The sequence below is a fragment of the Necator americanus genome, chromosome II, assembly GCF_031761385.1.
Source record: "Necator americanus strain Aroian chromosome II, whole genome shotgun sequence".
In the NCBI taxonomy this organism is placed as follows: Eukaryota; Metazoa; Nematoda; class Chromadorea; order Rhabditida; family Ancylostomatidae; genus Necator; species Necator americanus.
In genome coordinates this window covers 17,710,386-17,779,618 of record NC_087372.1, presented here as the reverse complement: position 1 = coordinate 17,779,618, position 69,233 = coordinate 17,710,386, and the positions used below count along the sequence as shown (strand labels likewise).

The 69,233-nt window shown below is 41.5% G+C and overlaps 15 protein-coding genes across 21 annotated transcripts in view; 6 read left to right on the top strand and 9 right to left on the bottom strand.

Annotated features, from left to right (window-relative positions):
• Positions 1-60, top strand: part of RB195_018244 (uncharacterized protein) — a gene marked incomplete at both ends in the record, with an annotated part of 468 nt that extends 408 nt beyond the window's left edge. Inside the window, one exon of the mRNA XM_064185588.1 lies at positions 1-60. This exon is cut by the window's left edge and continues 408 nt beyond it. Within this exon, the coding sequence (XP_064041469.1) occupies positions 1-60 (60 nt within the window).
• Positions 61-2,628: 2,568 nt separating this feature from the next.
• RB195_018243 (uncharacterized protein) lies at positions 2,629-6,177 on the top strand (the record flags this gene model as incomplete). 3 transcript variants are annotated; one of them, XM_064185587.1, is made up of 5 exons in its annotated part: positions 2,629-2,651; positions 2,714-2,858; positions 5,685-5,768; positions 5,826-5,962; positions 6,027-6,177. In XM_064185587.1, 5 exons carry the CDS (start codon positions 2,629-2,631, stop codon positions 6,175-6,177), a joined length of 540 nt encoding a protein of 179 aa, XP_064041466.1. The 3 variants fall into 3 exon arrangements, with proteins under 3 accessions (XP_064041466.1, XP_064041468.1, XP_064041467.1); XM_064185585.1 differs by lacking the exons at positions 2,629-2,651; positions 2,714-2,858 and adding an exon at positions 3,329-3,343; XM_064185586.1 differs by lacking the exons at positions 5,685-5,768; positions 5,826-5,962; positions 6,027-6,177 and adding an exon at positions 3,206-3,280.
• Positions 6,178-8,447: 2,270 nt separating this feature from the next.
• On the bottom strand, positions 8,448-9,002 carry RB195_018242 (uncharacterized protein; the record flags this gene model as incomplete). Its single annotated transcript, XM_064185584.1, has 1 exon — positions 8,448-9,002. One exon carries the CDS (start codon positions 9,000-9,002, stop codon positions 8,448-8,450), a length of 555 nt encoding a protein of 184 aa, XP_064041465.1.
• A 322-nt stretch (positions 9,003-9,324) lies between these two features.
• On the bottom strand, positions 9,325-9,537 carry RB195_018241 (uncharacterized protein; the record flags this gene model as incomplete). Its single annotated transcript, XM_064185583.1, has 1 exon — positions 9,325-9,537. One exon carries the CDS (start codon positions 9,535-9,537, stop codon positions 9,325-9,327), a length of 213 nt encoding a protein of 70 aa, XP_064041464.1.
• A 1,532-nt stretch (positions 9,538-11,069) lies between these two features.
• Positions 11,070-15,716, top strand: RB195_018240 (uncharacterized protein; the record flags this gene model as incomplete). The annotated part of the gene is made up of 7 exons (XM_064185582.1): positions 11,070-11,129; positions 11,492-11,575; positions 11,630-11,788; positions 11,848-11,950; positions 12,004-12,095; positions 14,368-14,426; positions 15,632-15,716. 7 exons carry the CDS (start codon positions 11,070-11,072, stop codon positions 15,714-15,716), a joined length of 642 nt encoding a protein of 213 aa, XP_064041463.1.
• Positions 15,717-18,925: 3,209 nt separating this feature from the next.
• On the top strand, positions 18,926-19,218 carry RB195_018239 (uncharacterized protein; the record flags this gene model as incomplete). Its single annotated transcript, XM_064185581.1, has 2 exons — positions 18,926-18,967; positions 19,027-19,218. The coding sequence occupies 2 exons, from the start codon at positions 18,926-18,928 to the stop codon at positions 19,216-19,218; spliced, it is 234 nt and encodes a 77-aa protein (XP_064041462.1).
• A 2,283-nt stretch (positions 19,219-21,501) lies between these two features.
• Positions 21,502-31,576, bottom strand: RB195_018238 (uncharacterized protein; the record flags this gene model as incomplete). Its single annotated transcript, XM_064185580.1, has 18 exons — positions 21,502-21,625; positions 21,704-21,792; positions 21,862-21,973; positions 22,030-22,175; positions 22,240-22,410; positions 22,468-22,633; positions 22,690-22,806; positions 23,478-23,593; positions 25,095-25,188; positions 26,164-26,308; positions 27,281-27,385; positions 27,605-27,679; positions 27,763-27,814; positions 28,949-29,086; positions 29,264-29,377; positions 29,439-29,548; positions 29,605-29,737; positions 31,499-31,576. 18 exons carry the CDS (start codon positions 31,574-31,576, stop codon positions 21,502-21,504), a joined length of 2,085 nt encoding a protein of 694 aa, XP_064041461.1.
• Positions 31,577-31,816: 240 nt separating this feature from the next.
• Positions 31,817-32,144, bottom strand: RB195_018237 (uncharacterized protein; the record flags this gene model as incomplete). The annotated part of the gene is made up of 2 exons (XM_013445316.1): positions 31,817-31,981; positions 32,043-32,144. The coding sequence occupies 2 exons, from the start codon at positions 32,142-32,144 to the stop codon at positions 31,817-31,819; spliced, it is 267 nt and encodes an 88-aa protein (XP_013300770.1).
• Positions 32,145-33,029: 885 nt separating this feature from the next.
• Positions 33,030-35,634, bottom strand: RB195_018236 (uncharacterized protein; the record flags this gene model as incomplete). Of its 2 annotated transcripts, none has more annotated exons than XM_064185578.1 (4): positions 33,030-33,179; positions 33,291-33,404; positions 33,470-33,550; positions 35,548-35,634. In XM_064185578.1, the coding sequence occupies 4 exons, from the start codon at positions 35,632-35,634 to the stop codon at positions 33,030-33,032; spliced, it is 432 nt and encodes a 143-aa protein (XP_064041459.1). The 2 variants fall into 2 exon arrangements, with proteins under 2 accessions (XP_064041459.1, XP_064041460.1); XM_064185579.1 differs by having other exon boundaries at positions 35,476-35,628.
• A 1,078-nt stretch (positions 35,635-36,712) lies between these two features.
• Positions 36,713-37,333, bottom strand: RB195_018235 (uncharacterized protein; the record flags this gene model as incomplete). 2 transcript variants are annotated; one of them, XM_064185576.1, is made up of 1 exon in its annotated part: positions 36,713-37,333. In XM_064185576.1, one exon carries the CDS (start codon positions 37,331-37,333, stop codon positions 36,713-36,715), a length of 621 nt encoding a protein of 206 aa, XP_064041457.1. The 2 variants fall into 2 exon arrangements, with proteins under 2 accessions (XP_064041457.1, XP_064041458.1); XM_064185577.1 differs by having other exon boundaries at positions 36,713-37,216.
• A 195-nt stretch (positions 37,334-37,528) lies between these two features.
• Positions 37,529-38,525, bottom strand: RB195_018234 (uncharacterized protein; the record flags this gene model as incomplete). 2 transcript variants are annotated; one of them, XM_064185575.1, is made up of 3 exons in its annotated part: positions 37,529-37,846; positions 37,950-38,193; positions 38,251-38,525. In XM_064185575.1, 3 exons carry the CDS (start codon positions 38,523-38,525, stop codon positions 37,529-37,531), a joined length of 837 nt encoding a protein of 278 aa, XP_064041455.1. The 2 variants fall into 2 exon arrangements, with proteins under 2 accessions (XP_064041455.1, XP_064041456.1); XM_064185574.1 differs by having other exon boundaries at positions 37,794-38,525.
• A 386-nt stretch (positions 38,526-38,911) lies between these two features.
• Positions 38,912-46,296, bottom strand: RB195_018233 (uncharacterized protein; the record flags this gene model as incomplete). Of its 2 annotated transcripts, XM_064185573.1 has the most annotated exons (11): positions 38,912-39,319; positions 40,069-40,163; positions 40,216-40,313; positions 40,364-40,476; positions 40,580-40,657; positions 40,711-40,824; positions 40,876-40,968; positions 42,326-42,484; positions 43,041-43,162; positions 46,128-46,181; positions 46,245-46,296. In XM_064185573.1, the coding sequence occupies 11 exons, from the start codon at positions 46,294-46,296 to the stop codon at positions 38,912-38,914; spliced, it is 1,386 nt and encodes a 461-aa protein (XP_064041454.1). The 2 variants fall into 2 exon arrangements, with proteins under 2 accessions (XP_064041454.1, XP_064041453.1); XM_064185572.1 differs by having other exon boundaries at positions 46,128-46,296.
• A 326-nt stretch (positions 46,297-46,622) lies between these two features.
• RB195_018232 (uncharacterized protein) lies at positions 46,623-50,815 on the bottom strand (the record flags this gene model as incomplete). The annotated part of the gene is made up of 4 exons (XM_013445319.1): positions 46,623-46,712; positions 50,361-50,519; positions 50,572-50,681; positions 50,746-50,815. 4 exons carry the CDS (start codon positions 50,813-50,815, stop codon positions 46,623-46,625), a joined length of 429 nt encoding a protein of 142 aa, XP_013300773.1.
• A 5,739-nt stretch (positions 50,816-56,554) lies between these two features.
• Positions 56,555-61,460, top strand: RB195_018231 (uncharacterized protein; the record flags this gene model as incomplete). The annotated part of the gene is made up of 10 exons (XM_013445320.2): positions 56,555-56,681; positions 57,893-58,035; positions 58,457-58,617; positions 59,268-59,343; positions 59,405-59,515; positions 59,597-59,740; positions 60,166-60,335; positions 60,963-61,069; positions 61,132-61,244; positions 61,308-61,460. 10 exons carry the CDS (start codon positions 56,555-56,557, stop codon positions 61,458-61,460), a joined length of 1,305 nt encoding a protein of 434 aa, XP_013300774.2.
• A 2,416-nt stretch (positions 61,461-63,876) lies between these two features.
• RB195_018230 (uncharacterized protein) overlaps positions 63,877-69,233 on the top strand; it is a gene marked incomplete at both ends in the record, with an annotated part of 7,641 nt that continues 2,284 nt past the window's right edge. The window contains 5 exons of the mRNA XM_013445322.2: positions 63,877-63,921; positions 65,454-65,628; positions 68,517-68,623; positions 68,684-68,746; positions 68,797-68,896. Of these exons, the coding sequence (XP_013300776.2) occupies positions 63,877-63,921; positions 65,454-65,628; positions 68,517-68,623; positions 68,684-68,746; positions 68,797-68,896 (490 nt within the window). The remainder of the gene's footprint in view (positions 63,922-65,453; positions 65,629-68,516; positions 68,624-68,683; positions 68,747-68,796; positions 68,897-69,233) is intronic.

Sequence of the window (69,233 nt, the reverse complement as noted above, 5' to 3'; positions counted from 1 at the left end):
CTCCATCGGCGTACAGCAGCCAGAGAAAACGTCCGTGATGAGGAGGTCCAAAGAGGCTAGCTGCATTGGTTTTCAATACCGCTGCTATATTTTCGATCAACTTCCTTTCGGATAACACCTGTAGATCGGCCAGGCCGACTTTCAGTTCGCACGTTAGGATAAAGATAAGGTGTTTGGCGTTAGTCAATCCGCTTAGGATGCGCCACCACAATCACTTCAATTCGGAATCGTTTAAGGTTTACGAATGTGTAGCTGGTCTATACAATACCTGCGAGAGCTAACCCATGTGTCAAGTCAGTGTTTTTATCCTTCCAGACAAGACTGGTACCAATTTTATTGGAAATATGCCAACAGGTGGATTGTTACCTCGAATAAATGAATAACTTTGAAGAGACGCGAGAGATAGGCTGGCTGTTGTGTAGAAATTTGCGCTACAAAATGGCTGAAATTAGGACCTTGTTTTAAACCTAGTTGAAAAGTTGAGAATTTGGATTTTATTTTAAACACCTTGTAATTTATAATTTTTATAAATTGTTTAGTTAAATTCTATATCTAAAATCTTTAAACCCTACTTTTTTTTTGCTGTTAATAAATTTTTGCTTTTTTAAAACTAAATTTTAAAATATAAAATCTTTACGCAGCCAGTATTATTGCATAAATTACTTGGTAATATTAAACTGTAGCTACCTTGTACTAATTTAACCCTATTACGCCTGTAATGTTTTTTTGCTACTGGACAATTTTTTCACTAAGTAGCCCGTACTGTGATAAAATGTGTTTTAATTCTTCTACGCTAATGCAAAATAGACCTTTTCATTATCCTACCGTACATAAAAAAGAGGCATTTTTAGCCATCAATTATCGCATAGTATTTAAAGCGTGTTGCCAATTAATAGTGCTTATCAGTTTGTAATCGTGCATAAATAGTCTGCACTAACTACCACTTAGCCACGTACTTGCTTTTCATTGCGCTATGCTTTACTTTACTTGTGTTTAATTGTTAGCTTTGAAATTCGTTTGTTGTCTAGCATTCACGCTCAAGCACTTGAAGTATAGATTGCCTTTATGGTACTATACGAAGCACCTTGGTTGTTTATTTCTTTCTATAAATTGTAAAAATTTTAGTGTAGACTGTAATTTGTAATTTTTTTTGTAAACTGTAATTTTTAGTGCTTACTTATGGTTTGAAAAAGTGATTTTTTAAGAACAAAACTTTCGGTAGTTAATTACATTTAAATAATTGGTTTCCTATTATACATAAATTATCACTTTATTTATTATGATCATTTATTCAAGATTTCAATTGTTTTGTTTTGCCACCGAAGCGACTCCGACGTCATAAGACCAGTTGAGCACAAAGCTGGCCCATCTTCAGATTGGCTCAAAAGCGCATAGTTTCATTACCAGAACTATGAGAATGAATTTTAAAATCATTTTTTGGTTTGTGTACCTTTTATCTAAGTTTTTATGCTACATAGTCTCCTCAACTGCAACCGCGAGTCTTCTTCATCGTTTATTCGAATACTAAAAAATTTACTTATTCTATATCATTTATTTTTATATTAAAATTTTTATATTAAAACAGTACTGAATATGCATCATTGACATTTTTCTTCTTTGAGAAACTCTTCCATTTTAGTGCAGATATCGGACCTGAAAAAAGCCTTAGAATACGTTTCGTTGTGAATACCTTCTGATATGCGATAAAACATGCCATCACTGCTATCACCTTCAGTTTATGACGACCCCGTGAGGTTGAAGGCTTGGTGGTTAGGGCGATTGAGCGGGGCGATCGAACCTCCGATCGATTGTAGCCACAGCAGAAACTTTTACCGACTGCGGCACAACGCTACTGGCAAAGTTTCCCGCACGCCGCATTTGAAAGTGGTGCCGGCTGGCCGGGAAACTCGTGATGGCAAAGGATTTTGATATATACATGACACATAACTGTGCGGATTATATAGCTCGTACGTTTCAAAGCGCACAATCGAATGGCTGATTGCATTCGACACAACCGGACCACCATAAATAGTTAGATTCCTATACGCGACCTCCAGATTCAGAAAAACGGCTATGGACCAGATATGGAGCTTCTACTTCAGCACATCCACAGTGACTCGCATGATTAAACATCTGCAACAACAAATAATGACAGGAGATACGGCAAGAAATGTTGAAGAAGTAAGAAGAAGATAACAAAGGTCAGAATTGCAATTTCGCATATGATCACATCGGAAGATAAAGCGAATCGAAAAACACGACATGCAAGAGTTCACAACCATAAATTATATGCATATGAGAGACAAACAGACAAACACTTAAACTAAAAAACAAACATAGGAAAGAGAACTCACCTAACAAATGCCATGCAGAGAGCATGCAGCATGCATTGTACTAATTCCAGCCAGCAACAAACTTCAAATTGTGATCAAGTTAAGATAAGATCCGATGAACAAAGCCTCCGTGAACTTTATATAGAATGATGTTTACACTCTGACCTTGTTCTTTTATTTTCTAGTAGAGCTTCCCATCAACAAAGTTGAGAACCACATGTTTATCTGGAAACACCATCACTTTGAAGTGAGTTTCATTTTAGTTTATATATTTTGCAGAAGCGGCTTTTTCCCAATGCCTCCTAAAAAGGCAGTCACGTATGCGAAATTTTGTCTCTATTCCTTAGTTCATTTCAATTTCATAACTTCTTTGCTTTCAGGGATTCAGGGAAGAAAGTCAAACTTAACAAAAATGAAAAGCCAGAGAATAACCAAATGATCGACCCTGCTGGAAGTTTCGGTGGAGGAAAAGTACCAGAAAACGCAGATGCACAAATACGAGACACCAAGCCACGGCCAAAAATGGTCTGGTTTTTTAAACCACATATGACCATTACCAGCGCTCTCTGCTAGGAATTGTTGAGCAAACTAAATCGTCCATTTTTAAGACAGTCTTTGTCACATTCATAGAAACTTCAAAAATGCATGAGATAGTGCTGGTATTCAAGCGTGGGTCAAGCGTGTGATGGGGGAGGAGGTTGCAAGGGAAGGGTGTAGTAAGTGGATGTGCGGTGGGCAGTTGTGAATGGACGAGAACATGATAACCAGGACAAAATATTACGTAGTATTAGATAATTACATACATTATAAAACATTGCAAAGAACAATGTTGAATGATTACATAAATTACAAAATATTATTTTTAGTTTCAGGCGTATTACGGTAAGGAACATTTTGTTTTGAAAATGTATAACGTGGGGGACCATGCAGGATCGACACCACACTGAAACAAATTTTTGCGCAAAGAGATTGAAACTTAAAACTTCTTCTCAAGGATGAAGAAGTCAATCGTAAGTAGTTTCCATCAGTTTAAAAGTAGATTAGATGAAATTTAATTACCAAAAAAAAACTCAGAATCGTTGCACTAGTTAAGTCTGGAAGATGGCGAGTAACTTCGTTATAAGAGGACCAAAAGAAAATATTTTGGGCAGTTTTTCAGAGAAGGAGGTTTGCCCTAAAAACTGTCATGTCGTTGTTTTTCCACCTCTTGGTCTCTTTGTAAATTTCATATGACAAAATCTAAAATTTTCCGATTCTTTTTGGATTTGTCCCATCTAACTTTTAAGAGAGCCACGGTCGCTCGAGCAAACACGAATAATATTAGAACTAATATTATATACAACAGTAGTGAAGGTTGACGTGCACAGAATTTGAGCTTTTTGGTCATTAAATTTCATTGAATCCACTTTTAAGCTTCCGAAGACCACGTGTAATTGAATTCTTAATCTTTCAGAGGTTTTAAAATTCTAATTCTTTTGCAAAAACTCGACTGAGCGGGGTGTCGAACCTATGTCGTACCATTGTCATGTTGTGAGAAGAAGTTGTTGATTTTTTTTTCGATATTCCTCTGCACCTTTAATGTCCTTATGTTCTTTAATCAGTATTCAAACATATTTCATAGATTTCAAAATAAAAATAGAATAGAGTAAAAATTGAAATATTTCAGTTCCAATGTTTCAACAACATTCCAACAATTTCTTTTACTACTTAGTGTTTCTTCACTTCGGTCAGCTGTCGATTTTCTCATTTGCCACTTGTCCTTCGGCTGATTTTCGATTTTTCTTTTGGAGGGGGTCGAGAAAGTCGTGCTCATCACCACCCTTAGCTTTGGCCCGACCAGACTCATCACGCTCTATTCTCCACTGTTGGTGTGTGAAAACAAACCAGCACCACGCCACTTGGTTCAAATGTAAGATGAACTGACTCTTATGAAATGTAATGTATGTAGTACATGGTTCGTGCATGCAAGATTGGATCCACTAGATGATTTTGTGCGGTCGGATTGGAAACTGGGCGCTGAGTTATAGAAGATTGGCAGGGTCAAGAGCTCGATCAGTGATAATTTCTTTTCGCTCCTTCAGAAGAGACTCACTTTTGTTTAAACGTTCATGGCTGGATCAGGGGGAAAACCCGAGTATAACCGTATCCTTTGGAGGTACAGCCTCTACCCACAAAAAGGTGGTAATCTGCTGTTGATGGTCTAGGAATGGGATAAAATATATGGAGTTCCTGGTGTCAAAGCAAGTTATTAACGCCAGGACCAACGGTCTTCGACTGTAACAACAAACCGGAGTCGTTTTCCAGCATAACAACGCCCGGCCAAACACGGCAAAGCCGGCTCATTCCGAAACGTGCACAACTATGACTGGTCGGTGATCCTTCAGCCTGCTTATTGCCCAGACCCCTTCGACTATTGGTACTTCAGGTACCTCCAGCGGTCCTGGGTTGAAACACGTTCGACACTGAGGGCAAAGTCAGAAAAGTACTCGGCGGCCTCTTAGAGTCCCAGGCCCAGTCGTACTGGGGAGAAAGAATCAACAAACTGCGATGCGGTGAATGGGGACATCTCATCTCAGACGTCCAAATCTGTTAAGTTCTGAAAGTATTGTGCTGAAAAATGACGCATTTGTTTGTTTTTCTATGTGTAATGAAGTTTCAGAGAGACGGGTCCCACGGGCAGGATTGGTGCCCCGGCGCCTGAAAGCGATAAGATGAGGTGAGACGGATCTACGAGATCGCATAGGTGCGTCTGCACTAGAGTGGGATTCCATAGCACGGAACTGGTTCGACGACGTCAAAAATTGCAATCTGCGGGATTATTGTGCACCAGTACCGCGCAATACGATCAAGTGGTTTTGTTAAGAAGTGTATGCTCCCTGAATTACGCCGTATCCCTCTTTCAGAAGGAAAATACATGCATGTAAACAGCGGCTTAAATGGAAGTTAGCGTTCTACGTGATCCGAGAAAGCATCCTTATCGTCCTTAGAATGATGATGGCTTTTAGGTCATTTCACAATTGCATATCATTCCTTCTTGATTGCTAAGTAGAAAGGCGAGATGTTTGTCTAATACTTCTGAATATGTTTTCAAATTGCTGTGGTTCTGAAAGAGTAAAGATGTAAAATTAAGTAAATGAATACTCTGAATGTTTACTAAATGTAGAATATTCAGAGACATTTATTTATCAAAATGAATACAAGAAGACGTAGAAAAAATCTTATGATCTTATAAAAAGAGCGGAAGAAACTTTGTTTGAAAAAACAATTTTAACTCTTTGGAAATTTGTAGCAAGCGCTATGAGTTAACAAGCACATATCACATGAAACGCACTAAAAAAAACATGCTTGCAGATGCCCCCAGGGGAACAGCAATACATGCCGCACCAGCAGCAAGTTCCTCAAGTTGCACAATGTGCGAGAGGTGGAGCAGTAGTGGTGAGCTGCACTATAAATAATGCGAACCATGAATGATGAGAATAAGAACTTTTCTAGGTGGCAAAGTGGGTGCAACGAGCCTTGGACATGGGTGTTGATGCGCTACGTGGCGAATACCGCTCTCTTGCTAAATACACATCGCCAGATATGACATGGGAGGCGTTCAAAGCAAACCAAGAGGCTGGAAGGAACAGGCAACTCTTACCTGTTTCTAGTTTCCGCGTCTTTGCTTAAATATATATGATGCAGAAAATTCAGGTATCAAGATGTACCTTGCCAAGACCAACATCGAATAGTCCTGAAGTGGCCTGGAGCTCCAACAGACTATGTCCATGCAAACTACGTAGGGACCCCGGTGTCTGAAAAAAGATTCATTTGCACACAAGTGAGACCTCGCATTGATGTCTGACTAATGCCTCATCTCGCTTATTTGCATGTACGCAATGAGACCCGAAGGTGCTCGCAGATCTATGGGGAAGAATTGCACTTGCACGCCTTCTAAAGTTGATCCCTATAAACGATACGTATGTTTATGTGAAACGCATTTCGACAGTCAAGTTGGGAAAGGCCAGAAGGCAATTTCACAGTATGCTCCCAATTATTTCTCATGTCAGTACTACAACTCTGTTGCTTTTTTTTTAGAGACAAGAACGGCTCTCCACTCTAAAACATCAATTCTAATCCACAGTTAGGACATTCCACCACTTGTAACCTTATATCGTCCTTGTGTCACATGAACACACATATGTATACACTCGGAAATTTCAATCTCCTTTGATTGAACTTATGAGTTTATTTCGTACAGAGCGAAATCAAAAAAACGTCACCTACATAAACTAATGTTCTTTTTCTACTGGGCATAATACCGTAATACCGTAGTTTCGTATGCTATATACGAAGAAATATAAACAGTATATATGTTAGATTGATAAGAAAGTCTTGCCAGTTTTGTCAATTTTTTAAATTTTTTTATTCAATATACACTAGCAATCGATAAGCATTGTTAGGCATTTAATTGTTCCACCTAATGGGGCACGTCAGCCATCCTGTCCTCTCAGAACTGGGGATGCTGGGAGTGGAAGAAGTCCGGTACCGCCGAACAATGTCTTCGAACTTGGTGAAATTTTTGTTAGATATGACTGAGGTGGGGTACTCTTTTTGGCACTGAGTTTAAGTGACAGCGGTGACCTTGTGTTCTTGCGGAAGCAGATCGTAGTAGAGCATTCCATTCGAATACCAGAAGCAATAGAGGAGGCCTTCTTAGGATGCTTGTCCGATTTGGCTTGTGGGTCCGTTCCTCAAGGGAGCCGTACGGCAAGATCTGAATTGGAATCGTAGAGTGCCCAACTCTCATCTTCAGTAACCAGGTCTTCGAAAAAAATCCTTTCGATGCGGGCGGAAAAGGAGAGACTGGCAGGAGGACACGGAAGTACCGCATGCCATCCGTTAATATATGACGGAACCGTTGAGTCAGCACCTTTCTGTAGTGAAGAGCAGGAGAATGAGGACTGCTTAAAGATAGATTAAAGATTAACCTTAAAGATAGTTTCTCTTCCCACAAAACAAGCGAACCAGCGGTGGACATTCTTTATTGTAGCGGTGTCCTGCAACGAGCTGTTGATGTTGATGTCGTCGCTCCAATGCCGCGATACCGTTCATAGAAGATGATGGCTCATAGCTGCTCTTGTGAAATTGACATATTGCTTAAAGTAGGAGAAAGGCACCCGGTTACATATCTTCTGCATAGAAGCATCGAGAATATTCTACAACCCCTTGATACACCACAGGCATCGGTTACGTATCGACTAAGAAAGTTGTGGACAGTTACAAAGACCCTGACAAGAACTTCTTACCAACCCAATATTTACCTTGATCACCTTGACTCCCATTGATCTTCGAACTGGTCGAGCGGCGCCAGTAATTCTTCCATTTGTCCCGATCGCGTGCCAGAGTCGCCAATTGGTTCCTCCTTTCGCGTGGGACGTGAAGAGCATCATAATTTTCTTTGAAGGACTTCGTGAAGAAATCTGACCATCGAGTCGGCGGTCTTCCTATAGTGCGCCTAATATCGCGGGGAACCCAGTCGCTCGCGGCTCTGGTCCAACTGTTGTCATCAAAGCGCATCACGTGTCTGGCCCACCTTATTTTAATTTCCTTGGCAAACGCGTCTCTAATCTTTGATCGCTGACGTAGGAGAGAACTTCGAATCCCGTCCCTCACTTGCGTGAAACGGGATACTCCTAGCATCACTCTCTCAATTGCGCGTTCACTGACGTTCATCGCTTTTCTTCCTGCTTGCGAAATGCCCAAAGGAAAGCATAGGTCAAAGCAGGAAGTACGGTGGTGTTGAAGAGGTGAGCACGGAGCCGGGTGTTCCTGGTCTTCTTCACTACATCCTCGATGCTCGTATACGCTCCCCAAGCCACATGTCTCCTCCTGCACAACTCGGAGGTCAGGTCGTCCATCATGTTCAATTACCGACCCAGATAAACGCAACTGGTGCACTCGGATATGTTCGCTCCGTTAAGCGTGGGTGGGGCATCCATCCCATCCGTTACCCATGAACATCGTCGTTTGCAGATTCAGCTGAAGACCGATGCACCCACATGTTTCGTCGAATTCTAGGTTAGGGCTAGGTGTTATCAGAACGATGTCATCAGCAAAGCGCAAATGGTGTAGCTACCGACCATCAACCTTCACTCCCATGTCGTCCCATTCCAACTTTTGCATTGCGTTCTCGAGGGTGGCTGTAAATATATTGGATGAGATTGTATCACCCTGTCGGACCCCCTTCTTCATGTCAATGATGGCTTTCTTGTAGAATGGCGAAATTCCGGTCGAGAAATTGCTGTACAACTCTCGAAGTCTCTTTATGTACTGAGTAGGGGCACCCTGGTTGTCCAAGGCTTCCATGATCTCTTCCGTCTCAATCGAGTCGAAGGCCTTCCTCAAGTCGATGAAGGTGAGACAGAGTGGCATATTGTACTCTCGTGATACCTCGATGAGTTTCGAAACAGTGTGAATGTGGTCAATCGCGCTGAATCCTTTTCCAAATCCTGCTTGCTCGCATGGCTGTCCTTCATTAAAGACTTTTTCAATCCTATTAAGGATCATTCTTGTAAAGAGCTTGTAGATGACGGACAAGAAGCAGATTGGGCTATATTTGCCGATGTCATGTGGATCTCCCTTCTTATACAGTCTTGCTGGAGCTCCACTGTTTGGGGAAAATTGCATACCGACATGTTACGTGCAAAGAGCCAGGGTGTTGATGAGTGCTGGCGGAAGATTCTTCAGGTGTTCTAGTCTTATTCTGTCGGGACCGGGTGTCGTACGATTTCGTCCAAAATACTTCCCAGAGGTTCTCCCGTCCGAAATACAACATGATAGCATGTCGAATTTCAGACGGGAGAACCTCTGGAATGACATGTCCGTCTTCCCTCAGACGGTGAAGAGGCAAGTGGACATGGCTGTCGAAGAGATCAGAGTAGAAGTCGTAGATGATTTTCTCCATCCCTTCTCGATGCAATGGCTGTTCCCTTTGGGTTCCGGAGAGCAGTCATCCTCGTCTTGCGACTGGCGAAGTCTCGACGGACATAGCGGATGTTTTTTCCGCCTCTGCAGCTTTAACCAGCACTGCTGCTCTTCTCCCTTTAATGTCTTCCTTTATCGCCTCTCTGCAAAGCCTTGCGAGCTCGGACGTGAGTTCTTGGTTCCCTGCGGCTCGTGCTGCTCCACGCTGGCGTAGCATCTCAAGAGTTTCAAGAGACATGCGTCTCTTGCTCCTGCAGTCGTGAGCTGTTCAACGAGCCGGTCGTATTCCTCGTCGATGTTGTCCATTGCAGAATCGTTCCAAAAGCCGGCTAACGTAGCGAAGAGATCCCAGATAATGATAGTTCTGGGGTTTCGCGTTAAAGCAGGGCCACCACGTGCAGGTAGCAATCAGACTCGTATACGCGGTCCCTTGGATATGTTATAAGATGAAAAACCAAAATAAGCAGAAACTAAGCCAGTGGCTAAGCTCCTGCTTATTTTCAAAATTTCCTTCGGTTCTCTTCGCACAGCTTTTTTTGCTGCCTGACCGGCACCTGGTGCCCACATTTCAGTGATAGAGAACGCCTGTCGATGTCGGTGCCTATATTTTTTTGACTTCTAGTTCCCTTATTTTAGTCTATATTTTTTCATTCGAAGATACGGAAATAGTTTAAATACGATATTCAAGCTTTATAATGATGTTTTACTCTTCATTCAAAGGTCTTTGCTCTAATTTTGAAACGTTTTTCAAAAAAAAAAAGGAACAAAAAAACGGAAGAACGCTTTCAAGTAAGTGTTCGCAATTAAACTAATTTTAATCAAATAAGCAGCAGAAGCCTTGCAAATCGCAGATGCGTTGCATTGTTTCTCGTGCTAAACTGCAGTTGGAGAGACCGATGTAAACAAGGGTGTTTCCATGCTTTGTTGTGATGAATACTGTTAAATGAGCGTGATCTTAGCCTTACTTCCTACGTGGTAACGCGCCGCATCAACGGGCGAAAGGTCGAAGAACCGTGATGTCTGTATTACAGTCTATTCAAGTAAAACCAATGAGTAGTTTGGTTAGGAGGTCCGGAAAATTCATGCCATGCTGTATTTAGTTAAACTGGGTGGTTGCATCCTTGCATCCGGCAGCTTCATGCATCTGACTTAAGGTTCCAGACTAATAAGCCATTATATCGACTGTTGATGCGCTTGATACAGGAACAGTTGAGGAAGAAACAAGCATAGCAACCCAATCTATTTTTATTGTATTGCATTTTTATTTATGCAGACTCAGGGTGCAGAGGAGGTACCTACGGTGATCATAGCCTTTGAATTGATTCCAATGATTTAGAAGCTCTTTTTTTTGAGAAAAATATGTTGCTTACATATTCCTGTTCAATTCCTTTACATTAAACTGCAGTATACATTGTCACACTTTAGTTTAACTGTGTATGCCCAATTTTGAAAATGTTGCGGTAAGCAGGAGCGCTAGAAGAGGACAAAGCTTCCGCTGTTTTTTTTTTGTTTGACGTCGAAAATCGGGATCGCTCAACCACCGACTGTGGTAACCTGGCCAAGCATTTCCCTGACGAGAAGCCACTGCTTTGACAAGGCATACGAGTATAGCCAAATAAAAACCATTTCCCTTTTAGGTCACCACACAGATTGTCCTTCGATGAATACACCTTCGATGGAATGATTCAGCATAGGTTTTTCTAAGATAGTACTTTTTTTTATTTATAGCAACTTTAGGGACCTCTAGACAACACTGTCACTGAGTTTTGGATGATGGTATTGCAGGAGGAGTCAGAAACCATTGTTATGCTCTGCAATTGCATTGAAACGGTAAAATCAGTCAACAGTCAACTTTGTTTCCGAAAATTTCAGCGAAAAACCGACATTATTTTGCACCAACTAAAGGAAATCGAAAGTAACATCTACAGCAGTTTTGGATCTGAAGTAGTCCTATGAATAGTCTGCTGTTTTTAACTCTTGAAGGTGCAGTAGCGGTTCTGTTCACTATACTGCATAATGTTAGGTTTTTCCATTGAAAACCACTGTATTTGTATTGATCTTTTGAAGTCGAGAAAAGTGAATACCAAAAGGTTTCTGAAATCGGACATTAACTAGACGTTGACACCAGATAACACTAAAAGGGTGCAGAGTGGCTGAACAAAAACTATTTAGTGAAGGCGAGAGACTTTCAGGGTAAAAATAAATGTTCACCGTATTGGCCAGATCGCGTCGGAGATACAAAAACCTTTTCAGGAATAGAAATCACCAATCTTCAGGTGAGCGCTGCTACGCTCCTCCTACGAGAAACAGGATTTTTTTTTGGTTGCTAGATGAGGTCAATGTCTTCCGATGAACCATCTGTCGTTCTCAGTATACTTAGTATAAGATTTACAAAACTTGATGGTACACCTGAAATACGGGAAGTTAGACACTACCAATGGTTGGATTGGCCAGACCGAGGAGTACCGCCGGTTCGGCTTACCAGTATGGTATGATACTACGGCGATTTGTGATACCAGTAGCGAGGATAACCAAATGCATCTCTAAGGAACTCCTGTCGCGGATTCGGGGAACAAAAAAGCCTATCATCGTACACTGTTCAGCAGGAATCGGTCGTACCGGAACAATTGTTGCCATTGAATATATACTAGGTAATTAGGTGGAGGTTCAAATAACACCAAAGTGCTATTTCATTCTCATTTAGAACGCATGCAAGCAGGAGTTGAATGTGCAACGATGTGTGATTTATTAAAAGAACTTAGAAATCAGCGTGCGTATACTATACAGAATGATTTGGTTAGTCTCCTTCTTTCTGAACACTTCCAAAATGCTCATTTTCATTTCTGAATTTCGTAGCTCATATATCAAAGTAAAACGTTGTTGTTTCCAAATATTATTTAAAAGCAGGATTAATTTATATTTGCTCTTATGTTTTGTAGTAGTGTGCCTGCGAGGTTTTTAGATGGAACCTTTATTTGCCTGACGTTTCGGCTTTTTCGCCGTCTTCAGAGGCCTAAATAGAGGATGACTGGAGCAATGCTACGTTTATTCCGCCAAGTGCCACTCACACTACCGTAGGTCAGTGTTTCGATAATCGTTAGGGTAGTGAGAACAGAAACCTGTCTACATTGAAAATGGTCTTACGTGTTGCTCCACCGGATGTGGCGCGGCTGATTGCACGCACTTGTCACTCAGTGTACCAGCGAATGAGTATTACTACGTGTAGATCACCAGCAACGATATAGATGATTTGATCTACACACAGAATATCAGGCGGTTATAGGTCACAGAGCGGTACAAGTGGCAAGAACTCATTCGTTATCGACAAGCATTCATTTCTATTATTCATTGAAGGGTTTCTTTTAAGAATAAAAAACGCCTCCAACGTCTTCCTTGCCGATATTTCTGTCTCGTGAGCCAGTATAACGCATTTCACATCGTAATCGTTTCCATCGTGGGCGTGATGTCTGTGCCTTTCTAGTGGTGTTATCAAACTTTTTCGTCGCTTTCCTGCCATGTGTTCATTAATCCTCACTCCAACATTCCTACCGGTCTCCCCAACGCAAGTTGCATTGCATATCAAGCACTCAATCTCATATATTACCCCCATTTTTGCGCAGTCGCCTGTTTTTCCGTAAGGACAAATAACACATCTTTCACAGATGCAGTATCTATCATATAGTCTGTTTCTAACAAGTTGGCTTTTGATGCTTACATTTGGGATATTCACCAAGATCACGTCATCTTGTAATTGTGCTTGGATAATGCTGCGCTGAACAGCGGCACTGACACTGTCAGAGATAAAAGGAAGACAAAGAGAAATTTTGTTTTTGCGCGGAACATTGCTATTTACAGTGCTGGTTCTTTCTGTTTTCACTACCCTAACGATTATCGAAACACTGACCTACGGTAGTGTGGGTGGCACTTGGCGGAATAAACGTAGCATTGCTCCAGTCATCCTCTATTTAGGCCTCTGAAGACGGTGAAAAAGCCGAAACCTCAGGTAAAAAAGAGTTCCACCTAAATGCCTTGCAGGCACACTATCACAAAATATTTATTTATTTATTTATTTATTTATTTATTACGCTCAATGGCGTGCCCAGAGCCCCAACGTCAGGCAAATAAAGGTTACATCTAAAAACCTCGCAGACACACTATAACAAAACACAGACAGAATATGCCGAGGTTTCAAGACAAAAGAACATTCGAATTATTTGCTCTTATATTCTTTTGAAATCCCTGACCAAAAATCACCCATGAAGTCACGTTTGGTTCGCTTGGCGTGTCTGTCTTTTTTTTTTCTGCGAAATCACGTTGCCGTGATAGAAGTTTTGTACTAAGTTCTGGAAGGGGCTTTATCTCACAGCCATCACTTCGCGTTCCATCTAAAAATGGTTGTAGCTTAGTCGAATTGAAGACCAGCAATGGCAGTCCAGACGGAGCTGCTTGGGTTAAGCAGTGAAATTTGGGAAGAAATAAGTGCTTCTTTGGTCATCTACAAATTTTTTTTTTGATTTGACTTTGATGTCAAAGATTTTGATGACTTAAACATTAATCGCTGTCATTTTCTACTTGTTTGTTTCCGGTTTAACTCACTCACTCACGTCACCTTTAACAATATTTGTGAGCTACACGTTTTTTATATGATGAAAATTAAAAAAACAAGAAGTTTTCGTAGATCCCAAGATGTTCCTAAGCCTTTCACGGTTTAAAAGCATCACTCCACCAATCTGGGGTGGTACGGATTTCCTGTAGAGTATTCGTATACGGGATCGTAGATTATTGAGAGAAGGGTGATTCCGTCCATTTCTTCCTAATTGCCGTAGGAAATGGCCCGGAAGATACGGCTTCGGGCGTTCCGGCGCACTATTTTCCACAAGGAGTTCGATTGGAGCGTGCCAGCCTTGTGCACCGTTTTTTACGGCAATTTTTTACGGGAAGAAGTGAACGGAATAACTCCCTTCTCCATAATCCACTTTCCCCTGTAAAAAAATATTACACCTGAAATCCGCACCACCTCAGATTCGTGGTATGATGCCTTTAAGTAGAAAAATGACTGCCATTTTAGCAATACCTCTACATTCATCGTGTTATACTCTGTTATTTCCTAGAAAAACATAAAAGCAGGTAAGAAAAATACTGTTGAACGTTTGTTTTGGTAGTAAAAAGTTGAAGCCGAACATCTGCGTGACTTGAGCTGTATTGTATCACGATTTCGACGTGGTGCACAACCCACAGCAAAAGTGGGGAATCAGGAAAGTAGATTGCGGAACCCAACATAGTTCCACTCCGATACGCTGGCTTTAAACGCATCACCCCACGAATCTGAGGTGGTAAGGATTCCAGGCAAAATATTCGTAAACGGGATTTTAGATTATGGAGAGGAGTGTGATTCCGTCCATTTCTTCCTAATTACCGTAAAAAACGGTCCGGAAGATGCGGCGCGTGCACAAGGCTGGCGCGCTCCAATCGAACTCGTTGTAGAAAATAGTGCGCCGGAACGCTCGAGGCTTCCAGGCCGTTTTCTACGGCAATTAGGAAGAAATGAACGGAATCACCCTTCTCTCAATAATCTACGATCCCGTATACGAATACTCCACCGGAAATCCCTACCACTCCAGATTCGTGGGGTGATGCCTTTAAACGCAGCACACCACGAATCTCACGTGGTATGGGTTCTCGAGGGAAAAGCTGGAGATGGAGACGTAAATGTGGGATTCGGAGTGGTTCCATCCATCTCTCCCTAATCGTCGTAAAAACGGCGTGGAAGACACTGCCTTTTAAGACGATTTTACTCGTAGGGCACTGCCCTTATGTGGGCGCTCCATTGAGCTGCGCGGTCAAAGACTGATGATGCTTCTTTACCTGCCTATTCAAGTAAAAGCAGTGAATAGGGTTCTAAGGGAGACCGCATTGTCCACACCGATAAGGGATCGTTCTAACGCATCTCAAAGGAACTAAAGCGGTTTCCACGCCGTTTTTTTACGACGATTAGGGAGAGATGAGCGGAATCACTCCAGCTTCCCATTCTTCAACCCCATCTCTAACTTCCCCTGATGAATTTATACCACGCTAGAATCGTGGCATGCTGCCTTTAAGAAACTGTCTGCGTCAGTGACGTATGTAGCACTTAAACCGATGCAAATGGCAGGAATTAAGCTCACAACCACTCACGACACTTATATCGCACTGTAGACTAAGTTGACTGCACCATTCTATGATGTCAATGAGCGCGGTTCGTCCTCAACATATTTGTTTAGTACAGTTCAGTGAGAAACAAGGTCTTTGACTTCCGCTCTAACAATAGTCTGCACTTTTCAATTTTTCCCTAGATATGAGTCCATTTTGACGGAAGAAAACAAGGCGAAGTATGCTAAATTCATCAACGACTATAACATTGCCACAGGAACGCAATAGCGAAGAACCCGGCTACCTGACTTTGGCAAATTCAAACAATAAACGGACGAATTTTTTTGTCCACGATATAATAAATGTATGATAGTGTCCCTATCCACTAATAATTAATAAATAAATCTCAGATGCATCGACTACATGTTATGTTTCAAATAAAAGACATGTCGCAGAAATGCGCAAAACTTGGAGTCGTAGTAAATATCGGGAGCAACTTTTAGAGCAAAGCTCCGAAAATTTTCCTCATCTCCGACAAAACTTGAGCATGTGTATACCTTATCCAAAATTACACTTCTTCAATCCTAGATCTCCACAGTAGATTGTCCATCCCTTCTGCATGACATAATAACCATACCTATGTTTCCGACGCATATTTCTATTCATGGGTGTTTTACTAATGCCCATTAGTATTGTTTGTGTGTGATGTAGGTGTAAGTGTTGAAGAAATAGGAGCTAGTTGCCGTACGGAAGACATCCTCAGGCCACCATAAACTCGATTTTTTGCACTTTTCTTCCTAATCTCTCTTTAGCAGCATAGTGTTGAATGAGATCCTGTCCATAAAGATTTTCACAACGGTTAAACACCGCTCATCACTCTTCCATACTAATATTCGGTTTCATAGAAATGGTGCAACTCTAAGAAATTCGATGTTCCTCGTGGACAGCCTTATTTCGAACGGTCGCGTGCCTGCAGTGGAGAAAAACACAAGCACCTTGCTTCAGATAGCAAGACGAACCTTTGTGCTAAGCCGTGCTAAATGTGTTGACGTTAAATTTTTTCATTGTCTTAGAATACATTGTTCTCTCACCAAAGATGATGTGTTGGTTTACTTCAAGCGTCAGATGCAAGTCCAGACATTCGCGTCGGTATAACTGTTGGATTGTCCCGTTTTGTGGAATCAAAGAACGAACAAGAAAACGAAGGAAGGAAAGTTTGACACATCACATCTCAAAGTTTATGGTAGCACTCCTAGTCAGTGAAGTCATCTTCTCTGACAGCATAGATCTATAACATGCGGCGCACATATTATAAGACAAGACCGAATGCACATCAATATTGAAGCAGTCTTTTTCAAGACTTGTGGCGCTCACTTTTCTCGATCAAAGCGATGAGTTTAGGTCCTGAAGTGGAGCACGTATCGTAAACTTCTGCCAAAGAATAGAAAATCCATCATAACGATGAAGACAAGAGATGTTGCACCAGTTCACATGAACTGCTTTCAGCTGTCCAGGTGGCCGTGGGTATGGGTGTACCATTTCTAAATACTGAGTAGGTGCAACAGAACTGAAACACACAAAGATCGAGAAACGGCACTAAGTGTACAGCTACCACAGCCTTCACAGGCATTAAATAATTCTTAGCACCCGTGTACATTTGTTTTCTCTTGATCCTGTCATGTAGTAGCAGTGCACTCTAGCTCTACTGGTCCTATCTTCTGACACGGCCCACCAATGTGATGCTCTGATAGCGATCTCTGGTCAGAAGCAGTAAGCCCGAATTGAACTAACACATGCACGATTGGACAGAATTGTAAATCTATACGATCGATGAGAGATCCATGATAGCGAAAATCGCATGGTTGTTCGCTTGTTCAAGGACCTTAAATACTTAGGAGGGGCAGGCTATGCAAACACATCGATCCCTCAACTTTGAAAGTCTCATCGAGAACTGGAAGTCAGTATGGAGACTACAAATGTTAACTGACAGCCTCTGTAGCCACAAAGATCCTCTAACTTATGTTTTCTGAAAACAAGATACTGAACGACGCAAGAGAATTCGAGTTCCACGAGTTACCGGAAGTACCTGGTGCCACAGAAAGGACTCCTGAAGATGATTAACAGCCAAGAAATGTTACGAAATCTGTTTCACATCCAAGAATGGGAAAGTTGGATTAAAAGTGGGGGCTTCACTGACCTTTTTTTGTTGTGTCATCCTTAAGAATTCCATCGCATGCATTCTTAAATGCACCGCTTTCTTGTCTACCTCTCCGAAAAAAACGATCGCAATCTACCGAAACGAACAGCCAATTAAGAGGGATTCGTAGAAATAGAAAAGCAAATGAGTCTCTTCATTGCACTCTTATTCACATCACTCTCATGGTTTATTGGGCGCGTTCCCTACCCACTTCCACTTCTCTCCATAGAAATTCAGGAACGTGTATTTTTCTTTCGTCGTCTTCGCTACCGTTGATAAAAGAGACTCTAGCAGTTCAAATGTTCTCTTGTCTTGAAACGTCGGCATATTCTGTCTATATTTTATCCTTTATCTGGATCAGGTCTTACCTAACCAACAGGTTTATGACTGTTAAAGTTGGACATGCATATTCTGATAAATTCCATTGTAAAAGCGGTGTACCTCAAGGTGAGGTACTTTCCCCTTACTGTTTCTTTTATACATTTCTGACTTGCCAGCTTGTCTAAGAACTCCTCATAATATCACAGCACAATTATATGCTGATGATATTAAAATTTATTGTATCTACAGCTCTGAAAACCGGTATGCAATGTGCTCCCAGTTACAATCTACCGTTGATAGTATTGTTCTCTGGGCCTCCAATTGGAATCTCGCAATTAATCCTACCAAATGTTGCGTATTGCATTTTGGAAACGGCGACTCAGCAAACTATATGATAAACGATATACTGTTAAAAAAATGTGATACCACTGAGGGATCTTGGAGTTTGGTTCAGCTCTTCTATGAAGTTTTTCATCCACATTGAATATATCTTAAAAAGAGCATTCACGGTTCTATTCACAATCCTTTGAAATATTCACTGCAATGATCCTAAAATCCTTACGTTGTTATATAAAACTTTTGTTTTACCTCATTTGGAATACTGCTCTCAGATTTGGATCCCCTATGCCAAAAGATACATCACTAAGATTGAGAACGTTCAAAAAACCTTTAAGAGGCTAGTTTTTATTAGAATTGGTTATGAGTACCAAAACATACCCAACTACGCTGATCGATTGAAGGCATTAGCATTAAAACCCTTGTTTTACAGAAGAATAATCTCTGATTTAGTATTTTCCTTTCGAATCCTCCGAAACAAAACTAAACTGTCTCCCAGCAAATACTGTTTGGACCTAGCAGTACTAGAATAGGGGGGTTTGGAATCTATAACAGAGACCTTGGCAGAAAATCTCCACACCTCTCACATTCGTTCTTCGTTCGTACCGCCAAATGGCTCCGTCTTCTTCCCCTACATGTGCTCATGGCCGAAAGCAGCAGGATTTTTAAACGAAGGCTGAGTCAAGTTGATTTAGTTCAACTTTTTAATATCGAAATTCCCCAGATTCTCGCTTCCTTTTTCAGCTTCTTCCGATGGACAGTTCATCTCCTCATCTTCCTCAGCAAAAATATCAGTTCGTATGGCATCCTAAGCAAGATCGCCTACTCCCTGCTTTCGATTTTCCCTGCTTTCCTTCGATTTCGTCTATATTTGTCCTTTTGGTGCCCTTGTTTCGTCTTCGGTGTTGTATTTTGCCTTATTATTCATGTAACTAGTAGCTTGACTGGTTCTTCTTTTGAACTTTTAGCTTTCTTCTATTTGCTTCTACTTTCCTAGCAGGGATCAGTCTAATGCGTTCTGATGCGCAGTTTCTATGCGCAGTTCCTTTAACATTTAGTTTGGAACTTCTCTGCACTGTTGTTATTCCCCTTTACTTCTTTATCTAGCCTGTAATATTAGTGCTTCCTTTTCTACTCACCGGTTGAGCGGGGTGAGCCAGTATACCCGCTTGGCGGTGTTGTACCTATTAATTTTATGAGGGCATCTTGCTGGCTGATGTGATTGGAAGCTACTAATTCTTATAGCCTATCTGTACTTTCTTATTTCCCAATAGTCTTAATCCCCGCCCTGCCGAGTTTATGTGCTTTTCGAAATTACTAAATTGTCCTCTGCTTTACTGTTCGCATGACTTATCCCTGCTTATTCTCATTCTACCCTTCTCCTTGCTAGATTTTCTATTGTTTATTTGTATTCATTCCTTGCCTCTTACTCTGGGCACGCCATTGAGCGTAATAAATAAATAAATAAATAAATATTTTGTGATAGTGTGCCTGCAAGGCATTTAGGTGGAACTCTTTTTTTACCTGAGGTTTCGGTTTTTTCGCCGTCTTCAGAGACCTAAACAGGGGATGATTGGAGCAATGCTGAGTTTATCCCGTCAAGTGCCACACTACTTTGGGTCAGTGTTTCGATAATCGTCCAAGGTAGTGAAAACAGACCCGATCTACATTGAAAACAGTCTTACGTGTTGTTCCACCGAATAGATGATCTCATATTCTTGCTTGTCGATAATGAATAAGTTCTTTTCAGTTGTACCGCTCTGTGATCTATGACTGGCTGATATTCTGTGTGTAGATCAAATTATCTATATGCTGATGATCTACGCGCAACAATACTCATTCGCTGGTGCACCGAGTGACAAGTGCGTGCTACCGGCCGCACCACATCCTGTGGAACAACACGTAAGACTATTTTCGATGTAGATGGGTTCGGTTTTCACTACCTCGAACAATTATCAAAACACTGACCTATGACCACTGAGAGTGGCACTTGATGGGATAAACGTATCATTGCTCCAACCATCCCCCAGTTAGGCCTCTGAAGACGGCGAAAAAGGCGAAACGTTAGACAAATAAAGAGTTCCATCTAAAAAAAAAACCTCGCAGGCACACTATTTCAGACTAGCAATATTCTGTCTTCGCGAATAGGACATACTATAGTTGCGCGTTATATTAAAAAGACAGGACCTCATCACCTGTTCTGAGATGGAGTCTTTTGTAGTTCAGCCCGAACAATGCAACAATAGCATAGGAAACCGGAGCCGAAGTAGACAATAGAAGATCGTCTGTATACATTGAGTGGGTGTCAGACACAGGGTTTTCTATATCCCATTCGAACCGAGAAGGTCGTTCAGTGGAATATATATTAATTAAAGGCATCACCCCACGAATCTGAGGTGGTGCAGATTTCAGGTGGAGTATTCGTATGCAGGATGGGAGACTACGAAGAGGGGGGTGATTCCGTCCATTTCTTCCTAATTACCGTAAAAAACGGCCCGGAAGATACGGCTTCATTCGTTTTGGCGCACCATTTTGTACAAGAGGTTCGATTGGAGCGCGCCAGTCTTGTGCGGCGCCGCATCTTCCGGGCCGTTTTTTACGGCAATTAGCAAGAAATGGACGGAATCACCTCCCTCTCCGTAGTCTCCCATCCCGTATACGAATACTCCACCTGAAATCTGCACCACCTCAGATTCGCGGGGTGATGCCTTTAAAGCAGACAGAGGAACGTGCAAACGAATATGAACGACTGAATGAGCGAGCAAAACGTTGTATGTCGCACTTTTGGACGATACAAGTAGTTATGCCACCAAATAATCGCGACAGCTAAGCCTATTTTATACCACATCCCTTCGCGATCATATCTACTATTTCTGAATAGTTAATGAGCGTATATAAGGACCATTATTGTCCTATTCGTGTTATTACACAAGTGTAAGCCCAGCCCACAAGTGTAAGTGCTAAATAATTCCCATTTCTGACACTCAGCCTTTTCATGGTATTCTATAACTGAACCTATTATTGCATGCTAAGTAATCACAGGGAAATCGGGAAGCGTTCATTCAAAATACACGCTAGATCCATTAATAGTCAGAGATCAGAACATTATTACAGCAAAATGGAATGAATGTCAATGAGCAATAGCATATTTAGCATATATAAACTGAGGTGACCTTTATTGCTGCAAAATCCCATAGAGATAACAATAGAAAGCGAGGATTAATCTTGATGAAGTAAGCTGAAGGTATCGGTACGTTCTACATCTTCTAGATTACGACGAGCTTCCAGCTGTAATGTAACGGCAGCAAGGAATGCGGGAATAGAATGCCGTTCTCCGATGTACCTAAACAAGAAATGATAACGAAATTAATCCAGACGAGACGAAATATCTTTAAAGGTAATGCCAAGAAGTGCACATTACTTTTGCATTTCATTCTCCCATAGCCGTCCTTGAGAAAGAACATCCTGATCAACATCAAGAAGATCTACAATTCCTGTTTCTGCGTTGTACTGAAAACACATTGAAAAAGAAACAAAGCTGTTTATCTACAACAAACCAACCCATGTTCAGCCACTCACTTTGAAAACAAATTGTTTGTCCATCTCGTCGTACACACTATTCACATAACATATTCCTTCTCCTTCGTCTATCATCTTTATTTGGTAACCCGTCAAAGTAGTGGATATTTCCCTAGAATGCAATCAAATGCGAAGATGCTGTTGCGTATCTTGTCTGAGAAGGCATACCTGTACTTCTTCGCTAAATCAACTTGAAGTTGTGTGGCTTCTTTCTTCTCCCGCTCACTTTTCTTCAGCTGAGCTTCCAAAGCATGAAGGTGCTCATCTCGTGCACGTTTTATTTCTGATAATTCGTCGTGTAAAAATACTTCGCCCTGATAAAAAATGTTTCCAACTAGGACAATAAGAGACTATAAATGAAAACTCAGAAAACCAGACCGCCTTTCTTTTCCCCAAACGTCCTCTCTCTACTTCTCCCCTTAGCTCCTCTACAGCACACTGCAGAGGATTGTTTCGTAAATGCAAAATCTGCGTTTCATCTCCTGCATCGGTACTCTCTCCTCCGGCGTTTCGTAGCTCCAATTCCAACTGTTTCAATTTTTCATGGGCCTATAAATAGTGAGCTTGCAAATGTCAACGTAACCACGTCAAAAAGAGGAAATGCACCTGAGAAAGTTGCACATCTAATGAATTTTTCTCCGACAATACTGATTTAAGTTCTAACTGAAGAGACTCTATCCTAGCCGTTTTCTCTTCCAAACACTTGTTTACTGAAAAACACGTGTCTTTCTCGCATTTTAAGGATTTCCTGAGATCATCAGTGGTTGCAACCCTGGAAGAACTGATGATAAACATATGAAGTCAGCTCGAACCTATCAAGAAACTTACAGATGGTCTATTCTTCCTAGAAGAATATCCCGCTCCTTAGTCAGTAGCTCTACATCATTTTTTGCATTTATTGCATCTGCACGTGCGCGTTCCAGGTCCTCTTCCAAATTTTCTGACCTGTATCACGAAGTTTCAAAAGAAGCTATTTGCTTGGGGTATGTTTTTCGCAATTTTTTTAATCGAGTTCGTAGCGCTAAGAGAACAGAAAATATGCTAACATCGAGCTTATAAACACAAAGGAAACGGCGAAATTATACGTACTGTTGTGACTAGCTGTCACACCCTCTGCTCCGTAAAAGCCATGACAAGGCAAGATGGGAATAGTTGCATAGGCAAAAGCCGCAGAAGCAACAGTGATAGAATGAAAACAAATGTCCGCAATATCAAAATCAAGCAAATTTTACTAAACAATAAACGATAACGATACTAACTCAGATGAATCTTTAAAATATACAAGAAATTAGATTCTTTGTTTCACACGATCTTATTTAAGATTCTCCCTTTCACTTACCGGTTGATAAATGCTAGAATGGCTACTGAATCTTTCACTCTACTCAAAGGTACAGCACGTAGTTGCTAAAAAAAAAAGGAAGCTGCCCGAGCATGATATCTGTCGTTATTAATGAAACTACACAATTATTCAAGAGACCCCAATTTATACAAATAAAGATGGTTAAACTGTGAGCAGAGCAGGTTTTAAAATCAGAACAGACCATGAAATCCAAGTTATCAAGGACAGAGATTGAAATCGGAAGTAAAAAAAGAAATGATAGCTTTAAAACACTAACTTTGCGGTAAGCTCCTCTATTTGCTTCATTATTTCAGCAGCACGATTTTCTGATGCTGTGTCGTAGACACCGAATAATTTCCTCACACATGCGGAACGAAAGGAGTTTTGTTCACTCTGAACAGAAACAGTTATTTATAAAACGGTTATGAAGCTATGCAATCCAGAATGCAGAAAAGAAATTGCAAGCAATTTCTTTATCGTATAGAAGGAAACCTCTTCGGAAATGAAACAGGAGAATACTATCAGTAAAAAATTCAGGGTTCTTAGAACTGAAAGTATAGATGCCAGACGTACATAAGTGACACTTATATACACTTACAGATCCACATCAACAGTTATTGGCAATATGATGCTAATCCGAACCGTCATTATCAGACAGTAAAGTCATGCTTGCTTCTCATTTGTATCCAACAAGCACTCCAAAATAATTCACGTTCGGACAAAGATCAAACAACTTTGGTTTACACATAGAAATCGATTCCCTTGACTGCTTGGTTCCAAGTTTTACAGAAGATTTGTTTTCCATATGTCTTTAATTCCAAATTGAGAGTGGTTGCCACTTCAACACTTTCCTCATTTTTATTCAGCAATGTTTAGTTCGTGAGGAACGGAGTAAAATTAGAGTTAAATTAGATGAGATAGATAGTTGGATGAGAAGAGAGGGAAGAGATTCTTCGAAAACAAAGGATAAATAGCGAAAGAGGCAACTCTATCAAGTAAAGCCGCATCGAAAGATAAAACTCCAAAAAGAAATATCACATTGTTCATACAAGAATTAAAAGCAGCGTCCGAGGAATTTTCAAGCTTGGTTTTTCTCCATCACTAACTAGAACATAATTCACAAGAATCACGATAGATACTAGATAAGAACTCCAACAAATCCAGGGATCTGACAAATAAGCAGAGACTCAGAGACTTCTATCTGCACATGCTTGTCACGGTGAAGACAAACCCCACAAAATAACCGAATAAAATGAGGTCAGTTTCGTCGGATGCTGTCTTTAAGCAGGTTACGAACAAGTTAGCAGAACATATAGTGTTGATGAAGAAAACGGGTGGAAGGGTGCGCCGGGGGGGAGATTGGGTTGGAATAATTGAAGGGAGGGGGGGAAAAAAGGGCCCCCCCCCCCCTCCCCCCCCCCCCCCGCGCTTCCTATCGTTTTGACCACATGACCATACTATACTGCGGTTTAAGCGCGATGCATGAAGCATGATTTGTTGAATGGATTCTCAAATGCCGTGCGAACTCATGGCTGTAAATGGTTTTAAATTTCTTTATTTGTGGAGTTGGAACTGTGTGTTTTCACAGTTATACTCTGAACTATGCACAGCGCCACACCTATTGCTGAGATCTGACTTCGAGAATTTCTCCGAATAGTGCCTGTAATCTATCCAGCGTTTCTTCTCAATTTTCTCCACTCTCCCCCTCCCTATTCTCAAATAAAAAACTGTAACGAAGAACTGGCTGTGGTTTTACTGCGCACTTTTAGTTCTAGTTCTCTACTAACTTCACACTTATTATACTATACGTAAGCAGAATAAAAGATCATTGATACATTTAGATATGAATAACGTGTATTAAAACGAAACAGAAACACATAGCTTCTTGGCTCACCAGCATTTCTTCCATTTTCTTCTCCAGCAGATGATATTTCTCCTCAGCGCTGTTCTTTTTCTCTTCCATCAACATCGATTTCTGGGCACGGTCGCTAAAAAGAACCATAAATGTGGAACTGCACTTGAAGATGGAACCGGTTCTAGTGTTTCTTTTACAAGGTATAAAAATTTATTGTGTTGGTGCACATTTATCCGCGGTTTTGGCGAGCACTTATACCACGAAAATTGCGCTTATCCTTTTTTAATAGAAACGTTTTTCACTGTCTTATTCGAAAAGGTACGTGTCGAAAATTATATTCGTATTCGTTGTACTATGCTCTACCACTTCGAGAAAGAATGGAAGGATTCACAGTCATTTTGTGATCTCAACTAGCTTTTCAGCGAAGAACAATTAAAAGAAGACAATGTATGTCCGCTTCGAATCTGACGACACTATCAGCTTGGAAAATAAGCCAAGAAGAGGACGAGCATCGGATTTCGACGATCAGGCACTTCTGGCAGTCGTGGATGAATAATAATCAATAGCGACGTATGCCTAAGCTAAACTTGTCTTCAAGCTGCAATCGAGTGAAAACACCGCGCGAGAACCACTAGGATAATGTGCGTCCACAAGTAGAACGGCGTGTTATCGAATCCATCGCTAATAAAGGTGGAGAACTGCTTCCTCATCAGCCAAAATCTTTCACAGAGGCGCAAACAGATTGGCACGTCAATCGTTTGTTGAAAAACTGGTAACAAAATAATGTTTATAACGACTTCAATGAGCTGATGATCGATGTCGAAGTGTTGATTGCCTTGAAGAGACGTGACTTCCTTGCAAGTGGAATCGACCTTCTGCCAAGCAAATCGAAAACAGTGATAGAAGTTCACGGTGATTTCGCTCCACTGTAATCACATAAACATGTTTTTGTTGGACTTCTATGTTTTTTTTTTTGCAAAAATAGTGCTTTAAAAACGCGGATAATTATGCATCAATCTAATAGCATCAGTGAAACTCGCGATTCACTTCCTCAGTATCAGCATACTACGGAACCAACATACTGCAGATTGGTGCTCAAGAAACTTACAACAAAATAGTCAAACGGTCCTTCAATTGGCTATTCTCCAGTTCCAGGCGCTGAATGCGTTCATCTTTCTCATAATCAATTGAAGTGTTCGCAATTGTGCTATTTAGAATTGATTCGCTCATATTGGAGAAGATTGAATGGTCACCTGAAAGCTAACTTTAAGAAACAACAACTCATCTATCAGCTCAAAGGAAGTACAAAACGGCAATTAAACGAGCAACCGCTATATAACGAGATATTGTTATTATTGTTGCAAAAGCAACAGATTCCTTCTGTCAAATATTTCTCGAATATCATAGATAATTTACATGGAATAGACACCCAGAGAAATCATTTTGCCACTGAAAATTGCGTTCACATCTCAAAAACACAGACCAAGTTTGGGGCAATTCAGATGTTATACCGTACGTCATTGCCATAACCCACAGAACCTGTATTATTATGAATAGATAAGGAATAAAGTGCTCAGTGTTCGGTTTCAGAATAGTGGATGTTTACGAACATGAATGCCGTGTCAAACCACCATCACAGTGGCAACCACAGTGGTTTGTCCTTAACATTATTCTACAACCACTGAAATGTTGTCGTACAAAACTTAAGAAATGTTCGGGTTATGCTGGAAAACTATTGGAAAACTAAGGCGATGTACATTACCTCAAATAATTCGTGGGGTGAAATATTTTAGGAGACTGAATATTTGCAGCACTAGAACTGTAGCAGAACAAAACAAATGTTGCAATGCAAAAGGAATGTCAGATTCGATTAGAAATCTTGAGAAAAAGAAATCTCTAAAGCGATTCTGGGCAGAAATTTTGGTCTGGGATCGAAGAATGAAACTGAATTTATTCCTGTTTTAGAATCATATTTCAACCTTCTTCTAGCATCTCCCAACACCTACTAGCACTAGTTGCATTCAAACTTTCTGCATTACTTTTAAAGTGTAGTGTCCCTGTACTGCACCTCCGTGTTCTGCTCGGGAAATCCTAAACGAATTTGTTCTCTACTGTCTATACAGAAGGACAGCAGATTAGTTAGCTCCAATCGCACCATGTCCATTACATCGAGAAAAAACTTCTTATTTAGTGCAGGAATACGGTACTTAGAGATAAATTGATACCTTCTGCAATCATCGCTGTATCAGTTGCACTGAGATCGCACCCTTTATCAACGTCGAAGTGGTCTTTCTCTACCGAAGCGTCACCAAAGATTTCGTCATCCTCATCTGAAACAACAGTGAAGAAAGACTTCAACGGAGAGTTAAACGACGCTCAAATTGATATTCTTAGGTCTAAAATATGCAGTCATGTGTGCGCCTCACTTTCACTACTATACTGATCGGAATGCTTTTTCAGTTCTCTAAAGTTGATAGCGCGTGCACAGATCCTCCTGGAGATCATAGGGATCTGTTACAAGAACTGTCTCTTGAAAAGGATAAAGTAACCTCTATTCTTCTTCGCGTAGTTATTCAACTCCTCCAGTGAAGACGCTGCTTTCTGGAGGAACTCATCAAGATCTTCTAGAATATAACACTTCAAAATAATTGCATGAAACTAGAAAGAAAACTATCAGCAGCAAAATAGAGGTAAAAAAAATAACTACCTCTACGAATCTCCTCAGTGTTATACTCGGCTGAAGCCCAAGCCGATGTCAACTAAAAGAGTGTTGCAAAATGAAATTTTTTACACATAGTCTTGTGACACAAATGTTTGTTGTTTAATCTTTCGAAGCGTTCTGTGACATGGAATCCTTTAAGAAAGACAATGTGTTGTTCGATAGACGACATTAGCCGTCGCGGACCTAGGCTCAAAAAAGGCATCAATGCAAGCAATCCCTCCATCAAAGGATGCCCGTTTTAGACAGTGGGGACAGGTGATGAGGAGGAAATGGCAGAAGATGATTATCCTGTCGATATTGAAGCACTCCTTACCAGTATATTACAGACGAAATTTAAAAGCAGTACTCGAATGGGTTTCCCTCAAGTTTCCCCCAAACTGTTATCAAACAATGATGTTTTGGCATAAAATGACGTGAAAAACAATATCCCACTGATAAAGATAATATTCTACGTCAGATCATGTAAACTGTTCGCTACTATTTAAGCAGCCGTTTGCATGCATTTCCCACTTTCTGAGGAAGACATGATACCAACTTGAGGCGAATGAAGAAGAAAATAGACACGCGAGGAAGTCATAAAGTCATAAAGTTGAAAAGCAACGCGCTCAATGGCCACGGCTATGAAACGGCTGCAACCATTTACCTTTTGCGACGTGTACACAAAGTTATTGCGCGCTGTATCGACGCCGCGGGACCCGTCGCAACTCGTTTTGTAACTGCCTGGCGCCGGCGCGCCAACCTGACGCTGGTGGACTCGTCGCACCCTTTCTATAGGTACGGGTTCACCGGCGTCGGATTGGTGCGCCGCCGCCAGATACCTATAGAAGGAGGTGCGACGAGTCCACCGGAGTCGGATTAGTGCCGGCGCCAGATACCTATAGAATTGGCTGCGACGGGTCCACCGGAGTCAGATTGGTGCGCCGGCGCCAGATAGCTATAATATGGGGTGCGACGGGTCCACCGGCGTCGAAATGGTGCGCAATAACTTCGTGTGCATGACGCAAAAGATAGATGGTTGCAGCCGTTTCATAGCCGTGGCCACTAGGTGCTTTGCCTTTCACCTTTGTGACTCCTCCGCGTGCCTATTTCCTTCTTCGTTCGCCTCAAGTTTGTAGCAAAATAGTAGAGAAAATCGCCCCACCAATGCAGTAAATGGAAAACGTGGACTTACCGCCAGCTTTATTTTATCGCAGAGTAGTCCCTTTGAGCGCATTTCGTCCTCGGCAATTAGAAGTCTAGCTTTGGCACACTGAAAGTAACGGTAGAAACGCGTACAGGCATTGCGCCATTCGTCACGAGAACAGATTGTCTGAAAGTGTAACTAAAGATAGTGAACGACTGGACTCAAAATATGGTTTCTCTTATTCAGCTAAAGTTAGACATTTTAATTTTGAGTATGAATTTAGAGCTGCTCGTTCTTGCTCGTCATACGAGTTCCAAGATCAGTTCATCAAAAGAACAGAATGGTATAAAAAGTACAACTCGCATCGCAGAGCTCGCGCTTCACTTCATCCAATGAAGTGTTTCGGTTCTTCCTAATCAGCTCCTTCTTCAGATCCACAATCTCCAGATGAAGTTTTTCAGTGCGATCTTTGCCATCCTTCAAAAAATCGAAATACATGCGAAAAACAGATATCGTAGAGCAAATTAGCAAAACTCACCATCTCAACTGCCTTCAGTCGCTTTATTTCATTCTCTGCGACTGATAACTGCCGTTTCAAAAAGTCAACCTCCTCTTTTAACTCGAGTATCTTTACGTTTGGATTTGCCACTGCAAAGAAGACACATCAAACGATAATGATAATCAAGGAGAGATATAAGACTAACTAGATGGTAAAGAAAAGCTGTCATCAAATGTCAGACGTTTCGAGATTTGCACCAAAGAAGGGGTAGCCACCGGAACAACTTTTTTTGCTGACTCATCACGTGAAGGAAATGCTTTGCGGAATTGAGCGATCAACTGCAACAATTTGTGTTAGTTCTATTTACAGACGTGATATAGGAGAAGAACACCGAATCTGACGAACTGGTGTACTTATGCTTCGACAGAAGTAGATGTGAATGAAGCACAGAAATATATACACTACATAATTTCAATCAACTTCTACGTTGATTGCGATCGTTTGCAATTCTTCTAAAAATCCGAAATTCCAGTTGCGGATGTAGCACATTATGGTAAGAGGTTCGGCTGCCACTGCACTGCCAACAACTCGAAACTGCCCTAGCCCATCAAGACTTTCAGAACTCCATGGTCAATAACTTGGTAGCAGACATCTCAGAGGGGATGAAAGCGCTAACTGCATAGATCGGCTACCGCAAGCCGTCGAGTAGGCCAAACAAATTCGTAAATTTCAAACGATTCTGACTTGGTGGGTCGCTTTGGCGAATACCAAACGAATTAATTAACGCCAGAGAATTAACTTTCAATCCTTTAGTCGGGATCCCAACTCCCATCTCAGTACAATGTCATCTTTGCGTAGGCATGTCGGAGTGTAGGGAGCGGCTGAAGTGCTGAGACTGACTGGAATAATATGTGGAATCGATATTTCCCTCAAAAAAAATCACCATGTTCGTAATCAGAATACGCTGGAATCTCAGCTGGCAAAGTCTCATTGAGTCCGAAAAGAAAATGCACAAAAATCGAAAATCAATGAATAGACATTCTTCTCTAAAATGACTACTATATTCGCAATCATGGTGAACTCCCATCTCGTAGATTTCTACTGCGTCTAGGGGAGATAGTCGAAAATCAATAAAACCGGCATAATTGCTTTGCGGACGAATATTTGCGTGCGGAAAGTAGCGTTTAATCCGGTCTTTTCTCTACGGTGGGCAAAATTTTGTACAGTTAGGGAAGCGAGTTATGATGCGAACAAAGCCACATAGGTCATAATTTTCGGGGAAAATGTAGTTGGGGGCCACTCCGTGGCGCACTTATTTCTGGACGCTCTATCTTACTTCTTCTCTTAGTAACTTTAAGTTACATGTCATAGATCCTCTAAAATTAATACATAGATCTTGAGGCCCCACGACTTATTTATTTACTTCCAGAAATAGCGGTGCCAATGAGTGCAATTACATTTTACGTTGTTTCTTTATACGAAAGTTTTTTGGATAAGTTCTGTCAACCCAAGATGATGACAAAGACTGATTATTGCATGGCTCTCAGCTATCCGAGTCGGTTGCTTGTTTGTGGGTCCTTAGACAGAACAGGAAATAATATTGATCATATTATCATCGTTCCTCATTGGAAAACTTCTTAGAGGAGAGTAAACAGAGAACACTGTGCTCGGCCCTCAAAATCGACATGTTTTCGAAATTAAGCAGCAAAACTCCTGTTCGTGCGAATGTCACAATAGGCGCTGCAGCATTTTTCACGAAGCTAGACTCAAACCGCGAATGCCAACGCACTTCCTAGTGAAGAGCAGAGTGCAGAGAGTTGCTTTGACCTGGGGAAGTCTCCCCACTTCCTGGCTCTAACAACAGAATTTCTATATTTCGGATTCTGGATACAGAATTCCAGATTTCTTTATCTCCCGCAGTAGAAAAATGATCTCATAACCCCCATTGACTGCTTTGTATCATTTAAACCTACCAGACCTATTATGGAGCATTATTCTCTTTTCAAAAATACGTTTACGTCAAGAAATTAATAAGAAACACTGGAACCGAGAGCTGGTTATCAAAGGAAATATAACAGAACACCCTACATGACGACTACCTTAGGGTTTAGCTGCATGGTTGCTTCGGAAGGTTCATCGTCGTCATCGCTGCTGCTCTGTGTTCTTCCTCGGATCATTGCAGTCTAGTAGCATTCACTGGTTAAATCAATATGATAGGAATCAAATTTCAAGCAGGATATCGTACCAGGGACAATGGGGCATGTAGTATAAGTCTAAACTGCTCAGTGGAATATCTTTTATTCACTATGTACAGAGCAAAACAAAACCGGAACAAGAACTTGGAGTAGTAACATCAAGCAATATCACAAGTATCCAATGCAACAGTTCCGACCATACCCTTAGCTAGTTTATTAGCTCTATGCAGTTTGCTGCTCTCGAAGGCGACGAGCCTCCTCGAATGCCATTTGTTCACGGAGAAAGTTCTCGTACTCCTCCTTCCTTTTCTGAGCTAGAAGCTGCTTTTTCCATTGCGCTATAGCATCATCACCTTCTCGACTATCAGGGACTTTGTATCCCTTCATCTAAATAAAAGAATAAATTGGCTAACGGTTATACACACAAACAGAATGCACACAAACTCACAAAAGTCTTAAAAAGCGACGGTTGATTGAAGAGCCAAAACGCAACAACTGGAAATCCGACCATCAGAGCAAATCGCCCAGTCTCTAGCTTCCACCCACCCATAACTGTGATGTTCACAATACAAAGATATCAATTGCAAGCCATTTATTTGGAAGCAGTACCAATTGAAGACAACTTGAAAGTCCACAAAACTAGCACGAATAGTTAGTGATTTATTAGGTAAGGCAATGTATCAGAACAGAAATTACCCGAAATTTCTCTACAATTACATCTTAAAGTGCTAACGTACTTCCTATTACGCGACTAATTCCCTAAACGCATAGCATAAAAATCGTCTTCGTAGTGCAAGAGAGTACCGGGAGCAAAGAGTCGTGTATTTCAAAATGAGACGGCTCATCCGGCCCATTCATGACTAGTAAAGGGCACAGTACAAGTGAATCGATCTCACTCTTAAATGAACAGAAAAGGAAACAAGAATATGGATAGATAGGACCTACGGCATGAACACAACTAGATTTCAAAACGTCCAGAACAATAAAGTAAAAGATGTGATATCTATGTTAGCAAAAATATTTCAAGAATTGAAAGTGGTACCCTTCAGGTACTCTTCCCAGCATTGTTTAACGACAGCTTCGAGCCAAAGGTACATCTACCGCAAAGCAAGCGTATCGAAAGAGATAACAGCGATCTGCCTTCGACGCAAAAGGAGGGCGGAGTGAGTGGCAGACAGAAAACGAACGTGCTTTGAGGCAGACGCGTTGCAGTCCTTTGGTTGAAGGCATTGGCAGCTAAGTATACATGATTTCGTGGTAAGACAACGGTAATGCCAAATCCCTTCAAGTGTCATAATCGTGTCCGATTTTGACGAAATGTTAACTACAGTTGGTCGTAAATAGAATTCATGTACGTCTTCCACCTAAAGATATACATGCAGTGCTGAACAAAACCCAATAAAAGAAATACCCCAATATGTGGGTGGTTACGTTCCTAAGCATCCTCCTCTTCAACGAAAAATTCTAATTCGCTATCAGTTTCATCATCGCTATTGTGTATGAATTGCACCCAATTAATGTCACCATCTTCGTCCTCTCCATCGGAGGTAGTGATTCCTTCGAAAAGTCTATTCACGCAGGTTCCCTAAAAATTCACCATTAAATTCTATAATGCAGCGAAAATTTATTGCAACTTAATGATATTGTTGTCACAAACCTCAGAAGTGGCTTAAAGGAGAACAATGCGATAACTCACTCCATCTTCGTTAAAATGTCCATAAGGGTTGTTCCGATCGAGTATTTTGTTGCATAACCAACAAAATACTGCGTCACATTTCGAGCACTGCATTTTATTGCATCCCTCGTTCTTCTGAAGTTGAAACGGCTCATCAAGACCATAAAAAACGATGTGTGAAGACAAAAAGTAGAAATGACCTCAATGCTGACACGACACCTTGGACATGGCTTACTGTTCCCATCAATCCAACCCTCGTTAAGCAATGTATCGATAAGTTTCTGAAATAAAACCAACACCTACAATGGAAGGCGATCACCTTAGAAGGTACGACTTGCAAAAAGATGACTTAATCCCTTGATGCGAAAACCACATGGAGCTATACTATATACGACATGTTACTCTGTGGAGGTTGACACTAGCCTTCTCTTCGATAGATGCAGCAAATGATCAATAGGGCGACGGTGCTAGCAAGCCCATGCCGGTGCCATTTAAATTTTTTTTTTACATTTTTTCCAGAAAATAGTGCATGAATAAGATTATTCAATCTTAACAGAATTTTTTTTGTTAGTGTTTTACTGTATTTTGCGGCAAGGCTGGGTCTAGTTTCTATTTTTATTTGCAAGAATTGGACTTCTGCACTACTTTCTCTGAGGTTATACGTGGCAAGCTTTCTTCGTGGTCGCATTTTGCTGCCGTTTTTAGCTGCATTGCCACTCAATCCAGAGAAATTAATATACTTTCGCAGTTTTCAAACCATAGCGGTAAAAATAAAGAAAAGATTAAGTATTCGATGTACAAAATGGAAATGTAAAAACACAGAGCAGTAGATGGAAGGTGTTCTTCTTGATGTATTCTTCAAATTTGAAGAAACGACACTGATAACACGGTCAGACTGAGATAAATAGGTCAACAATTGAACCATTGACAAGCACAATTACTGTGATTCATACGGTCAAAATGAGCTTAAATGGATATAAATATCGAGCCTATCGTCAAAATCAGGACCAACCGTAAAACCCATTCTCAAACATAAAGAACAAAAAATAAAGCAACTCTGACGGACTCTCCTCACTACAATCGGATCAAACGACCTAAACATGCGCTCGAAGCGTGGCGACCGAAGTGAGACCATCGTTAGCACCACTCGAACCGCACCCGCCTACGCAAGTGCTCCATGCTTCGACTCTTCGCTCAGTCGCTTTGACCCGACTGTACAGTAGAGTTAAAGACAGCATATCACAAATCTGAGGTGGTACGGATTTCAGGTGGAGTATCCGTGTACGGGGTCGTAGATTATGGGGACCGGGGTGGTTCCGCTCATCTCTCCCTGAAACACTTGATTTTCGACAAATCGCACGGCGGAGGCGGCGCAAGGGGTGGAGCATTGCAATAGATGACGTCATACAAAACAACATTCTGGAGGCGCCTGTTTGCAGTGATGCAGGGAAAGATAAGCGGAACCACCCCCGTCTCCATAATCTACGACTATGCATACAGATACTCCACCTAAAACCCGCACCACCTCAGATTCGTGGTATGCTGCCTTTAAACGACATGAAGCACGGTGCAGCTGTGTAGGCTGTTGCGTTCAAAGCGGAGCGGTGTAGCGTAGCGATTAGGATCGTGTGAGAACCCCTGCTATCACTGTTCATAGCTTCCGTTCGCGATGGCTCCACCTCGAACCGCACTCTCCACCACGTCGCTTCGAGCGCAGCTGTACCGTGCTTCATGTCGTTTTACTATACTATATCACTGTCGATAACTAGCTAAATAGATCTTCTTCACTCTAAAACAAAACCTTTTGTTTTAGAGTGTTTTGATCATGTGGCTTTTCAGTATGCACTGAAGAAGATCTCGAAAAAAATTAATTTGTACCAGCAGATTTATATCGCACGATCCCAAGATCCCATATATTGCACGAAATACACGAATCAAAAATACAAAGGTAGGGGAATGAAGAACTACGAGGTTGCAGATAGCTATTCGACGTCCTCAGATCCGTTACAATGTATCACTTTTAAATTTGTTGGTCTTAAACTCGACCCCAAACTCTCGACCTCGAATCGGTTTCTTTGGACCTCTCAGCCGCTTGATTGCAGTACCTTGGCACGATGTAATCTATACGCACGCAAACACATCTACACACGAATAAACAAGCATATCTGCACTCACAAGGAAAAAAAAACGAGTTAATCAATACTACCGCTGCAGAAACATTGAGACCAAACCCTAGATCTGTCGATGAATCTGGGCACACACAAAGCCGTCCTTGTACCCCCAACTGGCCAATCTGGATGGATCCTTCTAGTGAGGGAGACGCTTCATCTCTCATTGGAGGAGTCTGTGGTAGATACATAACCATTTATAAGTATTAAGTTGGTGTTATAGTATTTTTAGAGGAATGGTAGCAATTAGCCATTTTCGTAGTCGGCTCAGTTCACCTTCTTGTCTATAAAATCAGACGTTGCCTTCCCTTACGCTGAGTAAGCTTCCCAGATCAACACCGATCCACCGTCGAAGTTTCTATTTTAAAAATGTTATCATACCATATATGCATATTGTGCAAGTAAAAAAAAAACCCCAAACTATTGTGTCCATTATGAAGTTTGCTGTGGTCATGAGGACATTTTTTTCCATCAATCAGCTTACGTTTGGTAAAAAATTGAGCCCTTCCATCGAATTATCATATTTTACTATGACATTTACAGTTAAAGGCAACTATACAAAATTTAGCACACGCTATCAATCGACAAACACAGAACATAAAACTTAGGCATTAAATACTGCCTTCAACTTTTCATCTACTGTTGATTCAAAGGCATCACCCCACGAAGCTGGCGTGGTATGGATTTTCGTTGGAGTATACCTATCTTGGGTCATATATTATGTATACAGGGCTGGTTCCGCTCATCTCTCACTGCACCACTGTAAGCAGACGGCTTCGAAATGCGGTTCCTTTTTTTGCGAAGTGCGGTTCCTCGATCGGCAATTCATTTCATTCGACGAATCGCAGGAGGGGGTGCGTAAAGGTGGCGCGTTGCAATAGAGGACGTCGTAAGAAACAGCGTTCTGGAGCCGTCTGTTTACAATGATGCAGGGAGAGATTAGCGGAACCACCCCTACATAAATGATCTACGACCCGATAAAGAAAGGTATGCTTACTTACTTAGATACTTAGATGGCCGTCTTCACTGGACGTGCGGGCCCCAGCATCTCTTCCACTCGTTTCGTTCCCTCGCCATTGTCATCCAAGAAGTTCTCAAGTTTCGTGAGTGACGCTGACGAGGTCCTTGAGCTCTCAGCTGGTCCATCCGTGTAGCGAACAAATCACCCCATCTCGTTGGCGGTCTCCCTCGAGGGCGTTTAGCATCTCTTGGGATCCACTCTAGCGTTCTTTTATTCCATCTATCGTCGATTCTTCTCATGATGTGACCGGCCCATCAATGTTTTGCTTTCGATACATATTCCGCTGGGTCGCGAAGACGGGACATTCCTCTTAAGTCGGAGCTACGAAGACCGGCAAGGTGTTGTGTGCGCCGGTTAAACTTCAGAAGACATCTCTCAAGGGCTCTGTGGGTAGTAAGTAGCTTCCTAGACGTGGCAGCGGTGTCTGCCCACGTCTCCGCTGCGTAACAGAGCGCTGGAAGAACTGTCGAGTCGAACAGATAGGCACGAAGATCTTGGTCCTTCATTTGGTCCGTAGCTTCCCTGACGGCTGCGAATGCTGCCCATGCTGCTCTCATTCTTCTATTCAGTTCTTCCTTCAAGTCATTTTTCATGTTCATAGAACGCCCGAGGTATACGTATGATGAAGTTTCCATGATTTGGGAGCCTTCAAGTTGTACTCCTCCGTTCTCGCAGTAGGCAATCTTCATGAATTGTGTCTTCTTTCTGTTTATTCGCAGTCCTATTCTCTTCCCTGCTTCATTCAATTCGTTGAGCATCGTTTCTGCTTCATAGCTACTGCTCGAAAAGAGAATGATGTCGTCCGCGAAACGAAGGTTCGAAAGAAATCTTCCATCAACACGTATGCCCCTTTCTTCCCAGGATAGTGATTTCATTATCCATTGCAATGCAGCCGTGAACAGCTTCGGCGATATAGTATCGCCTTGTCGTACCCCCTTTCCAATGGGTATGGTGAGAGGGCGGTGGAAAAGCTGTATGCTAGTCGTGCATCGTTCGTAGCAATTGGCTAATGTCCTCACATACGACGCGTCCACACCTTGATCGACCAGCGCTGACAGTATTGCATTCGATTATACGCTGTTAAAGGCTTTCTCATAGTCGACGAAGGTTAGAACAAGGGTCAGGCGGTATTCCCGGCAAACTTCTATGACCCTCGACACGGCCTGGGTGTGGTCCAAGTAGCTGAACCCTTGGCGGAATCCAGCTTGCTCTTGAGGCTGGGCTTCATCCAGCGTCCTAGATATGCGTGTGAGGATGATCTTGGTGATTACTTTGTATAACATGCTTAGCACGCATATCGGACGGTAGTTCCGAAGGTCCTCTCGGTCACCTTTCTTATGGATAAGAACGGTTCGCGAGGTCTTCCACTGGTCTGAGATTCTTTCTTTCTGAAGTTAGGATGTCATGTGCGCTGCTAAGATTACATGAAGCGGATGGCCACCAGCCCGAAGAAAGTCTGCTGTGTTTCATGCTCTTGATAGCGACTCGTACTTCCGAAGGGAGAATCCGTGGTGGAGCTTCGCCAGCGGGGATGATCGGGTTTAACACAGGAGTTGATGAACGGAAAAGGTTCAAGTAGAACCTCTCCGTAATGATTTCCATCTCACGACGAGAAGACGTGCGAGTCCCGTCTTCGCTCAGCAAGGCTGCTAGCGGAATATTATATTCGCGGAGATCCCTGCAGCACTTCTTTAGACTCGTTCTTCTTTGTGCTGCTTCCAGAATCTTCTTCTGCCTGTATTTCAAAAGATCCTCCTGCAACGCTTTTCTGCAGCTAGTGTTTGTTACTAACCGCTCAATGTGCGATGCATTCGGATCAAGCCTCAATGCCCTTCTTCTTCCTAACAATTCCTTGGTGGTCTTCGAAATTCGATCCAAGTTTGTCGTGCGCGGCTTCGAGACACGTTCAGCACAGGCTCGTAATCCTCTGAGCAGCATCTCGTAGTCCACGTTTGGGTCCTCCTTGATGTGCCAGTCACTTTGGGACAAGGAGTCCTCGAGTACGCAATCGTCGTAGACGACTTCTTTTCTCTTTCGTTGCCGATAGCAGATGTTCTTTTCCATCATGTGGCTAAGTCGTATTTTCGCACGAAGGAGACGGTGATCAGAACCACTACAAAAGGTACTACTGAGACGTCAAGTAGACACCACCTCCGGTTGGTGAGTATGTGGTCGATCTCCGCACGAGTCGCGCCATTGGGCGATTCCCATGTCCACCGACAATGATCTTTTTTCATGAAAAGAGAGTTCCCATGAAAGAGGCGAGCGGCGGACAACAGCCCGGCGAGACGATTGCCATTTTCATTCCGGTCCCCTAGTCCAAATCTTCCAATCCTGTATTCCTCTTCGGTGGCCTTTCCTAGTTTTGCGTTGGAGTCTCCGACAACGAATTTGTAGAAGGACTTTTCGTTGTGGATTACTTCCTCCAGCTCGTCGCGTCCAACTCGGGTTCATCAGCTGCTGATGTTGGTGAGTAGCAGTTGATGATACTGATGGATTTTTGGCGGAGGGCGGAGGCGAAGAATGGCCAGACGAGGTAACAGGATCTCGCGAGAATCGACAAGATGGACGACAGATGGGTGCACAACAAAACCAACACCACCTACATTTTGCGACGGAATCTTCTCTCCACGAATGACGAGTGTACCGTCATTCATCTGTCGTACGTCGCCCCTTCTGCACTTGGTCTTCTGCAGAGCAATCAAGTGAAATTTGATACGTTCCGCAGCTCCGAGAACGGCATGCAGGTCAGCGTCTGTGGACACTGTTCTCGCATTGTAGGTACACAGTCTGAGTCTGAGTCTCCATTGCGAGTCATGCGTGTGTCGCTTTGGTCCAGAATCAATGACGTCCTGAGCAACCTGAGATTGGATCGCCTCTCACCGGTCGCCATACCGTCCGACGTCTGAGACGGCAGGGCCCAGTGTGCAGGGTACTGAGGCAGTGAATATGCTGGAGTGGCAAAGAGACTTTTCCCCAAACTAAGCAGTCATGCCACGGCGAGCTTAGCTTTCACCACAGGTCGTCGCTCAACCTATATGGATCAGGGGACCACCTTGCGACATTTTGCCAAGACGGTGGTGAATCTTAGCAGTGGTTTACTCTTAGCTAGGCTTCCGATTCCGAGAAGTCGGATGTGTCGAACTCCTTCTCAGTTTGGGAGACCCTGCCGGAGGACGTACCTCCGCTGTGCATCGCAGTTCGACGCCCAGAGTCACCTCCACGCCACTATGAGGCGGTAAACCGTTGTGGAGGAGAAAGGTATACTCCAACGAAAATCCATGCCACGCCAGATTCGTGGGGTGATGCCTTTAAATTTGGTGAGTTTGACCCGTAAAAAAAAACTCATAGACTCGAGAGACTCTCGGAGTAAGCACTAGGTGCCACTTCTCTGCGAATTAACCTTGCAGTTTCAGTCCAATTCAAAGTGGCAGGCATGATGGCACATCTAACGTTTTCTGCCGGAAGTTCTCGGCGGAAGGTGGATTTTCACAATCGTTATACGCTCATGTTAGGCACAGAATTGGGTTTGCATTCAACGTTTTCCCAGCCTCGCGATTGTTCAAATTTCTAGATTTTCCAGTAAATCACTAAATGGTATAAAAAGTACCTGTAAATTTTTCAAGCCTCCAAACTTGCGAGCCATCAACACACGCTCTTTCTCATCAGCTGAGTTCCACTCTTCGAGTATACGCTCCTTGTCAACTATAAACCCAATCTTATACAAATGTTTCACATTCGAAGCAGCAATGCTTACTTTTTTTAAAGTTGCATCCATCTACTCCATGATAAGCCCGAAAACACAACACACAAAATGAAAATCCACACATTTGGCAAGTGCCCAAGTTGAGAGTTCTAGAAACAACACAGTAAATACGATTCCAATTTAACTTTTCACTAATCACCTTTCGCTAACCATAACAGGATTCTGGCATGTCTTTCTGGGGCATAGCACCACATCAGCCATCTGGCCTAACGCGCGATCAAGAAGAATGCGCTCGTATCGCTCGAACTCATCCTTAATCAACCTCGTGTGGCAAAGAAGAGTATAACAGGAGGGTGAAGGAGGTGTGATTTCAACAGAAGTGATAACAGATCTGATCAGAAAAAATAATACCCACCTCTCCTATGATGGATCGCACTATCTTCTGAGAAGCGATGGAGTGACAATCCGCAGCCGGACATCCGAGAGCTTTCACCTAAAACAGACTCAAAATGAACTGCCAAAACCAGAAGCAAATAAAAACAACACCTCTGAATTATTCAACCTTTCCGAAAAGAACATAGAAACGCAGTCCTTACAAAATATATGCATGCATGGCTGAAACTGCACACAGTGGAGCCCTATTTTGTTTTGACAGCAAATCTGCAAATAGAATTCTAAATAAGGAACACTGCATTTCTGCACTTCATGAACCTCGCAGTCGTGACAACAGGACTGGAAATGAAGGTATTCTGATCGCTCGCTGGAATCTTTCACTCGACGTAGCAGTTGCTGACCTGTTAAGTTCTGAAACAACAAATCAATTACAGTTCGTACAAAAGTAATCCCCATGTTGCGGTATCTAAAAGAATGAAATTCACAAATAGCAATCACCACCCGCATACGTATTGTGGTCAGAGATGCGCATAGGTAGTGTTATTAAATTCATTACTCCGTTAATTCGTTGATCATGTGGATCTTGCTGAACTCTAATGCCTATTGTGTAAAAGATATTACTGCAAGCTCACTACGAGCTTCGCCTTTCAATCCCATGAAACTTAACGTGAAAAGACAAGATGAGTACTCATTTACCACAGAGGATATCATAAAATTTTCAAAGAGAATGAGGTGATTACGTGGAAAATCTTGTTCAATTTTTAAATGTCCAGCAATTCATTGAAATCCAAAATTTCACCCTAATGAATTTTTTTCTCGAGAGCTTTTGTGACAGTTTTGTGATCAGCTTGATGTCAGCAGTTCTTTCGACTACAATACATATGTAATATATAATAATATATATAATATAATATGTTCGGCAAAATAAAATCTTTGTTTCAGAGGCAGGTTCAGATGTAGGACTACGTTTTCCGAACAAAGGAACGAGGTGACGGCTACAAGTGTAAGTAGAGAGCGGAATGGCGTCATATACATTTAAATTAATTTAATTACATTTCTATTAAAATAGTCTATTCACACGCACTGGTACAACTTTACAGTGGCAATAGACCGTCTAAGATACAAACACGCTGAAGCCGAGGTTTTCGCGAAACCAAAAAAAAAAATTTCATAGAACACATTACTATCCTTTTCCGACTATTTACACAGAACTTTAACAGCACTGGTACACAGTCATTTGTTCTATCACTTAAAGTGATAGCGGAAGCTCAATATTCTCTGCAAAATGGAAATAAATAGAGAACTGTAGAGAACTTGTGATTCACCCATCTCAGTCATATCTAGGGGAAATTTTGCTCTTGGACTCTGAGGTTAGACAACTAAACATTCCCCTATCAAAGCTCGTCAGAGGATACCGAAATATTAGCGAAATGAAAAAAAGAACAACAACGGCGAACTGAACTGAAGATTTAGCTCATGCAAAACTATCTCGTTGCTAACTAAAACTTTCCCAACATAACTATACTACTATAATATACTACTATAAAACTATATATATATATAAACATATATATATATATATATATATATATATATATATATATATATATATATATATATATAGGATATATGTGAAGCACTAAAAAGAAATGAAACTACGTAGATATATTAATTCATTCTAACGTACAGTTTGGTAGTACCCTTAAAACAAGAACATTTGAATAAACGTCGTTCCAAAAGAAAAGCTCCGAAGAAGACACAAACATACATATTTTCTCCCATAAGGAGTATTATCTAGAGATATTACTTTCAGTTCACGAACGGCCTCTTTTACTATCAGCACCACTGCTTCGCAGCAAAAATAAAGGACTCCCATGCCAAGATTCTCACGGCAAACTTCGTCAAGTTGCTGCTCTACGGTTGAAATCTGAAAAGAGCAGGCGTTATTACTTAGCACCGTAACTAACTGAAAGGCAGCTTATCACGAATTTGACAATGTTGATTTCTCATTCATCATGAATAGATAGATGTAGTAGAAAGGCGCTTAAAACAAATATGTGTGATCACGTCTCCCCAGCAATGCAACTTCTTACACTATAGAATGCTGGTAGTCGCGTCGTGGTCGTAACATTCGACTAATATAGCTCAAATAAACAGCAGAGGGAAGCTGCCAACCAGCGTAACCGCAGCATTTCGGATTTTCCGGTTCCCATTAATCGCAATAAGTTGCATCGTCGGATAGAAAAACCTCACAACGCTGCTTCACAGGAGTTCCTCTGCATTACTAGAAGGAATTGGATGTGATAAACTCATACTCATCAACTCATATTACACCTCTACTCTTATCTCTTTGCGAAGAGACCGCAACATCGTTAATTCCGTGAACAAAAAACTAACTAGCAAACTAATATACATAGCATAACGTTGAATATATTGTAACATTGGAGTACAATTAGGTAAAGTGGTTTTAAACACTAAACTACCAGAGTATTATTCATCCATTCGCACTCTATCTCCAAATCTGGGCTGACCATTGGATATTCCTCAGGAAGACGAAAAAGGAGATTTACAGGTGGCAAGATGGTCAAGTCAGCCGAATTGTGCCCTGAAAACACATATTTAACAAAGCAGAAGCGAAAAATAAAAAAAAAAATATGCAGTAACATAAGCAGGGTAGGACCAAACTTTGCTAGCATGGGAATTTAACGCCTTTCCTCTTCATGCGTAACTACCCAGCTATGGCCCGATCTTAATCACTGCGCACGGAAATATCAGTTTCTCAATTCCTACAATGTAATGTTTAATAAGGATGCCAGAACCGCCTTTTCCGTCTTAGCAAGGTCTTGCAAAGTTGCCCACCACAGATCAAATATTTTGACAAAAGCGGTTACCATAGGCGTCACTAAGTTTAGTGAGACAGAAGACAGAAATGGACAAAAAATATCCATAAAACCCGATATTTCCGCACAAAATTGTCGTCATACCCGTCATCACGTCTACCGTGTCTCTAATAAAGCTACGCTTTGATCAATAAAATCAGTATTATCGACAGATGAATCAATATTCAATCAATAAAACAACCTGCAGCCTGTCGCATAGACTAAGATTTGTAACATACACACAGATATGGGTATGGTATTGAGCCACGGAATACAAGGCTATCCTACAGATAATGCGGTTTTTTGAACTAAAATAGAGTTTTTTTGTCACGAACAAGTGAATTTCTAAAAAAAAGCGTTGTAAAGCTACCGGAAAGATGGAAGAGAGTTGTAGAAAATAAGGGAGTACATTTCAGATAGAAAAATTTCTGTCTTGATTTCGGGAAATAAGGGAAATATAAAAGACCAGTATTAAAATATTACTATGAATCGAAAAAATAATGTATATATACTATGTACAGATCGCGCTAGTTCCTACAATGCAATGTTATCGTAGACATTAGCGTGACTTACACACAAGAAGAGGCTGAGCATGACAGTTCACGGCTGATGAACTCCTACACTGACTTCCTTCCATCTGCGAACGCTTCGCTTCAATTACTTATCCTAAGCTCCTTGGTCGTTCATTTTTCTTCTCTACGGCTCGCGGGTTTGTTTGAATAAACTGTCTCGATATTTCCATGTCTCATTATACGGAGCGAAATTCTAGGTCATTTAGTGCGTTGGTTAGAGTGGAAAAGTTTGATGAACATGTTAAAACGATTTTTGTCTCTTTGTGGAAACTTCTGTCAAATGCAAAGACAGAAAAAAAGCCAACACACCGCTTTGTAAAAAAGCATTCTTCTAGGATGTACTACTTTCGAGAGGCAAAAAAAAAATGATTCCCCTCATTAGGCACATATCGTCTAATTCAAAATATGACAGAAGATCGCAAAGAAACAGAGATCGAAAAGAAACAGCTTGCAGTGCACTCGACTCTAAAAAAAGAAAAAAAAAAGAAAAATCCTTTCCCAGGACTGGACAGAATTTTCACATCTTGACAGTTTCCCATCCAAAATGCTCGACTTGTAATAATGTGAAAGGTGCAACGACATCCCGTCGTTTCAAACACGAAGGTAAGCGTTCTAAGACAAACTAAAAAACTTGCAAATGAAATAGAGTTTTTTTTTTGTCTCGAAATAGTTTTTTTTTTTGTCAATTCGTTAGAGTTTTCGAAGTCAAGAAACTATACTAAGTTGATTCTTTTTAATGAAAAGCTTGAACTGTTGAACAGTGCGCTTCTGACCTCTTGTCAAGATGAAGAATTTTTGAATCCCTTTGCGCTCCAATACAAGTCTTCGTAGACAACAGCGCCCCGGAACGCTCGAAGCCGCATCTTCCGGGCCGTTTTTACGGCAATTAGGAGGAAATGGACGGAATCACCCTCCTCCCCATAATCTACACGCATAAGCATCATACCCGCATAAGCACAACCCACCTGAAACCTGTACCACCCCAGATTCGAAAGGTGATGCATTTAAGTGATATGCTGCAACATGGGAACACAAGTCACTCCAACTTTTAACTAGTGCCGTCTTCAAAGTAAGTGTCGCCAACTGTTGCTAGATAATGCAAAAGCTTGAAAGGATGTCTTGAGTTCCAGTACTATACTTTTTTATCACTGATATTTAACTTAAGAAAATGTCGTACTTCGATATTGCGCCTGCGCTGAGGTACAAGACTCTGAAAACTAGACCGCTAAGGTTGAACTGTGTAGTATAATCTACTTACATAGGAAAATGGAGCAACAGCATCCTTCAAATATCTGAGAGTTTTGAATGTTCTGACAGATCGCGCCGAAATAAAAAAGGCTACTAAATACAAAAGCAGCATGGCAGGTCTTTACATGGGTCCAGAACTGCCATCAGAGGAAGTCTCCACTAACCGAAAGTGGACATCACTATCATGCATTTTCCAAGCATGAAAAGTGAGCAGTAACGTCAATTCGACTTGATCGGGTGCGCCTTTGAACACGGATGCAATAATAATAAGATTTTTCGTTGATGTGAGGTAAGAAAACATATTTAGACATGACTATGTGAACACTAAAATTTATTTTCTAATATTATTGCGACGATAACTCAAGAATCTTCATGTTTGAGCTTTTTTTTTTTGTTTTTGAAGAACAGATCATGTTTTTTTAAGAACAGAAAAATTATTGTTTATGGAACACCATTTGAATTCAAAGTCAATTTCTGTCAATGATTCAATTTCTTTCTGAAGAGTTAAACCGTTGACCGCCTCAACTAACGGACCCAAATGTAACATATATCTTCGCTACCTATCTAGTCTCAAATTAGCTCAGGCTCGAAACCGCTGATTTTGATGAGTTAGCGTTCCAGTGCCAGAAGGATACCTTTTTCAAAGAAAGATACAGAAAAGAAATGAAGAGCATTGTTCACAACAGCAGATCCTCTTCAGAAATTTCTCAAAGCAATTCAGAAAAGTTGAGAATTTGAAATCGGTGAAGGAATTATTGAAGTAAATAGTATACCAATGTACTTGCAAATAAGGTTGTGCATCAGTATCCGAGGATAAAGTAGGTTTGAATGGAACTGAATAGAAAGGACATGAAACTAGGAAAACTTTCACCTTGCCCTGAGATCGCCATCACGGTGACGTGTTCCGGCAGTGGCTCCAGCTCAACTGAGATTCGTCCGCTAATGCAAGGGCTATAATCAGTGACAACACAGGAGTCATCGTACACACTTTTCAATGCTTCAACTTCGGCAAGTTGTTCTTCCCGAGTCTCCGCAGACATCCTAAATGAAGATATCACAGAAGGAAAAAAGCACAACAACACCAGTTTGTCGACAACATCGTATCATCGAGTTATGGAGGATTTTCGCCACTTACTTGATGAAGTTATCACTGACGACTTACATAGGTTCCAGGAATTTTCATGGTAAAAACACCCAATAGGCAAGAATGAAGAATGAAAAATTTAATGTATTTATTTAAACAAGGGCAGGAATAACAAAACAAGCGGAACATACTTCACTAGTATACATGACCGAATCATTAACAACACAAGCGGAACATACTTATCAAGTACATGGTAGCGTCCTGCATGTGTTGGCGCAATCTTCATTGAAACGTTTTCTTGCTGTGCAAATCTCTCAGAATTTCATCCAAGTCGTCGTCCTCCAGTTTATTTTCAAGCGATGGAATTAGCGCCTAAATCATACACTGAACTTATACATGTACAAATTCATACAAGACCTTTTCCATTAGTTTGGTGAGGCTTTTTTTGTTTCTAAGACCCGACTAGGATTTTATTTTATAAAGATTAGGTTTCTGTCCCATTTTCTTTTGTAATTGTGTACTATTGGCACCCTTCGTAATCGTAATTCTGGTAAAATCCTCTTTGTAGAAGAAAAATGTGCAGAAATCCAACCCTGTAGGTAGAGTTTTGATGCAAAAACCCGCACTTGATGCAAAATAAACTTCAAAGCTGATGAAAAGAAAGGTCTTCGGACTGCCTAATTAGATTCACGTAATGTTACACAAAGAAGAGTCAAAAATTATCAAAAACAAGAAAAAGAGACGGATCAGCATGCGTCTCCTATGGGACAAATGAAGAGAATAGTATTTACGTATACGTCAGGACGAGAATAGGAGGTGAATCGCAGACCAAAAGCAACCTTACGCGCCCCCTGAAAGGCAGGTAGATTCAGGGAATAGGTTCCTCAAATTCACTCTCACCATTGGAGATCTGATGATGCAAGCTAGAAAGATTAAGCAGGACGACCAAGACGACCAGCAACTGACCGGGACGAGACCACGCCACCCACTGAAAGCGGTGAATAACAATACAGAAGAACGTTTCTTAGGACATGCGACCATAGAGGAGTTGGTTATGTTCCCTTCAACACGAGTATGGAAATGAACATAGACACTTTCGAAAAACTAGCGACCCGAAGCATGGATCTCCCTCATTAGAGGGATCACAGCCGGTTAGTCGCGAGGATACGTGGCGCGTCCCCAGGGTGCGGATGGTGGGTGGGGGGGGCTAATCGCGGAACAAAAACGACCTCGTACCTGCTCTGAGACGAAAGTGGATTCACGGGATGGACTCCCTGTTTCTGCAGTGCCAGGATCGGCTCATAATACTACTGTATGCCGCACGTCGGCCTGGCCAAGAGAATGCAGTCAAATGACTGGGAGGCGCAAGAGAGGCGGTTTGGAGTCGCCTCCAACAAATAAGCTCCACCTGTCCACTTCGTGAGAACGCAACGTTCTCCTAGAAAACTCTTAAGACTAGAAGCTTCCAACCTGCATAGGTTTTAAATTTTATGGAAAACACAGTAATAGAAAAGAGTTTCCTGATTCCCGAGGAAAGCCTGGTACGTTACCGCAAGAAAAGAGGGGGTTGCAGGAGTCATGTAGGCGACGCCACCTACTGAACGCAGTGTATGAAACTGGAGGTGTCCTTGTCAGCACGAGTATGGCAAAGAATACGAACTCTTTCGAGCAACTTACGACCAGAATCGGACTTACACGGATGAGAAGATGTGGTACACTGATACAGGACCCCAGATTCATGAGGTGATATCTTAATTTCAAGAAGCGCAAGAGCTGCGGGCGCGGCAAAAAAGGCATCGTAAAAGTAGTCGAAGCGGCGAATAGGCAGGGGCGGTGGAGTGGGCAGGGCGAGCGAGAAGTAGCCCAAGAGGAGCAAGCAGGCTGCTGTGGCGATTGTGACGCTGTCAGAAGCCGCGCCGTGCAATTATAGACATAGAATTATTAATTATAGATTAAATTACGTTCCTTAGCCTCCTATATACGCGGCAGCACGTCATAAGGGCGCCTCTTGACCGTTTCCCATCACTATCGACGTGAGGAGAGGGGTTCGTCAAGGTGGCGCAATTTTACCCAAAATATTTAGTACCACTTTCGAGAACACGATGCGAGAATTGGAATGGAATAATGTGGGAGTGAAAGTTGAAGGTCGGCAGCTACACCATGTGCGCTTTGTTGATGACGTCCTTCTGATAACATCTAGCATCAGCCGAGCGGAACGAATGCTTAACGAAATCAACGAAACCCGTAGATTCATCGGTCTTCAGCTGAATCTGGAAAGACGATGTTCATGCGAAACGGATTGGTCTCAGATGCCCCATATACGCTCAACGAAACGAACATATTCGAACATTTATGCGGAAAATGAACATCAAGAAAGACCTGACCTCCGAGCTTACCAGGAGGAAACGACCGGTTAGGAAGCTTGTAAGAATATCGAGTATCGTTGAAGGATGTAGCGAAGAAGACCAAGAACATCCGGCTCCATGCTCATCTCTTCAACACCACCGTACTTCCTGCTTTGACCTATGCTTCAGGAACCTGGAACTCCGCAAACAGGAAGAAAATGTGGTGAGCGTCATTGAACAACCAACTGAAAAAACTGCTAAGAGTACCCCGCTTTACACAAGCGAGAGACGGGATTCGAAATTCCCTCATATGTCAGCAATCGAAGGTTAGAAATGCCGCTGCGTTTGCGAAGGGAAGTAAAAGTAAGATGGGTCGGACACGTGATGGATGGACGTGAACACCTTAACGACAATCGTTGGATCATAGCCGTGAGCGACTGGGTTATAAGCGATATGAAGCGCACTACAGGAAGACCACCCTATGGTCAGATTTGCTCGCAAGGTCCTTCAAGAAAAAATACAGTGCTTTTCGGGTTCCGCGCGAGAACAGAACCCATTGACGCGCTAGCGGAGCAAATGGAAGTATTATTGGTCCCCGTTCAAGCAAATCGATAAACGACGCAGCTGATACAACTGATGTATATAATAGGGCCAAAACGATATGAAGCAAGGTGGGGTTGCGTGAGCGGCTGTGCTCGAAGCGGCGCAGTCGAGAAAGCTTGGAATTGAGGTGAGACCATCGCGAAGTGCAGCGAAGAAAGGTGCAAGCAAGGGTCCTCTCTCGATCGTCCCATCGCCCCGCATCGAGCGCAGCCGCTCACATAACCGTGCTTCATGTTGTTTCGACCCCACTATAGGTTTCATGTGTATATAATATCCAAAATAAAGATTCTAAAAACGTGGAGGTCTTATAGGCAGCACATCGCGATTTTGGCATGATGCAAAACTAGCAGCGAAATCGTAGTGTTCAGATAGTAGATCGCGGAAAGCAGTGTGGTCCGCTCAATTCTCCCTGGTAGTCCCAGAAAACAGAGAAAACAAAAACAGAAAACAGTGGGAAAACAAAACAGTGGGAAAACAAAACCGCTTTATTTCCTAAGAGGTGCGTTAAAACGCGCTTCTGTGTACACGTTCCTGTCTTCTCGGCAGCCTGTCCATTTGCCTCAGTTGAATGGACTGGTGAGAAGAGATCATTGATCTTCGACCGCTGCACGCGGATGCATCGCGGTGGCGCATTACAGATGTATCGGACGCGACAAGCAAAGTCAAAAGCAAAGGTTTCTGGAAATTCATGTTTTCAGTGGTAGTCAAATTCCAATAAGGGTTGCGATAGTAGCAAATCCCTTTCTGAATGGAAATGCAATTATCGCTTAGTATAAGTTGCTACTTTACGTTAGACTATGCGAAATCACCGCAAAAATGAAGATATCACAGCAGAAGGAACATCTGGAGCGGAATAAACCCAAGCCCGGACCGTTCCATTGCTTTCGAAGAAATAGAAAAGAAGATCAAGCCTAGTTTATCATTTCACATATCTAATCGAATATCAATATTGAAAAAACCGTGTCTCACATCAAAATGAATTAGATAGCAGCAGAAGGACCAGTGTCGGAGGCAGCGGCATTACGTAGCCCATATAATAAAGAAAATTAGTAGTGAGTAATACAACCCTTACCTTAGCTTCTTCAGCGGTTTCAGGACAGAGGTTAACAATTTGCGCAACTTCAAATTTGTGCAAAGGTTTCTGAGAGAATATAGCTCGAACAGCTTTTATTGTTTCGCGGTTTTTAAACCGCGACAAACGTCGTGCATAGTTGAGCGTCTTGATGAATACCTGAAGCAGTGAATAACAGCTCATACACATCTCCTTGGTACATGAGTGCCACCTCGCTCATATCTTCAATTTCATCTTTCGCTTCATTTTGTTGTCGCCGGTGCTCTAGTAACAGGAATACCTCCGACGTCAGGAGAGCGTCACAGTTTTGCGACTCAAACTCTGAAATAAATTCAGTTGAGTAATTTTGACAAGAAATACGGAACAGAACAAAGCAACATTTTACCCTTGGGAAAACGCATTTCCGTTGCATCCTCATCAACAGTATCCTCATTCTGCTTCACTGCCGAAGACATCTACACTGAAATAAAAGAATAGAGATATTAAACCATCTTCAAACCGTCCACACAAGGCATATGTTGTTGTCTGAACACCTACAGCACCGCATGCGACTTATGACATAAAACAATGTTTTTACGCCTTTCCCTTCTCCAATAATTGTTAGGCTGATTTTGCTTCTTATGTTTTTTTTTCGTTTAAATGTCTATTTGTTTCTTATATGTTTACTGTATGCTTTTGCGTACACAAGCACACTGTGTGTTTTTTTAGTACTTTGCCTTGCGATACATGTGGTCATCCATAAGTGTCTGTTTCTACATCCACAACTGTAAAGCACAAATAATTTAGCCTAGTTCATAGTTCCTCATAATACCCTCCGCATAAATGGTAAATATCCTCATTGGAATTCCTTAATGTCTTTTGATAACTACTTCTTTATCTTGTATGTGAACTTTCTTACCAACCAGAACTATATATTACCAAAATAATATAGAATCTGTTTTTGTACTGTGCACATTGGACTCGCATCTAAAGTTACATCCGGCTGGGGAGAGGTTCAGGCCCCTTGGACCAATGCTAGCGCGCTGCGAAATTTAAATTGGTACAATAGTTAGCTAGTTCCCCCTTTGCTTTGAAGGAATAGGTTCGAAAAAAAAAACAGTAAATAGATGCGGTACAATGACTCACGAACTTTTATCATGCAAGCATATAGCAGAATACCATAACAAGTAGTAAGTACTATAAAGAAAGGGAAGTAAGATGTTGGTATTTGAACAAAATTGAGGGGATGACACTGAGATCTGGAGTTTTGATAGGACATTTGAAGAGATCGTATTTCTGGAGACTTATAGTAGGGTCAAAACGACATGAGACACATACGCGATTGTGTACGCAGCTTCTCTCTCGGTGAAGCGCAGGAGCTATGAGCGTGGCGTAACCCTTGCTGGCACCACCCATCGCTGTAGTCTGCGACAATTCCAACCCGGTTTCAACTGCTGCCTCCACTGTGCCATTTCGAGAGCGTACGCAAACGCACCGGGGAACGGTAAAGAGGGTCCCGGCGGATTCTCCGCGAATGCCTCCGAGACATAACGTGCCCAGAGGATATGCCGGCAGATACGCGAACATATCTCGACGAGGTCACGCTCCAGTCGTTCATGAAGACGCAGACAACCGTCATAGATGTCTTTCCTACCACAGAGATGCAGAAAACTGCGCAGTTACAAGGAAATATGTAAAGAAGAGTGGTGTGAGCTGTCGAAATGACCGAATAAGTCAAAGAATAATAGCGTTAGATAGAAGTACATGGGATCTTGTATGGTGTTCTAATAAAGAAAGGCAGTGAGTTTGTCTTTATATCACCTTCAGAAAGTCTAGAAATCTTACCAGATTTGAACTCTTTTTCTTCCTGTAAGTTCCCGGAAGTCAGAGATACAGAAGGTCCTTCTGTCCATAAATAAGTTAGGCTACAAAAAAGCTTGGGAATTACAGGATAACGTTAATTCTCATTACTTTTGAGTTACTTTTGAGAGCTGGAATGTTCCGTTTTAACGAAAATTTTTACGCACGTAATTTGAAGCTATTAGATACATCCTTATCTCAAACTTTACGTGAGGATTTCTCTTGCTTCTGGTACGATTACTAAATTGAGATCACCTCACGTTACAAAATCGCAGTGAATGTGTCTGATTCTCCAGAACAATTCAACAAATAGTGAATTATATCCTAGCCGGTGACGCAGCGTATGATTAGCGGTAGGTAAGCAGAGTCAGTTATTTAGGTGCCAACGAAAGTGAATCTCTTTAGGAACATCGCTAATTGCCCTGACGAGGCATGGCCGAGGCATGCTGGAAATTCCGCCGGGACCCTCTTTACACACACCCAAATGCACCGCAACTACACTCGTGATTCATCTTGTTTTGACCCGACTATATCTGTATTATTTTCATCTTTATTGTAAGGGATTACACTAAGGCTGCCCGCAGAGTTCAGAGCGGCGCGGGCGCGCGGTGTGGCGGCTCTGCGGGCACTTAACTATTCACAACAGTGCGCTCAATAACCAGCAAAACCGCAGAGCCGCAAACCGCGCGTCTCTGAACTCTGCGGGCAGCCTAACCCATACGCTAAACACAATCTTTTCTTCAGAGCAGGTGGATAGATCTGAAAGCGAATGAAGCGCTTGCAATACTAAAGATGAGGTCTAACATTGAAATAAACGTAAAGAAGGACTAGATATCGTGCTTCAGGGTATTACACCACATTTACATTATTATAGGTGCAAAATTAAGATGGAATATTTTCCAAATGAAGCACCAACCCCTTTAGGAAAAGCACTATTGAGTCTTTCATTGAGGTTTCGATTTCTTTCAGAAAAATGAACAAAAAAGCATTGTTAGAAAAATTCAATTCTGTGGCAAAAATCTACAGAAAGTGTCACTACTTCTAACTTTTACATATCAGTAAAAGTGAACGAAGCGAAAACCACAAGAAGTGCGAAGTCCGTTAGTCGGATGTTCACACAGGTAGAGAAATACGACAATAAAAACCAAAGGGAAAGAAGACGAATAAAACAGATGTAATACAAGAGACGAGAAAGGGAATGAGAGTGCAAATATATGTGTGAAAGAGAGGAGACGGACCCTCTTCAGGTGAATGGGGTTTAGCTCATGGGGTGTAACGCAAGTGATGAAGATTCCCTCGCTAAACGTGCGGAACGGAAGTGGGTCGGAGCACCGGCTCCGACTATCGCAATCGCATGTATGAATGCAAATCAAATAAAGAAAGCAACACAAGTGGTGCAAATGGAATAACGAGCAGAATGCTGAGGAGAAGAAAAAAAACTTACAATCCACGTAATTACCTGAAGTAATCATCTTCAGCTGCAAGATAGGAATTTAAAAAAAAAAACCCTGTTACAGTCCATTGTTTTTAAACAATTTTTTCTTTCTAAATTCTGCGACTTTAATAAATTTACTTTCTTCTAACGTAGCCTGTTGTGATATTCTTCTCTTCTGCTTTATGGTAAGAGTTCGTGAAGCCATGTACTGCACTCATTTTATAGCTTTTTCCTACCCTATTCTTCTGAAGCAATGGAGGAAGCCGTTGTACCTATAGATGCGATAGTCGAAGCCGGTGCTCTGACCCCCTTCACTTTTGGACGGTTGGGAAAGGAACCTCCTTCACTTTTGGACTGTTGGCGAAAGGATTCCCTTCATTTGAGCTGCACTCCATGAACTAAACCGCCTTCACCTGATTAAGGTCCGGCTCCTCCACATCGCACCTATGGTTGTACCAGTTTGAGTATCGCGGAACGAAAGGAGGGGAGCCACCCGCAGCCACGTATGACTTTAGTACGATCTACGTATTAGGAGCTTGTCAAATATTTCGATATTTTTATTCGTTTTTTTTTTGTAAAAGCAAAACAATCTTTGGAGTACTTGAGTCATTCGACGGAGCACTCCTGCACCATATCTCAATATTCACAAGATCGAAATCTCCAGAAATGCTCCTAAAATGATAACGGTGTCTTGTCTGTAAGATACGCCTGCACAGAAAGCGTGTTCCAATGACGTAATTTTCGCACCTTGGTAGAATATCAGTATAAAGGAGAATCAATCTAATTGCAACAGAACATGTTGTCAGTAAAATGCAAAGTAAAAATTTACTAAAACGGAGAGAAGAGAACTGATATCAACGATACTGCAACTATGTTAATCGGGGTTATCTGCAACAGAGAATGGAGCAGAAGTTCATTTTCTCCAAAACAAAACGCTAGGAGCGCTAAAGGAGCGAAACAGCTACACATGTAATAGAAGTAGACTTTGATTAGACAATGTAATTTGATTCACACAATATCACACAATATGTACAATAACAAGAACCAACTTATCAAAAAGTAAAAAGAAAGAGCTCCTAGATCATAGGTGCGATGAAGAGGAGCCGGACCCTTCTAAGGTGAAAGGGGTTTAGATCATAGGGTGCAGCTCAAGTGAAGGGGATTCTTTCGCCAACCGTCCAAAAGTGAAGGGAGCAGTTTCGCCGTTTAAAATTGAAGGAGGTCCCTTCCCCAACCGTCCAAAAGTGAAGGGGGTCAGAGCACCGTCTCCGACTATCGCATCTATCTACTATAGATTGATGGCATCAACAACCAACATCAATAAAACAATCTAAGATAAACTGAAACAAATAAAAAACAAAAACTAAATATACAACTTAGAAGCAGACAATAAACTAAAACAAAAACATCCTTATAAGGGCGCGTGAATAATGCGTATCACTAAAAGTAAGTCAAGTAAGAATAGAATTCCAAAAACAAAAAAAAAACCAATTCTAAGCTTCCCAAGCTTTGAATCCGATAAGGAGTAAGCTATCTTTTAACTTTTATATGCCACTCTATGCTCATTTTCACCACTTCTGCGGACTGCAACGAATAACAGGCGCATTAAGTTCTTAGGCCATTGGTCCGCTGCCTAGCCTCAGCTCTGTGAATGGGCGTGGCATCCTGTATGCGTAGCGGATCGGTCCGCTGTCGCTATCGACCGTATCGGAGCGCAATTATCGACACACGCAACTCATTCTGACAGTCGCTTTGGGTACCTCCTGATGCGCACCCCAGCAGTGCATGCATTTAAATATGTGCAACTTTAGTGTATAAATTAGGCGCCAATTCCATAAGTCAAAATAAACTGCAGGACAACGATTTGTATGAAATCCTGAGAGATTTGCACAGCAAGATAACGTTCCAGCGGAGATTGCATACACACGCAGAGCGCTATCATGCCCCTAACAAATTCACCGCATAAAGATATGTGTATTCCACTTATGTAACGTAATACCTCATCCAATTACAGTATCGACATACTTTTTGTCTTCGTAGTGATTTTATATACGAACCTCTTAATAATACCGTAAATGAAAAAGACACAAATTGCTTGTACAACACACATAAGAGAATCTCGGAATTCGACGTTTGCATAATCATACACATGTGACAAGAAGTGATGGAAATACAGCAAATGATATTTAGGGGAAACTAGAGCTTGAAGAAGAGAAAACTTGTTGTTCACCACTTTTGTATGGAAAGAATAGGCATCTAAAGAAAAAGCAACCATAGCAAATAAAACATACATAAATATACGAATACTGGAGGTGGAGAAGATGTCAAAACCAAAATCCCCAAATGCAGTGTTTTCATGCCGTAGATATTTGTGTGGAGTGTGCTGATGAACATACGACAAGTTATTTCACACCTAAAGCTACCGGCGGTTTTCACAGCGGCGCGGTCTGGCGGCTCGGCGATTTTGTCGTTATCGAATGTTCACGAGCCACCAAAGCGCAGAAGCGCCAGATGGCGGCGCTTTAAACTCTCCTGGCGGCCTGACGCCTGTGGCCGACGTCCGTACATATGAGTTCCTGTGGAGCATCGCTTCATCTTATCTGTTTGTTTGGTTGTGGGTGTGGAGGGTTGTTCTTGTCTGTACGTTTCTTGAACTTCAGGACTAGGAGCAGATGGCATGATATTACTCAATTTTGTGAGAAATAAATGGTCTTATTATACCCTAGGTAGGTTCTGTTCTATCCAACGAGGATGTGAACAGCGAGAATCGTATGCTTGAAAGATGTGCTTAGCAACTATTCCTTTCGAAAGATGATCAATTATTGTCAGTGTTTTGACCTCGTATATCTATTTTGTTAGAATCGTAAGCAGATAGTTACGTTGGGTTTGATTGAGATTAGAAGGAATTTTTTTCCAGAGAATGCGAAACAAAAAGGATCGTAAAACCCATTTATCTCACCATGGTGATGAAGTTGGTGGCGCTGCCCATCAGAGGAACACTTTAGCGGTGAAGGCGGAAGCTGCTATAAGCGACCAACTGCTCCCAGGTTCCGTTCTTACTACTTCTTTCGTTCTTTTTCTGCTAATAGCCTGTGACAGTCATGATAACTCTGCAGTCCGTATCTTCCGCAGTTACAACAGTGCAATTCTGCTGAATATTTTTGGTGCAAAAATTGTTTTTGTAAGAAATTGGATGAAGACTGGCGATGCTTAGTTCTGAACAAATGAGGCGCTGATAACTGCGGCCATCTTCCTGTTTTGAACCTTTCTTTCAAGGACACTTAAGGGCAGCATACCACGATTCTGACATAGTGAGGGAATCCGCGGTAACAGCTAGAGATGATGTTGTAGATTGCAAGATCCGGGGTGGTTTCGCTCATCTCTCCCCAATCCCCATAAAAAAAAAACAGCTTGGAAACCGCTTTAGTGCCTACGTGGTACGTTAGAACGCTCTTCTATGCACACGTTCCGTCCCCTCAGCAGCATGTTCATTGCTTTTACTTAAATAGGCTGGCGAGAAGACATCACTGACCTTCGATGGCTCGCTCGTGGACGCGGTGTCTGTGCAAGGGTGGCACATTGCAACCGAAATCGTCTTAAGAAATGACGCATTCGGCGCCGTTTTTTTTTTTTACGAACGTTAGAGACAGATGAGTGAAACCACTCCTGATCCTGCAATCTACAACCCCATCTCTAGCTCTCTCTCTCTCTCTCTTCCGAAGATTCCTTCACCACGTGAGAATCGTAGTATGCTAATCGTAATATAAATTCGAAACTTTCTTAATTTTATCCTTTTCGCCTCTACCAACCATTCCATCCTTGACGGGATCCCGCGTTGCGCGTAGAAGCGCACCCAAACAAGATCTGCCACAGGACCTAGTCATTTCTTGCAGAAACATTTCGAGAGCTAAAACAAGTGGAAACATTCCCGCTGTGTGATGAGTTTGTCTGCGGGGGAACTTTTGTTTACCCAAATGGAGGAATTTTACTGGATTATTAGATGGAATTAACAAATTTGACATCTCGTGAACTACTTTCCTTTCATGCTATTCGGTGAAAGATCCCAACACAATCAATTTCGTGATATGCTACCTTCAACTCGACAATAGACAGCTTAACAATGTTAGTACCTGACAAGTTTGTTCTCCTATTTCCTATAAATAGGCCTATTTCCAAAATTAGTTGATATTAATGTAAGAGCGAAAATTCCACAAAAGTTTTGTTGGTGCTTCTTTAAATAAAGTTTGGTTCTTCACAGGTCGACATCCGTGCAACTGCCAAGCACGTATCCATGCACTGGTGAGGAATTGTATGGGTTGTGGAAAAATTGTGTGCGTACAAGAAGGCAGTGGACCGTGCTTCTTCTGCGGAACTCTCGTTTGTACCAAAGAGGAGAGAGAGGTGATAATTATTAGTTCTTCAGATACATTACTTGCAGTTTCATATTCGTAAGTTCATCCTACAATTTCATTGGCACTGACTTGAACGGTACTGCTGCAGGACTTTTTGGTTATTTCGAAAAAGAAAAAACAATTATCGGCTGCCTGCTACTGAACTCTCTTAATTTGAGGAGCAGCTGTGACGTTTAGGCTGACCTCTGGTTCGCGAAAATTTGGTGAAAATAAAAACTGTTATAAATGCTTCCAAGTTGAAGCAGTGCGCGATTTTGGAGGATTGAAGAATGAGAGTCGCTATACTAATTTATATTGAAATCAGTGAACTTAACTGAGCCTGTGCATACGAAAGGTGGTGTGCTAGAAATTTTTGAGGTCCGCTCATTGACTGTTCCCTTTCTCTGCTTAACTTTAATGAAGATTTTCAGATACTTGATCGTGGCTCACGCAAAAGCGCTGAGCTATACAACCAGCTAATGGGAGCAAAAAAAGGTGGACGTACTAAAGACTTTTCATTGTCCGCGATTGGCGCTGAGTTCGAGAAAGCTACACAATTCAGAAATAAACTTCTCGCTGCTGATGCTGATTCGTAAGTTTTTGACCCAATTTGGTGATCTTCTGCAGCACACAACTCATAGCGAGCAGCACATAAAACTTCAAAATAAGGATCCTAGGGCTGTCACCTCATAGTTGTGAACCAATTTAGAGTGCTCCTATACCTCATACAATATATATCATACGCTCCAATAGTACTTTTCTGGGCAATCTCCTGATTTTTTTCGTGCTCCACTCTCGATCACTTCGTCACAGAACATAAATATTTCTTGTTGAATCAAATTTGTTGCATTCGCTTCTTGGAGGACTGAACTAGTCTATGACAATTATTGTTCGGACAGAAGAAAGTTGAACTGCATGCGTAGAAGTTGTGTGACCCTAATGAAGTAGTCATTTAAGTGGGAACCAGTGAAGTTAGAATGACAGATCGTTGATAGCAAGCAGACAGTTGAAATTGCAGTAACTCGTGTATTCTGAAGAAAAGTGAGAACAACAATAAAATGAATTTTAGTTACCATGTTCTGATTGCTCTTCAACTTTCTGAGTTTGTGTGAATACCACAGGAGAAAAATTGCTGATGGATTGTCATAGTGATGCGAACGTGTTGTTATAACACTCATTTCTAGTATTTGGGTACCAGGGAAGGATTTGTTGACAATCCTTGATGGTTTTTTTTTCTTTCAGAGAACGGCGTACGAAAATAAATGATCTTGAAAGTGACTACTCTTCCATCGAAAACAATCCATACCTGACGGCCGAGGTATCTCTGAACTTCTTTTTGGGTCGGGTTGATGAGCGCAGTTCTTCATATTCTTGTACAGGAACGGCGAGCTATTATGCAACGTCGAATGGAATTGCAGCAAATAAGGGAAAAGAGACGAAAAAACATTCTTATTAATGTAAATTTTGGCAACATGTCGATTAGTGAAGGGGTTGGTTCCTAATTCACACATCCTGTTCTTTAACCTTTCACGATTGTTCCATCACCTCAGAAATATTAGCAAATATTTTAGAAGCAAGATTTGGGTGCGAGCGCAACTTACGATCCGATTATAGAGTCGATAATCGACAAATTGGAGGAAAGGAGACAAGCTGCTGATGCAGCTAGAAATCCGTTTGTCGATGCAGAGTGGGTTCTGAAAGGATTCATTCCTAAGGTAATGTTTTCTTTTCATGACAGCTTCCCATCCCTACAATGTTTTACTTGAGTAAATAGATACTGCAAACCAATGAGTCAAGAAGAACCTGTGTGAAAAGCTTTGATTTTGCGAATAGACGTAGTCTCTTCGATGGTAATGGAATTAGTGCCGATTAAGAGCAGGGTTATCTTCCCTCAGTAGTGTTTCTTTACAGTATGGATAGTAAACGAACATAGTGCAAGATAGATTCCGCGGCGAAACAGAGATAGTCTGCAATTGTGTCCACTTGACATAAGCTTTACTTGAACATTGAAAATGATGCTCTGGTGGATTAGCAATGGAGAATCCATAGGCTGAACGAAGTTTCTGAATTATAAATTTAAATTTTTACTAAAATTAATTTCTTCCCTAATTTTTCTCTATACTCTTACAAAGATTTCCAGTATGACCAAAGTTGTGGGTCACGTTTTGAATCAAACACAAAAGAGTTCTCGGATGTGGATGCTCTATGCATGATGAATGAAGAGCTAGCAAAGCTAGAAGTAGAAAGACGTGGTTATGCTTTTGCAATCCCGCAGCCGTACGCTTCTCTTGTCTCGAATGGCGTTGTCAGGTGCACTTTCATTTTTTTTTGGATCATCATTATTTTGCATCAGTTTCTATTTTCATACACGAATTAGCCTTTTGCTAGTTTCCTTTTCTATTATATTTACAAAGGTTAAGAATTTCTACCATAAGCAATTTTACTCCTACAATAGTCGGGTTTAAACGGCCTCAAATTCGCTGCAGGTGCGTAAATGGCTGCGCTCGACGTTGATCGGACTGAATTGTCGATTATCAGCGGCTCGGGCTGCAGAGGTGATTGGAGCTAGCGAGAGTCCCAACATAATAGAAAAAAAAAACCGCTAGCTTCGATGCGCTGCTTTGACTGCAACCGCTTAGAATGAGCTTCAGGTCGTTTTGACCCGGCTATAAGAATGTTCTTGTTCGTAAATGATTTATATTCATGTGATGGTATAGTAGGGCCAAAACTATCATGAAGCGCGGTGCAGTTGCGTGAGCGACTGCGCTCGAAGGCAGGACCCTTGCTAGCACCATTCTTTAGTTCGCGATGGTCCCACCGCGATACTAGCCGCTACGATACACCGCGCCGCCTAGAGCGCAGTCCCTCACCTAACTGCACTGTGCTTCATGTCGTTTTGACTCTACTATAGCTTGCTAGAAGACCTACTTTTGACAGATACATAAGATGGTCCGAGGATGTCAATCTGAAAGGACCTGTTTTCATATGTTCCGCTGTCTCCTCCATTACAAATAACGATGTCTCAGAGTTTTTGTCTAAAATGGGTATGATTTATTGTATTCCGCTTAAAGCGTTTTCCTTTAATTGTGTATTTGAACGATTGCAGGTAGTTTATTTGTTAATAAGGGTATTAGTGGACAAATAGACTTTTCCCACGCTAGTATATTGGGACGAGCTTTCTTGGACGATTGTATTACATACAAAGAATTCTCAGAGAAGGTAAAACTCTCCGCTATTATTCCAAATCGCTACGCTTTAGTTCATGCTGGTTTCCTCCTTCAGCACAACGCTCCCGTCTTTGGAGAGGGCAATTTCGTGTTGGTTTTCTCGAGTTTTGAACCTTTGACTGTTACTGTGCCATATGTTGCGCCATCTCCCTTCTTCCGGCTGGAGAAGGAAATCCTTCATGTTTTAGGAAATGTTTTCAGTTCATAGTTTCTTTTTGTTCTGTTTTTGGATATTCGAAAGTGGTACTAAATTATTACATCCGCAACAGTGATCCGATTTCCACCATGTAGTCCACTAGCCGAGATCCTATTAGCGCATTTAACGACATGTTCTAGGGTTCCGAATATTGCCAAAAAAATCTAACTTCACTGTTAGAGACGTCATCTTTGGTATAATCACTGATTTCAGCTTAAAACCACCGTTTCAAACAAACAGTTCCGGAAACATCATTACTGCTTTGTGATTTTAATTTAAATTTGACTTCAGATTTTTAATTTTAGAAACCCTGCACAACGCTGTAATTTTTTGCGCATGAACGTAGCTTCTTGAGGAGAGTTCTTTATCATTCAAATATCAGTATCAAATATGGAAGCACTCAGAGCGTCCTGGTTCTTTAAAACCTCCTGAATTGTGTTAATTTTGACTTCAAATTAATGAGGCAGAAATACTGGAAAATTGCGTAGACACGAATGGAACAAAAAATACTACTCTACTGGTTCATGCAACAAAAAAAAAACGAAGAAAATAGTGGGAATTAGGGAATGACAGGTTATCCTAGTAAATAATCCATATCACCAAATTAGGCAAACCCTGTTGTGCGATCCATAAACAACAGTTCAGTTAATTTTTATGATCTTTATAGTGAACTTGCGCGAGTTTGGTGTCCTTGTAAAGGCTTTGGTCATTTTTTTGGAAGTAAAAAATAGTTGGTCGTCGTTGGAAAATCACATATGAATTGCGTGTGAAACATCTCGAATGGCTCCGCGTCATGTTGCTCCGGAATACGTGTACTAATATTGGTATTCGTCATAAGATACACAATTGTGCGTCTCGTGTTTTCCACTTCTTCCATCTTCATTTTCAGTTTATTTTATAGCACGCTCGTGATTCCAGTATGATTATTTTTTTTTACTTCTTCGTTAAAACAAAAAGAAATAACAGCAAACAATGTAGAAGAAGGAGTTAATGTCTAAGCGACATGTAATGTTATTTCTCTACTCTTCCAAGTAAGAGGCCAACTTTTTTTTGATGAAAATAAGACATCCTGTCGCGCTCCAGTAGTGGCTTACTATTGTTTTTCCAATTGTTGAGTCGTTGAGCATTTGTTCCTATGAAAATGCACAATTCTTCACCATCAATTTTACGAGGAAAAAGGATATGTCTTTTTACTTTCTTCGCTTCTTTTCATCTTTTGCTTTTTTTTAGAAGAAAAGAATATTAGTGGGTTTGCTTAATAACCTCGATGGACTGAATTATTAGAGCGTTGAAATGCCCTATCTCTGTTCTAAGTAAATCCTTTTCATTTTTTTTTTTACAACAAATCAGTTGTTGAAAAAGCACATCCTCTAGCACCAGGATCCTTACTCGGACACGCCGCATTGCTGCATCATCGCTACCGGCATTAATACGTTCTCGGTTTACTAGTTATACAGTAGTCTCCGATACTCGACCACTACGCTCACTATCTTCAAAGCGTTCGTCTTCGATACGAAATCTTGCGAATCATCATTTCACAGTACGTTCGCTAGTTGTTCCGAGATCAAGCCTACTGTTTTTTTTTTTTGCGAGCTGTCTCAGTTGCATTTTGTCCGTCGAAATTGGAACAAGAAAATTGTGAAATGTTGTACTTATTGAAAAGGAGGAAGTGTCTCCACGCTGATTCGTTTGTACACTCGATATTTGTCCTGCGAAATGAGCTGCTGCTAAGGCACAGTGGCTACCGAACATGCTCATCCTGATGAGCGAGATGCACCTTCGATTAGTTTGAGATAGAGGAGAAAGATTCTGTGTGGAGCAGAGTAAAACTATGTTGCGGGATACGCGTTGTGCCCTGCTGCTTGAAAACATTTGGTGTCAACAGTGTGTGCACTGTAATGGGTCGAAAGCTTGCAGGGCTCTTCTTGCTACACCTCACCAACAAATTTACGTTTGTAGTTGTCGCAAAGCCAGCGTGTTTTTGAGTAATCATGCAATGCCACGTTACCGTGGTTAGACAGTAAATTGCGGTGGAAAGGAAGCTTTCAGATCAAAATACTTGTGATTCCGACACGTTGGTTTTTGTTCCATTCTTCAAGACTTCAAACACTCACGAACATTTCTTTCAATGCATGTGAACTATCAGATGTCTCCGGTAAAACAAACACTATGAAACTAAAATTAAACGTCAACAATTGTTTGCTAACTTCATTTATCTAATTCCTTGGTGAATCTATCGAATCTAATATTTTCTACATATTCGAGAATTGGATCATTAACGTTTATTTGTTCCCAGTTATGAATAAAGTTTTTATTCTAGTGTTTTTTCGTACTCTCATACGGTTCACGCTGTTCGTATATTGTGGTAATCAATTTTTCTAAGCAATAATTTGTATCCTGCAGTTTCCATCCATCAGTGTCGCTAACAATGGCGGCAGAGCGCAATCAATTTCTTGGATTAAACGAAGAAGAGGTTTGAACTATCGGTTTATTTGTAATTTAACTTAAAAGTTGCGTATTAGGTTGTTCCCTAAGCAGTTGCAGTTTTTACACTCAATAGTCCACGTACGAGTCACTGTTTTGCAATGCTATATTCTAGGGGGCTTAATCAAGTGATCTATGTGGTCAAAATTTGCTGCCATCTAAGCTTTTTTTACATGAAGTCATGTATATCTTTGTCCGTGTTGTTCGTTTGCGTCCAAAAACTGACTTTTCACCGCAGCAGAAAGGTTCACTACCAATAACCACTAGTTTTTTGAAGCTCGAACATTGGAATAAGTTGGACTTCAAAAGCGGTGACATTTCTTCCAAGATTCTTTCTGTTTCAATTTTCAACCCATAATGTGGGAGAGCTGTGACTGCCGGGTTTTGTCTGCTGGGATTTTCAAAACAATCTGTAGAAAGATCCTTAATATGATTACAAATTGACCTTGAATCATGAGGATGTCGAATATCAACTGATTCGCACTTGTTTGGACACATCTAGTCGTGATGAAAGCCTTTAAAGGCATCACCCCACGAATCTGAGGTGGTACGGATTTCAGGTGGAGTATTCGTATACGGGATTGTAGATTAAGGAGAGGGGGTGATTCCGTCCATTTCTTCCTAGTTGCCGTAAAAAACGGCCCGGAAGATACGTTTCGGCGCTCGAAGTCATACAATGAGTTTGATTGGAGCGCGTTAGCCTTGTGCATGCGCCGCATCTTCCGGGCCGTTTTTATAGCAGTCAGGAGGAGATGGACGGAATCACCCTCCTCCCCATAATCTACGACACCGTATAAGCATAACCCACCTGAAACTCGCACCACCCCAGATTCGTGGATTGATGCCTTTAACCTACACGGGAAGTAGGAGATTAGTAAACATACATCTACCGTGATTTGATAGCATTCGTAGCAGTCTCAATCCTCACATTATCACAGTTGGAAAACCAGATTTTTTATGTCCATTTAGAGGATAATGAATTATGATGTAGCGGAGCATTTCCAAGTTTCACTTCCTACGTATTTTGCTGGTTGTGGCTGTGTTTGTGTTAGATTTCGTGAAGCAAATGTAGAATACTGTACATTTCCACAGATTTCAAGAGGTCCTCAGTCCTGTTTTTTTCTTGTTGGTGATAGAATGGCGATCATCTCGTGCGTGTGGATGGTGATTTTGATGGAATTTTGACTGTCCCAGTGTTCGACAACGTTTAATTTTCTGTTTGATTTCACTTCTTTTAGAACTTATTTTTCCCATTTGGCTGTCTTTCTCCCAAAACTCGCTTAAAGGTCTTTTTAGCGAGCATGCGGTGGTCGTCCTACGTATTTCATGATAGAGTAATTAAGATAAAAATTACTTGACTGTAATCATGCGAAGAAAAGAATCTCCTAGAATTTCAAAAAGAGTCGCATTGTTCCGTTTTTATTCATCACTTCCCCTTTATTGTCACGTAAATTGAGAACAGCTGTTAATTTTAAAGCACCTTAATGGATTCAATAATGTTTCTAGCGTGAAATATTTAAGGAAGCTGTGGCCAAAGGTCTTGCTGCGCGGGCTCTCCTCACAAGTGTCACCTACCCGTTGACTTGTGTGAAGACACTCATTCAACTCGGTCATGAACCTTTTCCACTGTCCACCGGGAGAACACTCATTGTTGCTGGACGCAATGCTTATTTTCTTCCTAACGCTTTCAGTTATGGTTAGTTCCATATTTGTCTAACTTTCGTTCACTCATCTGCAAACATGTATTTTTTCTTTTATGCGAAGCAGTTTGTGTATTTTCCTGTGATACATTAGGGGTACCCATAATTAATCAATTATTTCAGTGGCAGCAGAAAGATTACTGGCATTTAATTTTACATTTAGTCGATTATGTAATCTCCGTCATTATTCGGAACCTTTTGCTATATTGCTGGTAGAGTTTCATCCTCCTTTTCATAAAATTTGAAGAAAAATATGATTCTAGGTAAGCTCGCACTTCATCGATATTTTCGAAATTTTTATTCCTTAGAGGATGTTCCATCAATCTAAATAAATGAAAATCAGATGGTGCTATGTCCGCAGAATATGGGGGATGAAGTGGTAAAACTTCCCAGTTTAGCTGCGATATCATCGAAAATCTGTTGACCGCTGCTGACCTACGTTTAGCGCCGCGCTCACCGCTGTCGCTCCAGCAGCTAGGCAGGCTCCGGCACCACCTAGGATCATGGATCACCATGATCCCGCCACCTTACTACCCTCGAACCATCGCCGCACGATGTCCGCATTGTGATGGGGGGAGGCGCTCAGCAGGTACCCGAGCTAAGTGGGTGTAGCCGACAAGACAATACAAGATACGTTAACACAAACCAATCGACAACTTTCAAAGTTTGCTCATATAAATTCATATAAAGATAAGAATGCTTTAAAACACATAGGAACGTAGGAAGGAGGGACCGAATCCGATGACGAAGGATTAACGATGCTGCAATGGCGGATTTCAAAGAAGAATAGGAATCTAGTTCTTATCTCACCACAATCACTATCAGCGGGTACTGCCGTGAAATGTGCCGCTTTGTTGCGTAGAAGATTACATAAGAGATACATTTATGATATATGTATATGACGTATTTCTCTCCTTGTCGTACGAGTAAAAGTTCGGCCTCAAGCTGTTCTCTGGTTACTCATTTCATTGCATTTTGGAGTTTGTAGATCTCTGGTCAAGCTTTATGTCATACTTTGTCTAAACTTGTCTTAACCAGTCCTGTCTTGTCGGCTGCACCCAATTTGCTCGGTTACCTCCTGACGCGCACCCATTGCGATGGGGCGGTGGAAACTGCGAATTTGGAAGAGAGGAGTGAAAAGCAGATTGACGGAACAAGTTCAGGTATACGAATATGATAAACAGCGTATATTATTTATTATCGGAAATTAGGGAAAAGTGAATTCTTCTATCTAATTGGAAGATATATAAGAACAAATGGCAGGAACAACAAAAACAAAAACATGCAGCAGAAAAAACAGTAACATGCTTATACCCCGTAATTTCACACATTTCACGCCCTATCTGTTCCATAAAAACTCTCAACGAATAAGTGTGTGTTCGTAGTAATGTCTTTCTAGGTCACTTTCTGTCTAACTAGGTCATATTCAACTTTCATCTGTAACAACTGCACCCACAGCAACTTTATGTTCAAAATTTGCAGTTATGCCAGGTAATCTCCGTCTACATCTTTACAAGACAAATTTTTCGAAATAAGACTTAAATGGACATTGATCAGGCTTTATAACTTTTTACATATTCCTCAAACTCCTTTCCACTTTCTTTCTTCATTTCTGTCTACTCTCTGCATCAAATCAGTGTGCCAGATTAGGTGCATTAGTGGCGAATAAAGACCTATGCATCTTCGAGATACACCTTCAGGTACAATGCATGTCTGCGAGGCATTAGTATTTCTCTTGTATTTCCAAAGATGGGTGGGTGATTTCCATCTGACGATTCAGAACAGGATAACAAACACTTCCACTCACATTTATAAACAGCAATTCACTTATGTAAACTTGTTAAACAACTTGACCTTATCCAAATTTTCAAACAGTTCCTATCACCAGGCACTTTATTTTTTTGTTCACGCATCGTAAGAGCTGAAAGCGCGGTGAAAAAGATGCATAGTAAGAGCAGCAGACGTGGGGAAATGAATGGAGAAAGGGGTCTGGGCGGGACGTCAGCGAGTATCACAAGAGGACCAACCAGGCTGTAATTATTTTAACGCTGTCAGGAGCCGCGCGGTGCAGTTATGGACGTTCATTAATCTCCTGGATATGCGGCGGCGCATAATACGGGTACCTCTTGACCGTTCAACATACACTCGAGGAGAAATTGTGAGAGAAAAACAAAAGTCGAAAAAGTTGTTATTTGTTGCAAGGGAACTCCTACAACAAGGAGATAAGCATAGTCAACGGGGATGGACGTTTCAATGAGGAGGTTTGATCTTTTTCCACGCACTCTTTGGGAATTATCCCACGAATCTGAGTTGGTACGGATTTCAGGTGGAGTATTCGTATACGGGATCGTAGATTAAGGAGAGGGGGTGATTCCGTCCATTTCTTCCTAATTCCCGTAGAAAAACGGTCCGGAAGATACAGCGCGCACACAAGGCTGGCGCGCTCCAATCGAACTCATTGTAGAAAATAGTGCACCGGAACACTCGAAGCCGTATCTTCTGGGCCGTTTTCTACGACAATTGGGAAGAAATGAACGGAATCACCCTTCTCTCAATAATCTACAATAATCCCGTAAACGAATAGTCCACCAGAAATCTGTACCACCCCAGATTCGTGAAGTGATGCCTTTAAACTAGCACATGGGTTTGTGGATTAGCGCACATGTTCATATGTGATCACACTGCACCGTATACAAGCATGTTATAGCAGTGTAGTTTCTGAGGTCGCTTATTTCTTTCTCGTCATGTAAAAGTGATGTACTTTGCCTTAGTGGTAGACTTGATTTTCTTCTTTTGAACTGTTACCTTTAATTTCATTCTTTTTCTGATGTTATCAATGCTTACAGCATTTATTATGTGTAATGTAGACCTTGTACCATTGCAGCTAGCCAACTAGCTCATGCGCGTGGCGTCGGTGTGTTATTTACCGGTATAGATTCGGCTGTATGTTCTCTGATCATCCAAGGAATAACCTCGTATCAGACAAAGAAGGTGATCCTTTCCCGAATGAGCTTCGCATTGCGTTTTTTTTGCAACAAATTTTGATTTCAGTACATTGACCAGTACTACCCCGAAATTGGAGGTATGCCGGAGAATGTGGACGCTGATGAGAAGGTATCACATCGATTACTGCTGTGTAAAAGCAGGATTGACATTCAATTTAGGACCTGAGTGATCACCAATCTTTCAAGCGACATCTTCGTGTTGCCATTCGTGAATCGGTTGTCCGCGTAGCAACTGTTGCTGTCGCAAGGCCTTTAACCGGTGCGCATAAAGCGTTGCTCATTGTTCTAGATGTGCATAATTTTTGTCAGCAATCGAATTGCTGATTATTCTCAATATTTCTTGACATTTATCTTCATTCTTGAGGTTAAGAAATTTTATCCACATGTTAATCATTTGGGTACATCTTCCCAAAAATATTGCGTACTGGATTGATCTGCGAAAATTCCAAGTGTTCACTCCGACACTGAGCACTTGAAAATCCTCGTTACTAACTTCCCAAAATGTTTATTTTAGATCTACTTTTCTTCATTTTTCCCGTGAGGTTGCTCAACAGACATAATTCGAACAATACCTAGATGCTATACCATATACCTAG